General features: G+C 37.1%; 5 protein-coding genes across 10 annotated transcripts; 2 read left to right on the plus strand and 3 right to left on the minus strand.

Moving 5' to 3' along the window:
• Positions 1-2042: 2042 nt before the first annotated feature.
• LOC306876193 (calsequestrin-2-like) lies at positions 2043-26596 on the minus strand. 2 transcript variants are annotated; one of them, XM_079427191.1, is made up of 12 exons: positions 26368-26596; positions 6500-6759; positions 5601-5685; positions 4851-4951; positions 4631-4742; positions 4170-4243; positions 3905-4035; positions 3757-3802; positions 3107-3161; positions 2903-3003; positions 2697-2771; positions 2043-2594 (listed from the first exon to the last, which is right to left on the minus strand). In XM_079427191.1, exons 2-12 carry the CDS (start codon positions 6734-6736, stop codon positions 2376-2378), a joined length of 1236 nt encoding a protein of 411 aa, XP_079283317.1. In that variant the 5' UTR covers positions 6737-6759; positions 26368-26596; the 3' UTR covers positions 2043-2375. The 2 variants fall into 2 exon arrangements, with proteins under 2 accessions (XP_079283317.1, XP_079283318.1); XM_079427192.1 differs by lacking the exon at positions 6500-6759 and having other exon boundaries at positions 26368-26591.
• On the minus strand, positions 18151-26624 carry LOC306876192 (sodium/myo-inositol cotransporter-like). Its single transcript, XM_079427190.1, has 2 exons — positions 26368-26624; positions 18151-23030 (listed from the first exon to the last, which is right to left on the minus strand). The coding sequence occupies exon 2, from the start codon at positions 22766-22768 to the stop codon at positions 20639-20641; it is 2130 nt and encodes a 709-aa protein (XP_079283316.1). The 5' UTR covers positions 22769-23030; positions 26368-26624; the 3' UTR covers positions 18151-20638.
• A 1061-nt stretch (positions 26625-27685) lies between these two features.
• Positions 27686-30695, plus strand: atp5po (ATP synthase peripheral stalk subunit OSCP). The gene is made up of 7 exons (XM_079426979.1): positions 27686-27775; positions 28264-28314; positions 28710-28820; positions 28892-29021; positions 29274-29386; positions 29514-29600; positions 29938-30695. Exons 1-7 carry the CDS (start codon positions 27749-27751, stop codon positions 30046-30048), a joined length of 630 nt encoding a protein of 209 aa, XP_079283105.1. The 5' UTR covers positions 27686-27748; the 3' UTR covers positions 30049-30695.
• A 1406-nt stretch (positions 30696-32101) lies between these two features.
• On the plus strand, positions 32102-57482 carry LOC306875892 (protein DOP1B-like). Of its 5 annotated transcripts, none has more exons than XM_079426675.1 (40): positions 32118-32311; positions 33425-33512; positions 34677-34851; positions 37396-37577; positions 37978-38148; positions 38890-39079; positions 39231-39329; positions 39447-39570; positions 39912-40021; positions 40455-40566; positions 40659-40776; positions 41938-42057; positions 42555-42663; positions 42748-42957; positions 43110-43432; positions 44143-44543; positions 44658-44728; positions 45397-45594; positions 46074-46226; positions 46304-46404; positions 46511-46701; positions 47297-48959; positions 49070-49169; positions 49574-49741; positions 49851-49976; positions 50067-50201; positions 50389-50444; positions 50677-50781; positions 50920-50986; positions 51169-51322; positions 51461-51543; positions 51640-51749; positions 52889-53038; positions 53938-53999; positions 54088-54216; positions 54313-54449; positions 54552-54604; positions 54683-54817; positions 55801-55933; positions 56057-57482. In XM_079426675.1, exons 3-40 carry the CDS (start codon positions 34711-34713, stop codon positions 56300-56302), a joined length of 6936 nt encoding a protein of 2311 aa, XP_079282801.1. In that variant the 5' UTR covers positions 32118-32311; positions 33425-33512; positions 34677-34710; the 3' UTR covers positions 56303-57482. The 5 variants fall into 5 exon arrangements, with proteins under 5 accessions (XP_079282803.1, XP_079282801.1, XP_079282802.1 ...); XM_079426678.1 differs by having other exon boundaries at positions 32131-32307; XM_079426677.1 differs by lacking the exon at positions 33425-33512 and having other exon boundaries at positions 32102-32311.
• Positions 57483-69741: 12259 nt separating this feature from the next.
• On the minus strand, positions 69742-71236 carry LOC306876105 (ladderlectin-like). The gene is made up of 6 exons (XM_079427029.1): positions 71044-71236; positions 70862-70929; positions 70607-70701; positions 70347-70466; positions 70083-70191; positions 69742-69945 (listed from the first exon to the last, which is right to left on the minus strand). The coding sequence occupies exons 2-6, from the start codon at positions 70920-70922 to the stop codon at positions 69878-69880; spliced, it is 453 nt and encodes a 150-aa protein (XP_079283155.1). The 5' UTR covers positions 70923-70929; positions 71044-71236; the 3' UTR covers positions 69742-69877.
• Between the last annotated feature and the right edge of the window lie 500 nt (positions 71237-71736).

The following is a 71736-nucleotide window of genomic DNA, read 5'->3' on the forward strand; positions in this document are numbered from 1 at the left end:
AGCCCTGGCTGTTTCAGCGCCCCTCCTCTCTCACACACCCACTCCCGTCGGGAGCCTGGTGAAGGGCGGCGAATACGGGACGAGGTGGTGATGATGATAAGGGGGGAGGCAGCCAACTCGTCACAATATCTTGTCTGATTTTCCTATTTTCCTCCCTCATTTCATGCATACAAGCAAGCATATCAAGACTGTTCATCCTCAAACGTGAGCTGTTTCTGTGTATAACTAATCTCATAGTCTTGCAAATGCGACGGCCGTCTAGTTATTCTACGTGGGCGAACAAACTCTGGCTTTAACGCCTCCTCTCTAGCTCTGTACATCGTAACTAAGGTGGTTATAGATCCGGCTCGAAGAACCATAAAATGTATTAGAGACTGTATGAATGCGTTGATTACTGTTACGGTACTAAATCACCTTAGATTGTCGGTTACTACAAGTCATTTCCAGTGACCAAGAGAGTAATGAAACAGGCAGGTGTATCTCAGCTTTATGAATTTACTCTTTTAGAAGTTGAGTATCAAGAGATTGACTCAATATAAGCACACTCTCATGATTTAGAGTTCACATAAGTGCAAATACAATGTACATATAAGGAGCGTAGGCCTACGCAAATAACAACTGAAAACAAATAGTTACAACAGATTTAGACCTCAAGGATACACAATCTTGCAAATATGCAGAGAGAAACAATGATCAAAATAGTCCTGGTTGGATTTCACAGTCTGAGGAATGTTCAGATGTCTGGTTAACTCTGAACTTGAGCATTGAGCTATAGACTAAGGTCCACTGATGCACAACATCCGAGGAGAATAAATATTAATGTCCATAAATGAATGTTTGTTACTGCAAACGGATCTTGTTCGTGTGGTGTGTATAATTCTTGGGTGTGGTTCTACAATACACAAATGAAACTAGTCAGTAATGGAAGTATAAAATGTGCAATTAATGCTATAACAGTTCAAAGGAAAAATGCTGAGTCGCGACAGCTCTTTAATGGCGATCGGACATGTCACAATTAGCAAAATATTTCACATAATACGTACTCATACTCTAGTATGAGACAAAATATAACTTAACAGTAGTATATCAACGAAAACATTGATGAAGAACAGTTAAATAACACTCAAATAGCACATTCAAATCCTCACGAAGCAAACTTCGGTGAGAGATTATTAACAGCATCGCACCATCAGCCGTCGATCAAGATCACAAACATTCCCTACAGTTCACAACGTGAAATTGCCGCAGAATGACCTCTTATTTCGGACCAATTCACAACTTCCACATGCCAGACAGCGGGACTGATTCTCTCCGTCATTGCTGAACTTCAGCCATTTTTCCAATGCTCTCGCGCGATCTCTGATTAAACTGCGCCTACTCAACTAGAGTAAATGACCAATCTGAATACAGTACAGCCATTTTATTATAAAGAACATAAACTGAACATGGGCTTTTCTACAGTAGACTTTTAAAAGTAGGCGCGTCAAGTATTCACTGTGGATTGGTTTGTGTTTGTGGCATGCGACAGAAAGATGTTCATGGAGACCGAGACGCGCCAGTGTTGACTGTAGTCGTGTTTGTCTGCTTATTGATTTAACCCATGTCGCAATGTATTGGAACTGTGTGAATTAGGGCAACTCACCTGGGCTGGGTGTATAACGATAACGATTGATCTTAGCAGCTAACAGCGCTTTCTACAAGTCATTTTAATAACGTTCGTTATTGTTTCACGTGCGTTTCCCAAAAATGCACTTAACACATTGGCACGTAGCTTTAAGTGCTACTTAAGAGTCCTACGTTGGTAAAGTGCTGAAATGTCAATTTATAGAACGGCTCGTAATTGTAGTACATGCTCATTTATTGAAATGTTAACTAATTTAAATGTTAATATAATAAAATATATAATAAAAATAATAATATATTATTGTATATAACATCTGCAAGACGTTATTTCCGGGTCCAATACGTGATGTGCTTAGCTGAGCAGTCTGTTCAGCCGATTTGTGACAAACCATATTAATATGAAAACCCATGAGGCCTTACATGTTTAAATAGGAACACGCTTCCTAGACCTGTTGTAAAGTTTTATTGTCTTGTGTGATTGATTACAGTAGAAAATGTACAGGAGAATAATAATTGATAAAGTGACAAAATTGCACTACAGTATTTCATTTGAATCGCTTTATCAAGTCTATTTCCAGTTTAGAGGTGATTAAAATAAATTAGTTTCACCTAGATAAATAAGAGACTTCTTTGGCTTGTATAATTTCAATTTAACATTAAGAAAACTCTGCAGTGCACAAAATGTACAAAATGATTTTGCTGTAAAAGAAAGCTATTTTTTGCAGATTTGTTTGAGGTTCACAGTATATGAATTATTCATCATCGTCATCATCATCATCATCGTTGTCGTCATCATCGTCGTCGTCGTCATCATCGTCATCATCATCATCATCATCATCGTCATCATTATCATCATCATCATCATCCTCTGTATTCACTGTTCCAGAGAGCACATCTTCTATCCAGTTTTCCAGCTCTTCAGGTGACGGCAGCTCATCATCATCAGATATCTCCAACCAGACACTGTCCGCCTGTCATAGAGGCCATGACAGTGGGACAGATCCAAACATGAGAAAGAGGGCTTTCATAATGAATTCAGCAGATCTGCTTAAAAATGAAAGTAGCGTACTTACATCTGTAACATTAACTACACCAATTTGTGGTCTGAAAAGGTCAACCTTGAAGGTCTTCTCCCAGTAAGGAATGAGCTAAGAAAGGAAATGTGAAGATAAAGAGGGGTTCAACTGAAGAAAGAATTTTTCTTCCAGTTTTGTCATCAAATTACAGTATTGCTGACTCAAAATATTGTCATGCATCTATCCAGACTTGTTTTAGTCACCAGTGGGAAGTTGTCTGGGTCAATCCACACAATACTCAGGTCTGGATTGTGTGTGTTGTCTCTGGCCACCTCCTTCAAAATCTCCAAGAATTCAAAACCATCTGAAAACCATATTCAAGGTTAAGTCCTTTTGATGCTGCTCACACTAAATGAATATCATTTGGATTTCTAAGGAATGAAGAGGTGCCCTGAAATTGTACATACCAGGGTCCTCTTCTTCTGCAAAGGCTACAATGTGAATTCCATTCAAATCATCCTCCTGCAAAAGAGAACTTATATTTCAGTATGTCATTGCTTTATGATATCCACAAATATTTCTCTGCTCTGCAACGGGGCTTTATTTTGCAGTAAAGCTGACTTTTCACTGTTCCACTTATTACATAGCCACTCAATAAATGAGTGCACTGGCAATGTGGACATACAATATTGATTTGGGTTTCAATTATTTTATAACTGGATATCTTAAACTGGGCGCTTATTAGAAAAAAAAAACAGTCAATTACAATATAAACAGTCCAATGATAATATAATAATATTAATAGTGAAGTCCTCTGGATTCATTTTTATGACAATCAATAACTGAGATGCAAGATGGCACCAGTCACGTTTGTAAAAAACAAGACAGTGAGTCCACAGTGTGATACGAGAGGCATGAATGTAGCTCTTGTTTAAGTTAATGTTTGAGCAGACTGAAACAGAGCACTGCCATGGATGATATTAGGAGGTATTTGACCACTAATGCAACTGACCAATCAAAAGAGTTTTCCAGAAAGCCATGTAATAAATTATGATAGTCATATAAAATATAACAATCATACAATTCCATAAAATTTTCATTTAAAAATATTGCTCACCCAGGTCTCAAACATGTCTTCTGCCCTGAGCTTTCTTAGAGTTGGTCTGTGGAGGTCAATAGATATCATCAGTATGAATATGATATCAGTATCAAATATCTGTCTATCCATCCTTGAGAATTTCATTAGATTAGCTTTAACTGATTACCTCCTGTGTTCGGATATGAAGGCCACCAGCTCTTCCTCTGAGTGTGGTTTGTCTGGAATGGTGACTGGTTCCTCCATGAAGGGCTCATAGAAGTCCACCTCATTCATCTTCAGAGTCAGCTCTTTTGCAACCTGAAACGCAACAATTAAAGCAACACATCTGCCATCAGTAATGAATTCTCCACTCCCAAAAAGAAAATAATGACACAATGATAGTTTAAAGATATTCTAAACATAAACAGAGATTAAAATAAAACAATACTCACAGATTTCTCAAAGGTGGCAAAAAATTTGATAAAAGGCTGAAACTGTTCAGCTGCCTCTTGGAAAGCAAGATAATCTGAGGAAACCAGAGAAAATTAAAAAATGAAGCGAGCATTTGTTTGTTTATTTATTAAAAGACAACTGGATCAAAATTCCCATTTGATCATAACTGGGACCTTTATTTTTGATAGTGTAGCCTACCAGAGTGGTGACTTGAAATAAATTACCTTTAAATGTCTACTATAGCTTGAAAGAGTAGTAGCCCACAATGCTCAAGAGGTTTCGTTGTGCATTTAAAAACATAACTGGAATGTACAGACATTTAAAAATGAATGTGTGAACATTTATTACATGGTATTAATTTTTTTGCATACTATGAGGTATTTGATTGGAAAGGGCAGAGATCAGATAACCACCTCTGAAGGATGTAACTGGTCCTCATAATCTACGCACACATACTTACGTTCAGAGTCAGGACTCTTGAAGAAACCAATGAGTTTGATGTCTTCTTCCATACGGTCAAAAGCTCGTAACTCCACAGCATTGTCAATGATCTCAACCGGATCTTCCAACAGCTGAAGCATGAGGGAGAGATGGAGGCAGAAAGTTAAAATTGCATATAAAAGCATTACAACAAATTAGATGTCAAGATTTATGATTTATGATAAATACAGGTTCTTTACATCCAAAAGGAATTCCACAAGAGTGTCTGCAGCGAGCAGGCCATCAAATTCAATCACACGGTCCTCCTTAAAGACATAGACGCTGCCTTCCTCATGCAAACCTTCCAATTAAACATATTTATCATCATTCATCATTGCAATGTAGCATATAGTCTACTGTAGAGTGTATCAGCATCCATTTATGCACAATTTGCAAAAAAACATTGATATTGTAATATAGGGTATTATTTTTTGTTACACCTGTTAAATTGAGATGGAATGAAGATTTGTTGGGATAGATGGCTGAAAAGTGTTTAAAATGTTTGGCAGCTTATCTTAAAGGAACAAACACTTTTTGGAAATAGGCTCATTTTACAACTCCCCGAGAGTTAAACAGTTGAGTTTTACCGTTTTTGACACCGCCAGACACGGAGATCGGCTGAATGGATTCAAAAACGGTAAAACTCAACTGTTTAACTCTAGGGGAGTTGTAAAATGAGCCTATTTCCAAAAAAGTGGAGTGTTCCTTTAATACTTCATGGGGCCTATAAATATCATGAATACATTTATAGCAATATAATTGTTAAAAATTTATTTAATTTTGGTAATTCAGTTTAAATGACTATTTTTTCTATTTTTACTGTTAATTTTATATGAATCACACTGCATTTCTACATCATCTAAATTTCTAAACATTTCAATGATGTTTCTCATTCAGATGCCACATCTATAGACTGTATTTGAAGTTTTGCATATGAGTTTTCACCCCACCTAGTTTCTTGGCAACCTTAGCATCTTTTTGGGAGTCAACCATTCCAAAGCCAATATCCTTTTCCTCCAAGACTTGAGCAGCTAACTGTGGGAAAAAAAAATCATGATTAGTACTATAACGTTTTATTTTTTATTTACTATTAGCTCAAGCCCCAAGGAAAGTGTCAAATAGAATACAATAAAATAAACAAAATTAAAGTTATATAATATATATAACCTATGTATATACATATATGTAGGCTAAGCGTGTTTAGAGAATATTAGAAGTACATGGAGTACCGCTGAGTCACACTGCCATCGTTGTCTAGATAGTGAACCTGTGAGCCATGAATTTAGACTTAAGGAGGCCACACTTATGTAATCATTTTAGAAGTGTTCTCGTTCCATAAATACCCACAGTGTTCTGCTTTCATCATGTAGTAGAAATGGCTGAATTTTAAAAGCCAATACTCTAGGACTAGTTTCCCAAGCCCACATTCAGAAGCTATCAGGTGCACTGAACATGAAGTGCCCGATTAACATGGTGACTGATGATGTCCACTTTTTAATCCAGATAAATACTTAAGTGAAAAAGAGATGTGAAGATAGACATGTCAGTCAGCTGCAGTCTGTGGGCCTCTAGCTGCACTGATATTACATACAAAAAATAGATTTGAACCTATATTATACATTTACAAATATGACATATTATATTTTTATTATTACATTTCATACTTGCAACCCATTTACATTAATATTTCATTTAAAAATACGAAATCTTTTAAATTATATATTTAAAATCATGTTTACTGCACGTCTATAGACAATTCCATGTTGCTTTTCTCTAAATAACACTCTCTGAAGTCCATTCAGTCTTATATCTTAAACCATACATTCACTCTTGTCTTGTCCTCTCTTACCTCTAGCACTAATTCAGTCATTTGTAACTGTTTCTGCAGCTCTTTTGCAGTTGGCAGAGGAGCGTGGTAGAACAGGCACAGCATGTCGTATTTCTTCAAGGCTTTGTGGTAGTTCTTCTCATTTATGTCCAGGACACGATCTTTGCCATCATAACGTGGGAATTCGAGGCCTTTCTCAGCACCAGCCAGGGTAGAAAGACCCAGGGAGGCAAGCAGCAGGATCCAGGTGGTCGGCATGGTCTATACTAGTGACTTAAGACCTTTGCAAAAAGAAACAGTGGCACTTCATGCAGCTCCACTAGACTCAAGAGAGCTCTGGTCTAGAAGAGTCACAAATAGGAATATAAGTCAAGAGTTTATTATAGAAATAATTAAAGTGGCAACCGTCCAGGCCTTCTTCCACCGTTCTTTCCGAGGGTTTGCTTGCCCTTCTTCTGAAAATTCAGCTTTATTCAGGCAAACCCTTGACTCTCTGCCTTCTCTCCTAACCACAGACAAAGAGTGGCTTGTGGATTGTGGTGGTAATAGGATGGGAGAGAGCAGGCAGGATACCTTACATAGCAGTGTTCCTCTAACCCTTTTTTAGGAGGCCAGTTGTTTCAGAGCTAAAAATACCCCAGTTGGACAGCAAAGGGACAAGAGCACTACGGAATTGTGATTAGGCTTCAGCTAATGACATTTGATGCTGAGAAGGGAAAGGAGTGATATGAAGATTTCACTGCAACATAAGACAGCTGTAAACAGGAGCAAATGGACTATTTCCTGTATGTTCATGTGTGCAAGATGGAAAACAGCTTGCTACTGATGACAAAGTCATTGTGTAAATTAGTGTACTGTACTGTAACCGGACACCTGTGTTTGTCTTTGTGTATGAGGTTTTTTTTTTGTTTTGTTTTTTGGTCAGGTATGTCCCTCTACATGTGTGCGCAAGTTAAGCTGAAGTGTACATGTGCTGTTAAATTTGGTGATTGGTGTTTTGGGCTCTACAAAGCCATTTGCACAAAAAGTGGCCAAAAGTCTTAAATGGAATCCCTAATGGAGGCAATAACCCTCAAAGACTAAAATTGTATGTTCTCTTAAAAATATATTCTAGTAATATTTGCTTTATTTACAATTTATTTATATATATATTAAGTTTACAATCAGTTATTAGAACTCTAAGAGGTAATTGAAGTCAGACTGTCATTCATGCTCCATTGAAAATTGACAAATGACAAAGAGCACCATTAAACTTTTTTAAGCATTATACTTACTTTATATTTTTTCCATTAGTTTTGAATGAATGAATGAATGCACACTGACTTCACTGAAACTATAATTAATCAAAATATGCCCACAGGCTTCTGGAAATATTCTTTTGTCTTAGTTCTCACACTTGTTACTTTTAAATCACATTTTATAACTGAACATTTGAAGTCTGTTTGATTTCAAACAGAAATGACACCAGCAACGCTCGTGCCCAAATTAAGATCAGCTGTCTCAAGGATTCCTGTCTGTTGCTTTAGACACAGCATTCCTAAAAGTTTCTTTCTCATACAGTCACAATGTCTCAAAAGTAGTCTTACAACATCAACACATAAATCTTAAATCAAACTAACTGCTGCTAACATGCTTTACAAATTGCTCATGTTAGGTGATTCAAACCATTTCCAATCCTGTCTGTGGTTATTTTAGACCTGTTTTATGACCACGTAGAAGGGCCAAGGGTCATTGGATGTCAGACAGATAACAAAACGCTGGAAGTATGCCTTAGTCTGGGAAGACCAGACTCCATCTGTGTAGTTGTGGTAGGCAATGCTCCCTTGTTCTTCACTGTGCTTAGTACTGATTATGTAAGCATCACAGTTAGCAGATGGCGTTGCAAACGTTTTTTTGTTGTTTGTTTGTTTGTTTAGGCTATGGTGGAACTTGGTGTTAATTCTCAAGGAATTTTGTCATGGCGTTTGTGACTAACTGTACAGGTGGAGGCTTAGATTTAACCAATCAGTAGAAAGAAAAACACTGGAGAGAGAACTTGGTTGTTCCTGTTTCTCTGTTCAGTCTTTGTCTCAACTGAAGTTGCTAAATCAAAAACCACTAGATGGCATGTGTTTCCCATGTCAGACTCATTTCCAGTAAATCATATCTAAGCTCCATTGAATACAGTTCAATTTTTTATGGTTTAGGGTGAGAAGGAAGGAAGGTCGTTTTATGTGTATGAATGAAATGTGAATGAAAATAACACCCCAGATAGTCCTATTTGTTTATTTGTTTACTTATTTCCAGTCACACATGTATGGTTCCTTTAGGTTTATCACACAAGATTTGAAGTTGACATACAGCGGTGTAGCAAACAATATAGCCATTAAAAAATTGCAGTACAACCCAAATTTCTCTCAAAATTGTCCACTGTTTTTGCATTTCTCAAAGCAATGTAAACATTTAGCATAGCTGAACATCCCAAATGAAACCGCTTTGGACGAATTTTAAATGCAGTGTTTGAGTGTTTTCTGTGTTGGTCTTTGTTGTTAGCACTGACATTTAAAGCAATTTAGCATACCTCACAAACACAGAGGCATATTGTTTGATTCAAGTACTGCAGTGGAATGGATTTTTTTCTTAATGTGTCCTCGTTACTGGCAACACTGAACTTACAACCTCTCAATCTCCTCGATCTCTTTATGTAATGGACATCATTTCTCAGTTCTATTTAGTTCCAGATTTGAACCAAGTGATACTCTGTGAATACATTACAAATTACAGATGATTCCGAATCACATCTGAATGACAAATGGTGTATGTGTACTAGTGTATGTACTATTTCAATTAATTAATGAATGGACAGACAGGTGATCACTTCAGCTACAGAATAAACCTGTCTCTGCAGAAACACGCTATATTTTCTCTCTTTTCAGCACAGAAAGGGTATGATGCTGTTCCTTTAAGACATACTCAAGGACAAAGTGAAAGAGTTTTAGAAATGGAGTAAGACAGAGAGAAAAAATAGAGGAAAGGTGATGGAAATATTTTACTTTCCAAAAGAACATGAAATGTTTAAACATTGCTGAATAACACAAGCAAGCAAGGTCAGATGTATCACTGCATCAGTTGCACATTTCCTCCCTTTTCTCTCACAAATGCACACATTTTCAAGAGACTGTCTATTTGGTTTACACACAAAGGGTTCTAAAGTGAACCAAAATGCATGCAAATAAAATGACACAAAGCATTATAGTAAGAACACTATGATGTTTAGAAAGCACTGCTACTGATTCGAATCAAAAGGATATTTTAATACATAACACAGTAAAATGGCCTGAGGGTGGAGGGGTATAAAATAACAGTTATTGGAGCAGAAGCATCGTCAGCTGAAGGAGAGCTTGTGCCAAAGGTCTCCAACCCTGCTCCAGCAGAGTTCAGCTCCAACCCCAATCAAACACACCTGAACCAGCTAATTAAGGTCTTCAGGGTTACTTGAAAATAACTGACAGGTGTGTTGAAGCAAGGTTGGAACTAAAGTCTGCAGAAAGGTATATATGTGTTACCTACTTGCTTGTATGACATATGTTTTGGATATCCGTCTTTCTTTGCTTATGTGTTTTGAGGTAGTGGTGGATGGATCACATGTTGGGTACACACCAGTATACCTCAAACCATCAGATTCATCCATCCAGTAAAACAAGGCCAAAGTACAACTCGCATATTACATATTAAAAAAAACAATGCTCCTCTGCAAGTAACTAGCAGTCTTATGCTTCAACTACTAGAGGGCCAATACATTGGGAGGGCCAAATTACATTGTGTTGCTTGAAAAATCTAAGTATATTGTAACAAAAAAGCTGCATTGAGATAAATTACTTCATTACTATTCATGAAAGTAAGATTGTTATAAATTACAGTTCATTTTTAAGCCAAGTCATTTGCATGTGTTTGCCTGAGAACCTGATCTAATGATACACTGGTTTTAATGGAGCTGTTATATCCTGCTTGTGTCAACTCAGGTAGTCTCCTCAGAATGTTAAATATATTAAAAATAAAGGTTCCAATTAGAGCTACACTATATTGCCAAAAGGATTGGGTCACCCCCTTCTAATGAACATGTTTGACTACTTTAGTCATTTCTATGTGTACAACTGTTAATGTTAAAACACAATGATATTCTACAGAATTGTGTGCTTCTAATTTTATAGCAACAGTTTGGACAGGACCCTTTTCTAGTTTAACATGACAGTGCCTCTGTGTATAAGGCACGGTTCAAAAAGACATGATTGATTCAGTCAGTGTGGAAGAACTTGACTGGTCTGCAGAAAGCCAAGTCCTGATCCCAGCTGAACACCTCTGGTGTGACTTTATATGCAGACCTTGAGCCAAAAACTCATCACCAAACACCAATGACTTGTATAGACACTATAAGGACAAAAGTGTTGGGACACCCCCTTCTTTAGAACAGAAAAAGGCACTAACAAAACTGTGCCAACAAAGATGGAAACATAATTCATGTATTTAAAAATTGTATTTCCAACTCTGTTGCAACAGTTTGAAAGTGTCTAAAATGACAGCACCCTTATGTACAAGTCATTGGTGTTTGGTGATGAGTTTTTGGCTCAAGGTCTGCATATAAAGTCACACCAGAGGTGTTCAGCTGGGATTAGGACTTAGACCAGTCAAGTTCTTCCACACTGACTGAATCAATAATGTCTTTTTGAACCGTGCCTTATACACAGAGGCACTGTCATGTTACACTAGAAAAGGGTCCTGTCCAAACTGTTGCTATAAAATTAGAAGAACGCAATTCCCTAGAATATCATTATATGCTTAAACATTAAGATTTGTACTGTACTGTAAATTACTGAAGTAGTTAAACCTGTTCATTAGAAGATGGTGACCCAATACTTTTGGCAATATAGTGCATATTGTTTTATGCATTCTGGTACTATACTATTCTGAACCACACATATCTTACGCACCAAAATTATCACTTCTCATACTGTCCTTTGTACTTTACATGTATGTATGTATGTTAAATGCTAACACTTATGCTTTGTCAGTTGTGTGTGTTTTGTGTGTATGTATGCATATATATATATATATATATATATATATATATATATATATAATATTACTTTGGATTTCTCCGAAAATTCTGAGAAGGTTACGGAGAGAAATGAAAAAGTACAATGACAGCATGGTAATTTTCCATGATGTCTGTCCCTTTTAGCGTCATAGTGCCTCACCCAGTTTCTGTCATTAGATCTGTGACACCCTCTATACCCTACACCCTTCTGGATTTTACCATGTACCATTTTTTTCACACTTTTTCCCCCTGAATATAACAGACAGGCTATACGTAGAAACAGGCCAAAGCTGATCGGAAGAAAAAAATGTCAAGAAATATGGTTTTTTAATTGCAAGGTGATGCTGAACTTTATATTTACTTGTGTTAGAAGTATCTTTAAGTACATCACATGTTTCACTAAAGATAACCAGTGAAGAAGAATTTACATTTATATTTAGTCATCTTAGACGCTTTTATCCAAAGCAACTTACAAATGAGGACAATGGAAGCAATCAAAATTAACAAGAGCAATATACAAGTGCTATGACAAGTCTCAGTTAGCCATGTAGCATTTATTATAATTATATAATAAATAAAAAGTATTGCTGTCAATCGATTAAAAAAATGTATCGCGTTAATCATAGTCCTGGACTGTGATTAATCACGATTAATCGCAAATTTAGAATACTAGGATTTACCTGTAAATGTGTTGAAATAAATGGAATGCATGACAAACTAGTTTAAGGAAACAGAACCTTTCACATCTCCGCCAGGAATGAGACATAATCCTTATTATTATTTTGTTTTAATTCAACCATTATCAGCCTTTATATTGGCAATAAAACATTTACCAAGCCACATCGCTTCAATCCCAGTACACATTTACCCAACTATCATCAAAAGTATTTCTAAATAAATACAACAAAACATTTTCTTGCGACCTTACATGAAGTATTATGATAAAATGCATTATGAAGAAGAATTGGACCTGTTCTGCAGGTGCATTAAAGCTAACATTAGCATCATGCTACATAAGACAATTTATGAGATTAATAGCACACTTTTACTCAGAACTCACTTTAAACCACCATCGAGTGTTTGTAATAGCTTCCTTTTGCGATCACATGTGTACACATACACATACACTTTGGGCAGCCGCGGTATATAAAAGTAGCCCAAAAAATGCAACCCAGGCTCTGTCGCAGCATAAATGGCTGCCCACTGCTCCGGGTGTGTGTTCACTGCTGTGTGTGTGCACTTTGGATGGGTTAAATGCAGAGCACGAATTCCGAGTATGGGTCACCATACTTGGCCATATGTCACGTCACTTTAAATTTTTCCCGTGACTGTATTTTCAAAATAGCCCAATTGTGCAGGAAAACCACGACCCTGGCAACACTGGTTCGCTGTACCCTTATCAAATATGAGTATACATCTCTCTCTCTCTCTGACTCGCTCTCTCTCTCTCTCCGCGTTCGCTTCACTTTCGTCTAGCCCGGCGCCTCATAATCACACAATCCCTGCATCCCAATGTGCATACTATCCACCCTATCTGCCCTAAATAGTATTGAAAATTACTAATATCACATAGAATTTAGGATGGATAGTGTGCACATTGGGATGCAGTCAATGATTACATTACACGCTGCGATGACGGCAAGAATTTGGGGTCAAACCTTATCAAACGATTAATTTGCATTAAAAAAAAATAAAGATTAATTTTTAATTTTTAGATTAATCACATGCGTTAACGCGTTAACTTTGACAGCCATAATAAAAAGTCCGACTCTCTAACCATTAGGCCACGACTTCCCAGAGGGTCAAATAAAGATGGAAGAGATGTGTTTTTAGCTATTTCTTGTAGATGGCTAAGGACTGTTGGGCAGGTCGTTATACATGGGAGGACAGAGATCTTAAAAAGCACAGCTAATGATTAGAATCAAAAGGAACATGTAATATGTAACACAGAGAATTGACCTGAGGGGTGTGGAGCAATGTAACATTCCAAGGTACTGAAGCAGAAAAACAGCAGCATGAGAAGAAGGTAATGACTGGTCATGGGCTGAACATCATCAGTTATGCAGGCAGCAAGAGTGGATGTAAGCGGATCCATCTTTATACTGTCAATTTAAATAGTAACTTCAGTAGCGTTCAGAAGTTAAATATGTGTTCTGCACCTTGTGCTAATCCGATTTGGTCCTCTGATGACAGAGCATCAGTGTGGCTCCTTTGAGGTCTGTTACCACAGGCCTGAGCTCACTCCTAAAGCCTCTTGATTAACCCAGCATCCATAAATATTTATCTTTTCCATTCAGATACCATTTTGTGGAATGATTGCATTAGTTGAGGAATCTCCTGCACAGCGGAGCCGCTTAACCAGCCATCTATATTGAATTTGGGGAATGTGTGGCATTTGTGTTTGTTTTGCAGTGGGTTGTGGTGAAGAACAGTATGAATCATCATATGAGATACTGAACAATGCTGTTTTCCATGTGTCTATGCCCTGGTGTGTGATTGCTTGTGGCAGGTTTACATTACTGTATGACCAAAGGCTTGACAGAGATGTTGTCTTTGAGGGATTGTTCGCATTGTATGATTCACTTATAACCACAAGCGTGATGAATACCTTTCAATATTGAGGTTAATTGTCATTTTTATACATAGACAAAAACAAAACAGTTTATTCAAAACATTTAACCAACACTGTGCTGAATATCTTGTATCTGGAAAACAGTAAATTTACAACTGTTAAAAGAGTAAAAAAATTGTTTTAATATGACAGTACATATATATAAGCATAGTTAATATTACTGCATTAATATATAAGGGAATGTTCCATATTTAATTTTTTTTTCATTTATTTCATTTACTTCATTACATTGTTTTGGGGGTTTTCTTTGTTTTTTTCTTTTTTTAACTGTGTGTGTGTGTGTGTGTGTGTGTGTGTGTGTGTGTGCGTGTGTGTATTTAATTTTGTCAAAATTATTACATTTTAATGATTAAAAATAATTTTTATTACTGTTGTTATTTTTAATAGGGTTACAAATGTGACCCTGGACCTTAAGTCTTAAAGGTGCCATAGAATGAAAAACTGTCTTTACCCTGGCATATTTAAATAATAACAGTTCTGTACATGGAAATGACATACAGTGAGCCTCAAAAACCATAGTTTCCTCCTTCATATGTAAATCTCGTGATTAAAAAAGACCACTGAAAAACAGGCGAATCAGAACATAACACCGACTGTGACGCAACAGTCAGGATCACTACGCCCCCAACATTTGCATAAACCCGCCCTTGTTCGAAGCCGGCCGAACCATCAGAAGCTCTGCAGGTATTGTAAATAAACAAGCGCGGACAACAGCGAAAATAACACAATAAATTTTATGTTCCAGGCCGTGCAGGGGGTGTGAAGTGCAGGGATGGGTTGGTGTCTGTATTCAGAAAGGCACAGAAAGCCAATAACGCGAGCCACTAAAGGGACATGGTTAGCTCCTTGCTAGCGGTAGCCTGTTACAGTACATAAGATTTCTCTCTCAGTAAGGAGAGATGAGGATGATGGCGAATGACTTACAGATCCTGAGCACCACTGACAAGCATCTGATCTTGTGAAATGTGTGGTAAGTACTGTTGCTCCATAATGTAAACATAGTTTGTGTGATCGTGTCTCTTGAAAGTGAAACTATAACGCGATCGATGGATCGTTCAAAAGCAATTTCAATGCCTCACATATTAATAACGGCTCCCTGATGCCTGCGTTTTATAATACAGTATAATTACCCGAAGATATAACTTCGAGAGAAAGTATTTAAATATATATTTTCCTCCCTGTGCTTCCTTCTTGCTGATGAGCCGTACTGTGAAACAGCCAATCAGAGCAGAGCTCAACATTGAGCAGCACTGTGAAACAGCCAATCAGAGCAGAGCTCATTATTATTCATGACCCTGCCAAATAAGCCAATAACAGACCGTTTCATTCTAGGGAGAAATCCTAGGGTTGTAAATGGACATGTAAAATCATTTCTGGAGATTTTTTGCCCTTACCTAAGCCACATACCTTCTGTGTAGATATCAGAGAACAATTTAAAATACTGTATCAATGCATTCTATGGCACCTTTAAGTCGCTGGGGTATATTTGTAGCAATAGCCAAAATACACTGTATGGGTCAAAATGATAGATTTTTCTTTTATGCCAAAAATCATTAGGACATTAAGTAAAGAGCATGTTCTATGAAGATATTTTGTCAATTTCCTATTGCAAATACACAATATTACCAAAAGTATTGGGTCACCCCCTTCTAATGAACATGTTTGACTACTTTAGTCATTTCTATGAGTACAAATCTTAATGTTAAAGCATATAATGATATTCTAGGGAATTGCATGCTTCTAATTTTATAGCAACAGTTTGGACAGGACCCTTTTCTATTCTAACATGACAGTGCCTCTGTGTATAAGACACGGTTCAAAAAGACATGATTGATTCAGTCAGTGTGGAAGAACTTGACTGGTCTGCAGAAAGCCAAGTCCTGATCTGATCCAAGTCCTGATATCAAAATGATACCCTTCAGTTTGAAATTAATCAAAAAGGAATTGTGGATGATACAAGAATGACATGCTTGAAAATGTTCTCAACAGCATAAAAGATGTGCTATTATGTAAGAGTCATTTCATAATCAAATGCTTGAGTTGTCATTTACATTTTATGGTGAATCATACTTCAGTGTCGTGGTTGTTCGATTTTTATTTGCAAATAAAGATAATACCACAATAATATAATTTTGCCCAAACCCATTTGGAGAAAACTGTATTTTTTTTTTTAAATCATTTTAATTCATGAAGTAAATTTCCTCATAACTACAGTAATTGGAAGTTGCACCATTTTCTTCAAAAACAAAAACAGCTCATTTCATTCAAATGTCAATAGCTTTTATTTAGATGGTAACATCTAAAAAAAAAACATGATTTGTAAAAGAACATAGACATAGTCTAATGGTAGTTTTTTTTCCCACAAGTAAAACTTTAAAATAAGCTTTATGAATTACATTTACAGTCACCCTTGCTTGCAACTTATTTGCATGCAAAGTGCATTCTCTTATTTGAATTGGTCATTAACTGGAGAGACATATTCTGCCTCAATTATGTGCAATTCACAGCTATGACCTTTAAATGTAAAAATTAAGCGGTCAGTCCAAATGTGGACGTCTAATATATGTAGAAACAGATTCACTGTTTTTCCACTGTTGCTCTCTGGCTGCAACAATGAACAAAGAGCAGCACACAGCATTGTTTTGCCAGTACTTTTCCATTGCCTGTAGTAGCAGCACCAGCCTCAGGAGGAAATACAGAGATAGAAAAAAGGTCATAGTAACATTAACCAAACATAGGAGCAAATAAACGGGTATAATTTTTCACAGAACAGCTCTGTATCTGATAAGATGCTGTTAGGCTGAGTGGTAAGAAAGAGGTAAAATATTGCATGTTGGATGGATGCGATCAGACTTTCCACTGCATGTTGCACTTCTCAGTACTGCATTCGTTCTCATCACTCTCAAGTCCAACAGTCTTGTCGTAATACTTTGTTTCTTTACTCATTGAAAGTAGTTCAAACCAGATATGGATAGAGATTAGGTTAGACAAGGTTATGCCTTTGATTAGACTAAGAATGTTGAATCTCCCATACAGATGAAACGCCAAGCAGCAGGCTGCACTGCATCGGCTTGGTTTGAAGAGCTTGCAGCATATGTCATATATTTTGAACATTGTCAAAACAGATTCCTGGAATATGTTTCTGTTTTTTATCTTTCTCAGAAACATCAAACAGAGTATTGACACACCCTAACAACCATCAGGGCTTTGCCAAACAAAGGTGCAAGGTGGAGGTTGGCTCAAAACAATTATTCACCTACGCATATTCATCTTCAAGAAAGTTTTCCACTCGGTCAACTCCATTCCTAACGTGCATCTGAATGCAAATTAAATGCAAGCTGTCAGTGGAAAAATACTGCACAGACAAACTGTCATGCTGTGAAGAGAAAGAGAGAGAGAGAGAGAGAGCACTGCGAAACTGTATCCTTTACAATTCACTTCAGAGCAATGCAAAATCTGAAATCTTTATTTTATATTCTTTCAAAGGCAAATTTATATTTTACATAGCCCACTAGTGTCTATATATTTCTGCTAATATAACTACTAAGTGACTTTATATACAGCTTACATGCACTGTATATGTTATTGAAATGGTTGATTCTCTCTGTGTGTGTGTAGGAGTATCTTCCTATTGCAGATGGATTAAAATATTTATGCAGAATATTAATTTAGGGGAAAAAACAAAAGGACTAAATAACTTTATGCACAATTTTGCTTTAAACATTTTTTTGCAATTTTGCTAATGAAATTTTTCTTCATGCAACAAGAAAGGATGATCATCTCTACAAGACATTACGGAGCCCTGAATGACTGATAAGCAAGACTGTAAAACTGTCATTTTGAGATGCAGTAGTGTTTGAGTCAACTGTTTGGAATATGACAAAGTAATTAAACAACATGCAAGTAAATGGCACAGTATATAAGAATTAATGTCAAATAACCAAGCTCATACAGTTTGTCGTTTTTAAATGAATGTCTTTTTATTCATATGCAACTTTTGATAATAAAAGTAGCAAATGCACAATGTACAAATCATTTGTGTATTTTTGATAAGATCAGAGATTGAAAGCAATAAACTCCATATGCATCGTTTTAGCTCATGGAACTCGATAAAATCAGATTTCTGGCAACACAAGACATCATAAGGAATGTACACACTCAAAACTAAATCACAAAACAGAAATATTTGAAATCCACACACCATCAATGACAAATGATTCAATACAAACAAAACATGAGCTACTGAAAACAAATAAACCAAATGAACACAAAACCCTTTTGTTCTTATGAAAGTCCATGTTAAAATAAGTACCTCAGAGAGTGATGTTGAATGAAATAATGTAACAGTCAATTACAGTTCACATTATCAATCACTAAACAAACAACATAAGTGCCTTCAAAAAAGACAGAACCCCATCATCATTTCACTACTAAATGAATGGATAAATATTCAAAAAGGATGGTTATTGGTTTGAAAATCTGTGGTGTATCCAAAACCCACAATCAATTCCACACCTTAAGCAAGTATAGTATTGCCAGAAAATGCAACAATTTTCCAATTTTCCACACAAAAGTCCAATGTGTGGTAAAAGGATGCTCTGTTGGAGTATAAGTCTACTATAAACAACACAAGAAAACTGATTATTTATTTTGTAATCTCAAGGAGATCATGTCAGGTTTGGATGATGAAAACAATGAATTTGCATCAATTAGGCCTCAGATAATCTTTGTAAATTTCATTACAGCTTATGCAGTGATATGACTGAGCTTTTTTCCCTCTGAGATGGAGAATGAACCTACAAACAAGGATAAGATGAGCTGATAGCTGTAAAGAAATAGGAATCACTTCAGTAACATTCACAAGGACCACAAGCGTACAAATCAAACCTTTAATTTGGGGAAAATAAATATAAAAGAACACGTCTACTGAACATTTTCTTTTTATTCATGTACCTATTTTACAAAGAGATTATCTGTACAAAAATGGATTGGAACATATGATTTGCATAGATTTAATTTATAATATAAAACAATAGCTCTCCAATGACTTTATCCCCATTTTATTTGGAATGATAAAAAGTGACTTTTTGAAGGCCCATTTAAAAAAAAAAAAAAAAGTCATCTTATAACTCCTTTGACATAACTTCTTGAATTCAAAATCATTACATTTTCAAGGTATTAATACAACATTGTGAACTTGTACTTAAAAAAATAAGTTACATCTTTCTAGAAAATCCTTCACACCCATCTCAAGGCCATCCAGCCGTTCCCCTTTCTCTGAACAAATAGTGCATTCAACAGCAAAAGATCAACAGGCAATGCCTGTTACTGCAGCCAATCAAATTCTTCTTCTAGAAGAACAAGATATTATTTTGCGCAGTCTTAATGTTTTGGGATATCACATTATCCATTATGATATCAGTAATTAACACATTAATGACAGTGTTCCCCTGTGGGAGTTCTTCCTGTGGCAGTTCTTATGGTCATTTAGTAACATCCATATAACCAGTTTGTGCATTTCATAGTTGAGTTGTTTTGTAGTGATAACATCTTGGAAGTCTTTTTTTTCACATTAAATGTTATATTTACAAAAAGCAATGTCTTCACGGCTCTGCACAAATGCTTATGCTCCGCAAAAAAAAGGCACTTTGGTGTGTTTGTCCAATGAGACCAGGTAGCAACCAATATAAAGTAATGAAAGTACAGAAAATACAGCAAACTACACAATTACAGTTTCAATTTACATGAATAGACCTAAACACTCGCTTGTATTTGGGAATGTACATTAGGTTTAATCATACAGCACAACACCTTAGTGATACCCATTTAAATAAACATTTTGACATTGTGATAAATTTCCCACCTTTTCTCACTGTAAATTCTTACAATTTCTATCTCACATTAAAACTTTGGAAACCCTATTCCAGTTACGCAGGTGACAAATTTAAAAGTGAGGTCAAGTTTTAGAAATTTGGTAGTCCTAACAGTGTGCATATGCAGAAGACAACTTCCTTACACATTTACATACTAGGAGTGGTCTGTTGAATGAATAAAATGGCTGGAGGCAAAAAACTGACCTCATTTCGGTTTGGAGTAGTGCACACATTAAGGCAAAATTCACCAAGGAGTAAAAATAGTACATCCTACATTACCTTAGCTCAACCAAGTATGAACTATAAAAAAGCTACAGTTTCAATAATGCATTTGGTTGCCAACATACCACAAAGAACAGCTGAATTTTTCAAGGAGATATCAGAGAACCAAGGTAAAGGAATAAATAACTTCTATCTTATTATGACTCAAAACGCTTAAAGTCCCTAAAAGGAAGTTCTAAGAAGTAAAATAAACCACACTGTAAATATTACAGACACGAAATGGCTTATAATAACAACAAATAGTTCATATAAATCTGCTGTCTTTCACACAGGCCTTATGGTAATTCAAGATCAGCATATTACAAGGAAAAGTACACAAACATGAAAACACCCACTGAACAGACAAATACCAGGCCTAAGTTAAGTAAGAGCTTGATCTTAGGAGGTTCGTGAAGCATTTCACGGACAGCTCCTTCATCTTCTTCAACCACTTTGGGTTCGACAGCAGATGTTTTCTCCTTGTGACAACAAATGCAGCCAAACACATGCAGGCAGCTCTCTTCATCACACTTGCCTTCATTCTTCTGTTTTACAAGATTTGCATGACCATTGGCATACAGCTCCATCGGAGTGGATACCTCTGTGCTGGGGGTCATGGGATCTTGCTCACAAGGGGAGGGCATAAGGAGTTTCATGTCAGCCCCATCAAGACATCTATCCTTCTGAACGTCTTCTGGAACATCTTTCTTGAGAACACCATTGCCACTGCCATTAGTGAGTTTGTACATCTCCTCTCGTTCACTCACAGAAAGGCGCTTAAGTTCTTTCAAGCCCCAGATTGTGGTACGCTTGACCTTCTCCTCTTCTGGTGGAGATGTGCACAGACTGACACACACTGCCACCAGCCCGGAGAGCCAAAACAACCCGGCAGCAATGTACATGTAGTGGACATCTGTGATGAAAGCCGGGCGTTCATCCGGCTGGTCACATTTTGGCTCACGATATATGAACCCAAGGAAGAGGCGGGTAGTGCCTAGTACGAACCCAGTCATGCCGCCCCAAAATGCGCCGGTCTCATTGCAACGCTTCCAGAAGACTCCAAGGAGAAAGAGGGCAGCAATGGGTGGAGTGAGGTATCCTGCCATTTCCTGGATGTACAGGTACATTTGGCCACCTTGCATCTCAATAATGACAGGCACCCAGGCGATGCTGATAGCCACCATGAATATCACAAAAAACCTGCCGACGATCACCAGCTCACAGGAGGTGGCATATACACGCAGCATTTTATAAATGTCCAGTGTGAAGATGGTACTAGCGCTGTTAAAAATAGAGTCTAGGTCACTCATGAGGGCAGCGATCATCACAGCCATCATCAACCCTCTGAGACCCACCGGCATCACGTTCATGACCAGCCGAGGGTATGCGATGTTGGAACAGCCAGCCTGACTGCCGCACACAGCCATGCAGTGCTCTGGTCCGATGCATGCCAGCTCATTGGGGAACAATATTCGTGAGATCATTCCTGGAATAACGATAATGAACATGGGAAGGATCTTAAGCATTCCTGCCATAAGTGTGGCGCCTTTGGCATGGGCGATGTTCTTGGCGGCTAACACTCTCTGGACAATGACCTGGTCAGCACACCAGTACCAAATGGATGAGGGTGTTTGACCCAAAAGGAAGCCTGGCCAAGGGATGTCCTCATCAAGCGGTCCTCGTAGGAGCTTGAGGGAATCTGGCTTGGGATGGATTCGGCAGGAGTTTGTGTACTGGAAGCTGAAGTTGCTGTTAGCCAGGATGGCTGTGACATTGGGGATCGCCTCCATGTATTTTTCCCGCACCCCTTCCAAACCGCCGACCTTGACCAGGCTGATGATGGTAAGGGTTAACGCACCGCCAATCATGAGCACGGCCTGTAGAGTGTCCGTGTAGATCACAGCAGCCAGTCCACCGGTTACTGTCAGCAAGGCTGTCATAGAGATAAGCAAGATGATCGACAGGTAGAGGTTCCAGCCAAGAGACTCCTGGATGAAAAGAGCTCCTGCATACAAGTCCACTGAGAGTTTAGTAAAGATGTAGAGCAGAAGTGAGAGGGCTGCAAAGTAAATCTTTAGCCTCTTGCCCCCATAGCGCTTGGAGAGGTACTCTGGCATGGTGTAAACTCCAGAGTAGATGTAGACTGGGATGAACACCCAACCGAGCAGCTGCAGAAGCAGGAGGGCATTGAACTCCCAGGCACCCACGGCAAAACCACTGGCTGCACCAGAACCAGCAAGTCCAATGAAATGCTCGCTGCCAATGTTGCTGACAAACAGTGAGGCACCAACCACCACCCAATTCATAGTTCGACCTGCCAGGAAGTAGCCACGGACAGTGCTACGGTTGGCCTTCCACATGACGAGCAGACCAATTACAAGCACAAGCACAAAATAAAGTGCAACTACTGCAATATCTGCTGCCTCCATTTCTGGTCCCGTTTTTAACATGTTTAAGCTACTGTCACAGTTCAAAATGTAATTGTCTGCAAAGAATTTAGTTTATTTGGGAAAAGATGCAAGCAAAAGCAAATAAAATCCCTTATTCCTTTGGTTTGCTGTCTTTCTAGAAGGAAACGGAAGCATCCACCGTCTGTCAGATGAATTTCTATTTGGTTAGTGTTTGGTTTTGATTTGATTGGTTATCCAACGGTGCTCTCATTAAGCACAAGAGTTATTTTGGGGAGGATGTCTCTGGCAAGAGTTTACATTCCTGCAAGACAGCAAACACAGAAAGAAAGAGAGAAAAACAGGGCATGAATTAGATCAGGTGTGGATCAAAAAACTAAAGCTGATTTGATTTTCCTCATCCCATTCATTATTACTACGCATTGACTATAATTACCACAAAACAAGTAAACAGCATTACGATAAAGATTTTATTTGTAACATTGTTATAATAGTTTTTCTGAATATATACAATATACAAGATTTACAGAGGCAGAAAAAAGAAATAAAACATTTTATCAATTTACTGGTATTGAACGATATTGTTTATTTAATTGTGCATTCTCATTTGCCCTATTTTACATTTAGATTAACAGTGTTATTAGTATTTTAAAATTTTAAGTGAGGCAAATTTACACACTGTTAAATACAACCTTTAGTGAATCTCAAAATTAACTTAACTGCCTAAATTCATATAGAATTTTAATATCAATGTATCTTAGAAATAAATAACAGCAATAAAAAAAACTGTTTAATTCACTTTGTCCATTTTCAAACATATGATGATAAAATAATAACAAACATTCATCATAATAATCATTTACTCCAATCAATCTTTATGAAAAGTTTATTTAGACCTCACTTTCAACATGTATAAGAATTCAGCTCACATTTTTTGACAATGTTGTCACATCTTTGTTTCCGATCATCGCCTGACTTTAATGCTTGCATAACTTGGACATACGCAAATGTGCCGCATCGCTTCCCAATCCACTGCTCTGCCATCTGAAAACTATACCAGTTCGGACTTCAGGCACTAATTCCTTGTGAATCATAGGGCAGATTATTGCATAACACTACACTGGTTAGTTCTAACAGCTAACTTAACATCCCATCTAACAGCAAGCTAAAGGTCATGCTGCAAGAGCCCTAACAACTACAGTTTGGTCATATAATGTTGAGGTTTAAAGTGGAAATGAGAAACAACGGTTTCAGAGTAATCAATGGTAACACACTACCAGATGCTTATGCCAATAAGCAAAAAAAAAAAATCTCAAGGAATGTCAATAAACAATGACTCCTGCCACCTATTGGTGTTACTGTGAAACTGCTCCTGTAACTCTTTTAAACTGCATATGGTATATGTATATCTGATGTGTGCTGTCAGAACAATGCCAACTCTGCTCCTCTTACATTACAGCCCAACACGGGCAGCCATGTGCCCAACCCATACCAAACAAAATCCCTTATCACCAATCTAGGTTAAATCCACTCAAAGAAGAAAAAAATTATTCACATTCCTCTTTACTTTCCTTTTCATAGCCCAAGCTTTTTGTAAACCAGGTAGGTTATGCTCTGCCTGTACTTCACTAAGTTTTCACCTATACAGATTTCTCAGACATATGCATATGCGTTAAGACAGTACAGGTCTAGAATTACTATATACGATGATGATTACACCCGTACCTTTCATCAAGGCTTTATCTATGTATAAAAGCACACCAACATAACACCATGATACTGTAATTGTATAACATGACCTGTGCTGATGTTATCAGGTTGCATTTGCTCGTCAGCGTTGCTATAAATTTATTATAACTGACAACACATCACAAATGACAAAATATTAAGTCAATACTATAAAAAACTAAGTGTTAAAGGGACAGTTAACCTAAATTATGTCATTTACTGACCTCATGTCATTCCCAACCCTGTATGACCTGCTTTCTTAAGTGGAACACACAAACAGATGTTAGGCAGATAGACAGTCTTGGCAACCGTTGAGTTTAATGTATAGAAAACAATGCAAGTCAGTCACAAATATTCTACCTAACATCTCCAAGAAAGAGTGTCAAAACAGGGGCGTAAACGATGACAATTTTCATTTTTGAATGAATCATTAGATCCCTTTAAATCTAACAACATCCAGCCAGACTGGGATAATCTCCTTATGGATTCTCTGATTGGCCAAGAAAAAAAAAAGGAAAGGGACTTGGCGTGGGAGGAGGGGTGGTAAAGGAGGAAAATTTCCACTTGCAGCCAACTCACTTACTACAAGCACAAACGTGCTTTGGTATTCAATGGCAAAAGACAATTTTTTTCACGGCAATGACTTTCAACTTTCAACAAAAATACAAGACAGTAAATACAGGAGGAGATGTTTTAAACCTTTTAAGTATGGGTGACTAAATCTACCCTGCTTCAAAAAAACTAAACAAAGCCCTATTAAGGGAAGTGGTGTGTGGCCAAGTATGGTAACCCATACTCAGAATTTGTGCTCTGCATTTAACCCATCCAAGTGTACACACAGTAGTGAACATACACCCGGAGCAGTGGACTCCGATTACACTGGTTATTGACTCCGATTACACTATTGACTCCGATTACACTGGTTATTGACTCCGATTACACTATTGACTCCGATTACACTGGTTATTGACTCCAATTACACTATTGACTCCGATTACACTGGCTACTGACTCCGATTACACTGGTTATTGACTCCAATTACACTATTGACTCCGATTACACTGGTTATTGACTCCGATTACACTGGTTATTGACTCCGATTACACTGGTTATTGACTCCGATTACACTAGTTATTGACTCCAATTACACTGGTTATTGACTCCGATTACACTATTGACTCCGATTACACTGGCTACTGACTCCGATTACACTGGCTACTGACTCCGATTACACTAGTTATTGACTCCGATTACACTGGCTACTGACTCCGATTACACTGGCTACTGACTCCGATTACACTGGCTACTGACTCCGATTACACTGGCTACTGACTCCGATTACACTGGCTACTGACTCCGATTACACTGGTTATTGACATCATCTCATGTTAGGAAATGTGTCGATTAATTCTGCGTGGAATTTTACGACAGTGAGTGACAGGAGAACAAGCCACTGCGACTCCTGCGAAATTTCTAGAAGCACCGCTCGCTGGAAAGAGATGCTTTATGCTGTAATGTTTTTATAGTGACCATGACAGTCGTTATTTACTCACCTTCAAAACCTGTACGACCTCCTTCCTCTATCACCAGTCATTCTCAAAATGATTAAAGCTAAATAATAAAGGTGAATAGTTTGAAAAGCTGTCACGCCTCCTTTTTTAAAATTAATTTTAAATGACCTATTCATTTAATTCAAGACGTATTCTGCGTCAAAAACAGCATCATAAAAAGACTTGATGATTTATCCTGCAAATATTTACCACTAAATTACGAAATTCTTCCAATATGGCGAATTTGTACTGTGCAACAAATACAGTCTCTTTTCAAGTCCGTATTTGAGTGGCTCATTGGTTTAGTTACTTTCAAAATTCCTGTTTGATCAATACAATAGATACACTTGAGATACAACTTACCATTTTCATGAGAAAGTCTTGAAATAAAGAACTGAGCAGCGCGTGCTAGTAAAATGAAGGAAGGGCTGCACGCGATGTGAGCATCAATTTCTGACAGCTTCAACACGGAAGGAGGCAGGATGCGTTTGTTGTCAAAAGAGGTCTTTAAGAGTTCAGAAATGGAAGATTTCATTCCCTCGGATGAATGGTTCCCCAACCGCGCCTCCGTCCACTCTTTATGTCCCGCTGTAAACGCCCTTGTTGTACTTTCGGTGTGTAACCGTGACGTGGCCATGGCAGATACTTTGCATATTAAACCACGCCTACTATATCTAACAAGAGCTTTGTTCCATGACTTATCACCCCTTACTTAACATTGGAAACTACTAGAAATCGCCTTCTTTAGCCACGGTCAAACCTCCTGGACTAAAGGAGAAACAGAAAGGCCAAGTCTAAGTCTCTTAGATACTGCAGACAAAAGAACAATCTGAAAATGCACCATAAGGTTCCTGAATAGTGGGGTTTACAATGCTCATTAAGAATGTTATTTACTAAGTTTGTTTAACTTAGTTTTACTGTATGCATGCTATCATTTAATCCAGCATAGCAATAGATTTTACAGTCTTTCTGTCATTAGGAAGTAGCTAAGGAAATAAATTAAATTCTAGTCTAAAAGATCCGCAAGGTCCTAAAAGTAAAACACAAAAAATAAACACAATTACTCGTTGCTTATGGTATAGCTTTATCAATAGTCTGTATCTGGGTGAAAGGATTTTGTGACATGATGTCATATGCAGCTGACCTACTTGCTCATGGGGTGAGCTGCATCTGTCCTCCTCACACAAAATAAACAGATGAGTAAAACTGCGCAAAGTAAGATAAAGGTGTTATTCTAAATCAGCTGAGGTGAGGTAATGTCATTTATGAATGAGTGCACATAAATCTTTTTAGACACATACATTTAATAAAGAATTTGTGCAGTCAGTAATGACCTTGATCATTTTACAGTACAAGATTGGAGGACTGTGACCTTTAATCACGTTTCCAAGCTTTCAGTAATACCAGTAAGTAATATCAAGTGTGTTAAACCTAAACTCAATTGATTTTGGACTGGCCACCAGATTTAAGATAAACACTACTTAAAGTACATTAAAAATAGGTTAAGGCTTTAATTTAAGACGCTTTGATTCTAACGAGGTAAAAATAAATAATGATAAAGTTGACGTTGTATAAATAAGTTTCTAAAACGTTTTATTTGTTAAGTACCCCGTCATGTTTTGGAGTAATTTTCCACTGATAAGACTAACCACATTTCCCACAATGCATGAGGGCAGCTCTTGCGTATTTCCTCCCAGTCTTTTCGCATGCGCAGTACTTTTGACCTACACGGTCGCAGGAGAAAATGGCAGCGTTTGGAATGGGGCTGCAGGTATGACCATCTGAAAAACCTTGGTGTTTGTATGGAAAACCACGAGTTGTTTGGCTTTGTGTAGATAAATATAAATAATCTTTGGAAAATAAAGTGATTTGGCCAGTTGAATCAAGACGTTTTTTCTGATAACTAAACGAGGCTTTGGCAGGCAGTGTCTCAAACCGTGTAAGTTACTCTCGTAAGAATAATCATTTAATAATGTTCATTAACGTCTCGCTCTTGACTTGTGTTCGCTAAATAGGTTTACCTAAGTTACTTGTTTGGCAAAGAACCTGATGCGTTTCTCCTCATATGCTCGTTCTGAAAGAGACTGCTATAGGACATACCATACGTTTTGAAATCTGTAGAAGTGATTATATAGTTCAGTTTAGTAGGATTTGTTAAGCTTTGAGTGACACTACTGAAATTACGAGCATAGATTTATATTTATAACCAGGTTGTGTCATTATTGAGAGTGTTATATTTGTTATTTGCTCTCTCCATAGGTGCGTCAGTTTAGCACCTCTGTGATCCGACCAGCAGCTAAACTGATCAAGGTAAGAGAAATCATCCATGCCAGTATAGAAAGTAAAGTTTTCATAGTAAGGGGAGAAAATACAAATGTCTCCCATCCATTGCAAAAGTTACAGTGCTAACCACAGTTTCTGCTGAAATAATCATATATTTTAAACCACTCATACAGGAGGTTCATATTAGTGTATGATTTTATGTTCTGATGTTGATAGTTACTATGGTGTTTTGGTGGAATGCAAAGTCAGTTTTTGTGTAACAGAATTATTAAATCTAATAACTCCATAAGTTTTTATACTGCATGTACTATGAAGTGATACCAAAGCAGTTGCATGTAGATCCACACTGTAGTAGTGTCATTTAATTTTTTATTTTTTAATAAATGGCTCTGCTGTATTCTTACCATAGTTTGTTTCTTCAGCCCCCTATCCAGGTCTATGGAGTGGAGGGACGTTATGCTACTGCCCTGTTCTCTGCTGCCAGCAAGCAGAAGAGCCTTAATAATGTCGAACAGGAGCTTGGCCGTGTGTTTGTGAGTTACACTCTGTTTCTGCTTGTTTTCCATAAGGCTTCAAACTACTCTGGCTCATCTTTCTTTCCTAGAGCCTGATTAAGGATCCTAAGCTGTCAAGTATTGTGACGAATCCTCATATCAAGCGCAGTCTCAAACAGAAGACTTTCGTCGATGCTTTGACCAAGGCAAAACTCTCCCCCATCACCATCAACCTCATCAGTGAGTTTTCCAACCAGCCATTATTTTCACCATCACCCAGGTTGATTCTATGAGTTATGATGTGATTTAAAAAAGGAAATGTACAAGTAGAGTTTACAAGTGTGCACATCTTCAGTGAAAAGTGTGTAGAAGAATGGCTTATATAATAAAAAAAATTAAATTCATAATAGTTGCATTTAGAAAATTACCAGAGTAATTTATAGGTTTGAAAGTGTATCATCTATGAATATTTACAATTATTTTTGTTTATAGATGTCCTAGCAGAAAATGGCCGCTTGACCTTGACTCCTGATGTCATCTCAGCCTTTGGCAAAATGATGAGTGCCCACAGAGGAGAGGTCACATGCTCGGTCACCACTGCTCAGGTAAGCTGTGGATACATTTATGCACAAATACATACATGTTAATATCACTACTGAAGTAAATGTTTTGTTTTAAAAGGCTCCCTGGTTGCATAAAACGTTTTGATTAAACAGTTGTGTCTGTGAACAGCCTCTGGATGAAGCTAATCTTGCAGAGCTGAAGGTGGCACTGAATGGTTTCCTGGCAAAGGGAGAGACCATCAAACTTGAGACCAAGGTAAGAGGGCTTGTTCCAGAGGGAGGGCTTCATTTTATTCTGAAGTGCTAATTTTAAAATGAAGGGTATTCAGGTCAGCATAATGTTTTGATTTTGTTGTTCTCTAAAGTTTAAAAGGATGACAATCTTCATTCTCTTGCATCATTTCTAAACATAGCAGAGATGGTTCTAAAATGTTTCCTGATCATTGAGTTACAATTAGGCAAAGCCTTTTTAATGTCTTTTGTCATTCGCTCATCCTTGTGAAATTGAACACACAATAAATGATTGTTTTTATCAAAAGCATTTCTGATATTTATTGTATTACAGATGTTTAATGTGTTTCTCTTCCTCACAGTCTGATCCCTCTATCCTTGGGGGCATGATTGTGAGCATTGGTGATAAGTACGCGGACATGTCCACCAAGACAAAGATCCAGAAGCTCACCAAGCTGATCAGGGAGACCTAAGTCCTGTGGACTGACCAGACCTAATCAAATTAAGATTCAGGGGGTGAAGGAGGAGCAACCCCTCTCTGCTATTGTGTAGTTGAATTACCTTGTCCAGTTGTGTTCAAAATAAATATTATGTAACATTTTAAACTATTGTGTTTTTTTAAATATTTATTTAATGAAATATGGCATGATACCATCTTATTTCTAGTAAAAATATAATGACCTCAATACCACCGTAGCTAAACAGTTTGCAAAATTTATGCTCTAATTGTTGTGAAAAAATTGAGGGTAAAACACTAAATTTTGAAGTTTTTTGCAACACTACATTAAATTACTTATATTGGGTCCTTTTTTGTTTTTTCATTTAATTACTCCACCTTGACCTGCTAAATATTTTGGTCCCTATAAATGTTTTATTACATTTAGTCATTTAGCAGACGCTTTTATCCAAAGCGATTTACAAATGAGGACATTAGAAGCAATCAAAACCAACAAAAGAGCAACATGCAAGTGCTATAACAAGTCTTGGTGAGCCTAACGCAGTACACAAAGGTGTTTTTTTTATTTTTTTATAAAGAAAACAAGTAGATAGAATATAGAAAAAAGAAAGCTAGTGTTAAAAGCCAGCAGTTAGAGAATAAATATGCAATTGCTAGAGGGTCAAATGTGTTTTTTTTTTTGTGTGTGTTTTTTTTATAAAAAGACGACAGATTAAATAAAGTTAGAATAGAGAGTGCTAGAGTTAGAGGGTCAAATTAAGACCCTTTCTTATAAAATAGGTTTAAGATTTTCCACAGACTTCACTTCAGCAATTGTAGTTGGTCATTTCTCTGGGTTTTGAATATTTCTTTCATTATTAAAATAAAGTTAATTTAGGTCTTTTTTTATATATATAGAGAGAGCGAGAGAGAGCTTCATCTAAATTATCCCTTGAATCATAAATTTTAACTTTAGTACATTTTTCTCATGGTCAATATTTTTATATGTTATAATAAACACAAGAGGGCGCCAGCAACTCAAAATTTGTACAAATTTGCATTTTTTTCAGTACTCAAGTGGTAATTATTCAGATGAGCTTTTTATTTCTGTCTTTTCCACAAATGTTCAATATTCCTGTCATATCTAACTTGTTTTAACCCTAGAGTAAGAGTGAAAAACTCTGTTATCTTCAAATACTTTAGAACTCAAACAGTGCACAGGATAAGAGCTGCTTTGCATAACTACATAAAAATAAAGGGCCACCTATTATATTGATTATATATATTATATATATTGAGCTATACTATTCAGTATCTGGATAGCCATTTTTCAGGAGCAAAACGGTTTTGTTACTGAGAGCTTAATTTGTAACTCAAATGAAGACCAGTGTTTGCTGTGGATCTACAGCAAAAATATCTTATGGTTGTTTCTGTAGTGTAGATTATCTCACCTCACCTCGTCAATTTGTGTTATACGCATGAATGCATTTTCTCATATAGCCTACTATACTTTTTAATGTTATAAAAAAATATTTTATGCTCACTAAAGCTGCATTTGAGTAAAAATATAGCCTACTATACTAGTTATTTAATGTTAAGAAAACGTTCATGCTCACTAAAGTGCCATTTATTTGATTAAAAATAGTAATATATTAAAAACAGTAATATTGTGAATTATTGTTACATTTTATGTGTCTGACATTGATGTTCATTGAGCTACTTCTCATATTATACGTCATTTATGGTGTAATGAGGCCTTGGTAAACTATGCTTCATAATCTGTCATGCGTTGTTATCACTAATGCACTGATGGTCAGCCGCCTCAAAATGTGACAGCTTGGTGCAAGAAAAGTAAACAGATGACATCCTGGAAGATACCAACGAATGGGGGGAAGCTCGCAAAGAATGTAGCTGTCTAATAAATACCGTGTTTTCGCCCAGCACTAAAGCGGATACCATGTACAATAATAGTACAAATAACTTGTCTTTATTTAAATGAACTCAATATAATTTAGGCATGTAATAAAAGCGTATAATACAGTACGTCACCGCCACACCAGCGTGTCATCCCGCATGGTTCGTCCCCCTCCGCCCATCAGGAAGTGTACACAAATGAACTGTGGTGGAAATCAGCTGAGCGATTCAATTCTTGCTGGCTACATCTTTGAATATTAATATGTCGTATCTGTCCTCTCTTGCGCTCGCCTTTTATTGTTTTTAAACTGTCGATTTATCTAAAATCGTAAGGTTATTTGGCACGAGACCCTGTGATCTGTCGACATCCTGTTTTGCTGCAGTGAGTGAGTCATTCAATTCTCACAATAACATGTTGTAATGAATGTTTTTAATGGGTAGTTTATTGTAAATGTTATACTAATAGTGTTTCTGTAATCAAGGCTGAAGTATAATAAGAAGATAGTAGGTGAAAAAGGTTTTGTTAAAAAAAAGTGCACTTTTTCAGTTTCATTTAATTTTATCATTTTTATTTAAATGAATTCAACCAACCGTTTTCCATTCCACACCTATAGAAAATGTGCAATGATTAAAGGTCAAAGAATGAGGGTTTAATACTCTTTGAATATGCATATTGGATATGATAGTCTGTGTGGTAGAAATGAAGCCACTGGATGCAACAAGGACAGATTTGAGTTACATAACAGGTATGTTGTGTTGCTTCACTGTTGCTTGAATGAAAGTGTTGCTCAAATATTGTGAAAGGAGCAAAACCCCTCCTTTATAACTGCTGAAATTAAGGCCTACGTATTTATCACATGCATATATATGCCAATTTGCTGTACATTTCTCTGGCTCCCAGTGCACTGTTTGACTGGTATGCTGCTAAGAGGAGCACGATTAATGACCGGATCAATAGACCAATATCATTCTGTGCAATTTGTACCATAAATACATGGCCTCGGGAAAGCTGGTTGTGTATATTGTTTGTAGAGTGTCTTCTTGCTATAGAATGTGGAGTTCACAATATGCGGTGCTTCAATTGAGTACTGTAACTGGACGATTGTACATGACATTTACAATAACATTCAAAAGTTTGAATAACATCCATCATCATTTTAAAGACTTGTTGTTGCTTCCTTGCTGCCTTTTTAATGAGCTTCTGTTATAATGACTGTAAGCTGCTGATGATATTAAGAACATAAGCCAGGATAATTGTGTGAGTGTTTGTGTTTGCCGTATTGGCTTTGTGCGTCCCCCAGCCATACACAACATTTCTTTGCTGTGTGAATGAAGTGAAGGAACTGAATTTAGTACTTGATATTCAGCTTACTAATTGGACTTTAATGAGTCTATAGCCATCATGGGAGTTGTACATTTCTGGGTGGTAATCACAGAAAGCTGAACAGGTAGTATTAAGAGTTCTAGTAGACATGAATCAGATTGTTTGTGTTCAACAGGCACGTGTTTTGGGGCTTGCTTCTCTGTTAAATCCTCTGTAAATCTGTAGATGCCCATTTGATGCTCACAGCAACAGATTGAACAGATGTAAGTATCACAGTGTGTGTTTGCATGCTTGTATGTGTGTGTTCTCAGGGCTTTTATCACCGGAGAGCTGACAGATGTCACCATATCTAATCAGAGACCATAATCTGATTTATACTGTCTTTTGTTTTTGGTGTGTATTTATTTGTAATGTCTGTTTATGAGCTGGCCAACACAGAATAATGCAGATGCGTTTTCTGCAATTATTATGTGAATATGTCATTTGACTGATATCGGTTATGGTCAGAGTCATTGCTCTGCAATTAATCCATTCATTTCCACCAGTTTGACTCATTGAGGCTGAATTGCAGATTTGTGAATATGATAACATTGACAGTGTAATCAGCCAATCATAGTGTTATGGATGCACTGACTCCTCTCATGTGATTTGTTGCCTGTATTTTGCTGTTATCTCCTGCATTCATGGCATGTATTAGAACCACTGTGAGTACAATGAGCTCAAGGGAGGCAAAAGAGACGCTGTGCCCCTCTGTAATCTGCTGATGTCTCTGTTGGACAGGATTATTTTAGAAATATGAGTGGATTATACACTGTAAAAAGTGATAAGTTGTCTTAACTGAGGACACACGTTGCCTTAAAATTATTAAGTAAATAATAATAAAAAAAATAAGTTAAGTGAATTGTCAAGTTCACTTAACTTATTTTTTTTTAAATTATTATTTACTTAAAAATTTTTAAGGCAACGGGTTTTTCTTTTATTGTCCATTTATTGTGGCATGATTTTGTTCAGCATTTAAATAGTACGCCATCAAATCACAATGAAAAGCTGCTCTCTTCTTGCTTTTAAGTTTGGTTCAACGTCAGCACAAAATCTGGAAAATTGTTTAAAGAAACGAAATATGTCTTGGTTCTCTCTTTCCATTTACTGTATTGGATTTTTTCACCCATGTATTGGGCATGATGTAAAAATCATAAGCCTGATTGCTTAGAATTGAGATAGCACACCTCTCCTTAATAAGCCCCATATGATTTGAAGTATAATTAATGTGTGCAGCACACAGTTTAATCCTTAAGGTTAGTAGTTTGTTCAAACTCATACTTGCCTTATTATGCACCACTGTAGCTATTCACACTTTGTACATTACTATTTAAAAAGTCATTTGTTATTAGCAGGATTTCTCCTGATTGGTCTGTTTTGTTTCAAAGACAGATGTAAAGCATGCTGGGACGTGACTGAGGCATGATGGATTCTGAGGAAGCTGAGCTTCAGAATGACTACCGTTATCGCAGTTACGCAGCTGTCATTGAGAAGGCACTGCGGAACTTTGAATCATCTAGTGAATGGGCCGATCTCATCTCCTCACTAGGAAAACTCAACAAGGTAAAGTCTGGAGAAAACAAATCAATACACTTAGGTCAGCATTCACTTCAGTTGAAAAAGAGTCAATATGAGCAACTTTTTAAAAACTCTTTCAGCTCTTTATTGATTCCTGGTTTAAAAAGCTCAGCAGAGACTTTGTTTCGAAATCAATTTATAAATGTCTTATAGTTTCACATTAAACTAGTAGAGAAGTATTTTAGAATTTAAAAAGGCACACTTTTGTTTTACTTCCCTCTGCAAGTAGAGGAAGAAGTTTGCCTATTTCAGTTTAAGTCAAACACATCACCCATGTTCAAAGTGCAGCTGATTTGAATAAGTGGAACAGGACATGTGTAAACTGTCCTGAAGATTAGATAAATACCTTTCATCTTAACCTTTCTCTGCATTTTTTCCATGCTATGTGCAGATGTGAAAAAACTGTTATCTTATTTAAATTTCTCTCCCTGTTCTTTACTTGGCATGTGATTATTTTGTATTTTTTTGCTCAATGGGACTTTCCGGATATTATGCGAGTTACAAAACAACATGGATTTGCATGATATCTATTAGGTTTTGTGTATTTGTTTCAGATATTTGACATCTAACATGATGCTATGATCAACAGTCTTCTTTTTTACACACTCTGCGTATGTTCACTTTGTATATCAAGTGACATTATTGATGGTATGTCTTGTAAAACCTGTTTCCAGAGCTGTGCAATAACAAACTAAGCCTAGTTCCTCCGCTGAGATCTTGTTGGTAGTTTGTTCAGCCAATGTGGTTGCTGAGTGAGATATGTGTTGAAGTGTGGATAGCTAGTAACTTAATGATAACACAAGACTGTGTAAATACTAGCTTTCATGATTTTTTACTGATGTAATCAATCTGCAATTAGCCTTGTTTTAGTGGTATAGTATGTGTATGTATGTATAATCATTTTCAAGCATTTTATATAAACACTACCGTTCAAAAGTTTAGAGTCGGTATGATTTTTTTAGATTTACAGTGGGGAAAAAAATAATTTGATCCCCTGCTGATTTTGTACTTTTGCCCGCTGACAAAGAAATGATCAGTCTATAATTTTAATGGTAGGTTTATTTGAACAGTGAGAGACAGAATAACAACAAAAAATCCAGAAAAATGTATTTCAAAAAAGTTGTAAATTGAATTTCATTTTGATGAGTGAAATAAGTATTTGACCCCCTATCAATCAGCAAGATTTCTGGCTCCCAGGCGTCTTTTATAAAGGTAACAAGCTGATATTAGGAGCACTCTCTTAAAGGGAGCGCTCCTAATCTCAGCTTGTTACCTGTATAAAAGACACCTGTCCACAGAAGTAATCAATCAATCAGATTCCAAACTCTTCACCATGGCCAAGACCAAAGAGCTGTCCAAGGATGTCAGGGACAAGATTGTAGACCTACAAAAGGCTGTAATGGGCTACAAGACCATCGCCAAGCAGTTTGGTGAGAAGGTGACAACAGTTGGTGCGATTATTCTCAAATGAAAGAAACACAAAATAACTGTCAATCTCCCTCGGTCTGGGGCTCCATGCAAGATCTTACCTCGTGGAGTTTCAATGATCATGAGAACAGTGAGGAATCAGCCCAGAACTACACGGGAGGATCTTGTCAATGATCTCAAGGCAGCTAGGACCATAGTCACCAAGAAAACAATTGGTAACACACTATGCCGTTAAGGACTGAACTTCTGCAGGGCCCACAAGGTCCCCCTGCTCAAGAAAGCACATGTACAAGCCCGTCTGAAGTTTGCCAATGATTCAGAGGAGAACTGGGTGAAAGTGTTGTGGTCAGATGAGACCAAAATCCAGCTCTTTGGCATCAACTCAACTCGCTGTGTTTGGAGGAGGAGGAATGGTGCCTATGACCCCAAGAACACCATCCCCACCGTCAAACATGGAGGTGTAAACATGCTCTGGGAGTGTTTTTCTGCTAAGGGGACAGGACAACTGCACCACATCAAAGGGACGATGGAGGGGGCCATGTGGATGTTAAACCAGGGCATTGAAAATGGGTCGTGGATGGGTATTCCAGCATGACAATGAGCCAAAACACACGGCCAAGGCAACAAATGAGTGGCTCAAGAAGAAGCACATTAAGGTCCTGGAGTGGTCTAGCCAGTCTCCAGACCTTAAACCCATAGAAAATCTGTGGAGGGAGCTGAAGGTTTGAGTTGCCAAACGTCAGCCTCAAAACATTAATGACTTAGAGAGGATCTGCAAAGAGGACAAAATCCCTCCTGAGATGTGTGCAAACCTGGTGGCCAATCACAAGAAACGCCTGAGCTCTGTGATTGCCAACAAGGGTTTAAGTCATGTTTTGCGAAGGGGTCAAATACATATTTGACTCATTAAAATGCAAATCAATTTATAACTTTTTTGAAATGCATTTTTCTGGACTTTTTTGTTGTTATTCTGTCGTTCACTGTTAAAATAAACCTACCATTAAAATCGTTTAAAAACTTAAAAACTGACCAGTCAGTATAATTTTGCAGTTATTTATACCATCCATCCTGCTCTGCTCTTCCATTCTTTGTGTTTCTCAGGCTCTCCAGAGTAATCTAAAGTACTCGCTGTTACCGCGACGGCTGATCATCGGGAAGCGTCTGGCTCAATGTTTGCATCCTGCCCTGCCCAGCGGCGTCCATCTCAAAGCACTTGAGACCTATGAAGTCATTTTCAAAATCATTGGCACAAAATGGCTAGCCAAGGATCTCTTCATATACAGGTTCGTGTCAATGATAAACACTGGGTGAATCCTACATAGAAATGTGAAGGTCATATTTTACAAAATAAAAAAAGAAAGAAAATTCATGAAAAATAAGTACATTTACTGCATTACTTTTTACAATGAAGGAAATTATAACTTGCATTAATATTAGCACAAATTAATGTTTTAATTGTATTTTTTGTTATAAATGTATTAATATATTTTAAATGTATTTGATGTATTTTTAAGTGAATTAATAGTATCTTTTTATTGTTATAATGAGAACTGATACAAATTAGGAAACACACATTTTGCATTTTTGAAATATTTAAAATATAACCCCATTTTGTTAACATATTTTGTGAGATTCACTTTCAAAGGCAGTTATGGTTTTATTTGTGTGTTCATGTGTATACAGCTCAGGACTATTCCCATTGTTGGGTCATGCAGCGATGTCGGTGAAGCCAGTTCTGTTGACGCTGTATGAGCGGTATTTCCTGCCTCTTCAGAGGTCACTGTTACCCAGCCTGCAGGCCTTTATCATGGGCTTACTGCCAGGACTGGAAGAGGGTGCGGAGGTCTATGAGAGGTGCAACTTAACACCAGACATCAATAAATGACCCTCCAGAGATTTCATCCTAAACTTTAATATTTCTACAGCATACTCACTATTGTACCCTGAACTACTTTGTCACTTTCGCTACAACGGTGCCTTAATTAATCCGTAACCAATTTAATGTTAAGTGAATTACATTGATTAACTTGGAATAAAAGTATGCATCCTTATTGATCTTAAAATACAAGTTCTTGTGTCACTGTTGTAAGTGGCTCAGCAACAACATTTAAAAATATTTTTGAATAAATTCTTTCAAATTAACTATCTAAGCACATGGGATATCTAAGCACTTTCATAGACTTAGATTAGTCAAGACTTAAAGTTTGTCAGAGAATATGGTGGATGGTTGCCAACAGGGAAAGTCAGAAAAAAGGCATGCTTAAAAAAACAAGGACTAAACACTGACTAATGTTATAAGCTATTGTTTAAAAGTACTGAAAATGTTACAATAAAAATGTTAAAACCCCATATTATTTAAACAATGTTACTGGGATAGATTCTGTCGTTATTTGCTCACCCTCATGTTGTTCCAAACCTGTATGAGTTTCTTTCATCTGTTGAGCACAAAAGATATTTTGAAGACAAAAATATGACATGAGGGTGACTAAATGATGACTGAATTTTAATATTTGTGTGAACTATCCCTTTAAGAAAATGCTGCATTATCATTACAGCATTTATTATTGTTCATAACTGTCTTTCATCCTGTCTCAGGACGGATGCGTTGCTTGTGAAGTTGTCAGTGTTGGTGGGTCAGTCTGTGTTTTATGGGGCGCTGTGGGGTTCAGTGCTTATATGTCCTCTGGTACGGCTCCCAGCCTCCCTCTTCATCGTCGCACACTTTGACCACTCAGTCACTGCTCGAGAACAGAAGTATATGCTTGGGACAGACCACAGACTAGTGGTGAGTGTGTGCTCTATTTTACAGACTGTACTTTATTTCCTCACAGCCAGTCGTTTGGTTCAAATTACACATGGTGTCTAATTCTGACTAAGGTCTGTTGTTAAAGGAGTTGCGTAACTGATATGTACACCTCCCCATCTCTCTGCTCCAGGTGAAAGCTGTTTGTCTTGCCTTACAAGACTCTAATGTTCTGGTCCAGAGAAACATGCTGGAAATCCTTCTCTACTTCTTCCCCTTCACTACCTGCCAGGTTATCCTCCTCCTTTTTCTTTCTTTAATTCCATTTACATTTATGTAACCAGTCATCACCCATAAACTTGTCCCAGACCACCTGTGAAATATTTTATTATAATAATCCTGTCTGTAGGATCCTGAGGAATGTGCCATTCCACTAAATCAAGACGAGCTGATCAGTGTGGTGTCTGCTGCCTCACTCACCCTGCTCAGGAGAGATATGTCTCTGAATCGACGACTCTATGCATGGATGCTCGGTAACGCTGACAATTTTCCAGAAAATTACATGATACCACAGAAATACTGTTTGATAAAATAAATAGCATTTATCTATTAAAAGAATAGTTAGGCTCAAAATTGAAAATGAGTGATTCTACAGAAGATAAACAGAAGTTTAATGGGAATTTTTGTCTGCTAATGATCTGCTAATGAAGTTCTGCTAATGATCTAATTTTTCCATGGAGGAAAAGTAAAACATACAGGAGAAGTAAAACAAACAGATTTGAAACATGGTTTGATGAACAATCATTTTGTATTATTTGTAACTCTTATAATGGCAGTGTAACGTCTTAGTATTTCTATGTGTGTGTATTGTCAGGCTTAGACATCAAAGGAGGAATGGTGGCTGCAGACTCCAGTCGCTTTAACACTGTGGATGAATACACTGCATTCTACTTCAGTACACACTCCAGAGAATTACTGGTGCAGGTATAGAAGATAACACACACTCACTTGACTCAGCTCCAATTACATTACATAACAGCTCTGTACTAAGCAGAGTTTTTCAATTAGAATTGCAGGGTCACACTTAATTTAAAGGTTCAATTCTCGCTATTAACAAACCATTAACTCTGACTTTTGTCTCAATAAACTCCTAATTTGCTGCTTATTAATAGTTAGTAAGGTAGTTGTTAAATTTAAGTATTAGGATTAGGTATGTAGAATATGCTCATGCACAATACGTGCTTTATAAGAACTTATAAGCAGCCAATGTGTTAATAATAGTGTGCTAGTTAATAGTGAGTATTGGTCCCTATACTATAGTGTTACTGAATTGCAGTTCACATTACACATTCCTTATATGTCAGTGTATGCATTCTGTACATGCACGGTGAACTCATATTTGACATTTTGTTCATAGGCTGTGGTGAATATTCTGAAGCAGAAAGATATAGAGGCCAACCCAGACAATCTAATAGAGTATCTCAGACCGTTTCGCATCATCATTAGCCTGCTGGACAAACCTGAAATAGGTAAAGACACCCACATGGTTCAAATTATAAAAAACATTACTTTGGATCTGTTTTACATAATTATTTATATCTTTGCATTCTCCCACACACAGGGCCATTGGTGTTGTCTGATGTGTTGCTAGAGGTGGTCAGAGCTTTTTACAGCTACTGTAAAGTGATGTTGGGAGAGAACAATCTCAACTCCAGCCTCAGTGGCAGCCAACTCAACAGGTCAGGAATCAATGCTCATTTTTTCCCGTAGCTTAACTAGTAGAGAATTACATAAGCAATGCCAGTTTCATGGTTTTGATTACCAGAGAACACACATAATGTCAAGGTCCAGATCTAATACTACGCAAGGGTTCAAAATAGAAGTAAAAACCTGCTTTAAGTGAGTAAATAAGTGAGGTATAATGTCCCAAGATAACCTGACATGGTGATCAGGCTTTTATAATCCTAAAGGGGTTTATTTTACCGTAATGACTGCCTGACTGTACATTATCCCACGTATTACATTATTTACCAAATAAATGGACATGAAATTGATTTGAGATGTGTTAATATGTGCTAAGAAACATGTCAAACTATCACAGTGTTCCAAACTGGTTGTCAGGGATAACAGTCATACATTCAATTTAATGGTTTATTATAGAAAAATATCTGACTGCGAAGTGCTGCAATTGGCCAATCACATCTAAACCCCATTTGAACCCTACTTACTAATAAATATATATATTTTTTAATTTGCTGTGAGTAAATATACACTACTGTTCAGAAGTTTGGGGTCAGTAAGATTTTTTTTTTTTTTTTTTAAGAAATTAATACTTTTGGTCCCACTTTATATTAGGTGGCCTTAACTACTATGTACTTACATTTAAATTAATCATTTAGTACAATGCAATGATTGTGTACATGTTTTTACATTTTACTTATATTTTTAAATATACCTATGTAATTACATCTGTAATTAATTTCTGTAATTACATTTATAATTACAATGTCGACCCATCACTTGCACCTTAACCCACCCTTATACCTACCCATGCCACTAAACCTGTCCCTAACCTTACTCATATCCCACCTCAATAGCAGCAAAATTGTTTTGCAATACAATATGAAGACAATAAGTATATTGTACTTATTTTTTATGTAAGTACATAGTAGCTTAAGATGCATTAATTTATCTAAAGCATGTTTACATTGTAAACAGAAAACAGTTGTTTTAAAAAAAAAAAATTATGGTATTTTTTGATCAAGTAAATGCAGCCTTGTTGTACATAAGAAACTTCTTTCCAAAACTCATACTTACCCCAAATTTTTGAATGGTAGTAGAGATGTACAAAAATAAATGAATGCTGTTTCTGATTGTTCAGTGTCTACTTATCTGTGCAGTAAAATCAAAGAGAATAAAAACTCCTCTGAGATCATAAAGTCCGTCAATATGCTTGTGGGTGCTATGAGCAGCAATTATCTCTGGGACTACATGACACGGCATTTTCAAATGTGTCTCAGGTAAACACACAAACTCATAATAAGCAGACTTTACGTGACCCTGGACCACAAAACAAGTCTTAAGTCGCTGGGGTATATTTGTAGCAATAGCCAAAAATACATTGTATGGGTCAAAATTATCTATTTTTCTTTTATGCGAAAAATCATTAGGATATTAAATAAAGATCATGTTCCATGAAGATATTTAGTAAATATCTTACCGTAAATATATCAAAACTTCATTTTTGATAAGTAATATGCATTGCTAAGAACTTAATTTTGACAACTTTAAAGGTGATTTTCTCAATATTTTGAGTTTTTTGCACCCTCAGATTCCAGATTTTCAAATAGTTGTATCTCGGCCAAATATGGTCCAATCCTAACAAACCATACATCAATGGAAAACTTATTTATTCAGCTTTCAGATTATAAATCTCGAAAAATTGACACTTAAGACTGGTTTTGTGGGTCACAAATGAGATGATGTGATGATGCCTATTATTATGGTTGTTTCTTAGCTCAGTGAGTGATCCAGCCAGGAAGCATCCATCTAAAGACTGGAGTAGCCCTCCCTCAGTGACTGAGCTCTCAACGCTCATTATCTTCCTGTTGGATGTTATTCCTTTGGTATGATCTGGTTATTCATCTTAGGAAAGGTTTTACAAATTTTGGGTAATTTGGTCTCATTCCACTTCTTGGCTTTCTTATTAGGAACTCTATGCAGAGATTCAAACGCAATATCTGCCACAGATGTTGAGCAGCATGCTGCAATCACTGCATAGTCACATGACATCCCTTAGCCTACAGGAGCTCACACAGGCCATGAGAGCATGTTTTAAAGTGCTCAGTAAGATCCAGATGCCTGTAGCTTATATAGACATGGAGACTGAATCAAAGACACAAGATCTGGAGCAAACACAGGTAAGATTGGTCAGTTTTACTGTACGCTACCATCCAAAAGTTTGCAATTTAGTGTATTATTTTGATGATCAGACAATTAAAGTTTAAATGCCATTCATATTATAGTTTGGAAATGTGTGTTTTAAAAGGGCTCTATTTTTGTACGGATACAGATTGTGATGACAGGCAACACCAAAGTCAAGGAAAGTGACCAGGTGAATGGTAACCATGATGACAGCTCCAGTGAGGGCGGTGTGAATGGCCAGGAGACACAGGAGGCGGAGCCAAGTGCAGCTCCATACCCTCCTTTGCGCTCTGAAGACAGTGGATTAGGCCTGAGCGCATCTCCATCTGAACAGCACCTCCTACCAGGCCATAATGTAGCAGATGCTGCTTCTGATGTGAACCCTGAAGCAGATGATGTGTGGAGAAGAGGAGGAACTATAGAAAACATATCCAAATTTGTGCAGGACATACTGACATCTGTGATCACAAGGTAATTCAGTATATACTGTGTGTGCATAATATGCATATTTTCGGTATGCATGAAATACTGAAATTACTTGGCAGATATGATAAAATGTGCACATTCAACCAGAAAATTTAAGGAATAATTTAAATGCACAAAAAGTGTGATTTTGCATATAATATAATTGGATTAAAAACAGCAAAATAATATTTTACTAAGATAACTGGATGGATGAAATAAAATGCTACATAGTGAGGTCATGTGACAACAATGGAACATTTGGCAATTACATTGTGCATTTATACTACTTTTTAAAAACAGTTACCCATATACAGTGTTTATTGTCCAGTTTCTTGTAAGCAAGTGGTTTGGAAACTTTTTGACTCCAAAAAAGACTCTTCCAGTTTTCTATGATTTACTGGATAGGGATTATAAAAATTGATGATAAAGATAAAAAAATAAAAATAAATTGGCATAACTAGAAAAATCTATATTCATTACAGATGTTTCCATGGAGTTTTATTAATTACATAGAAGGCACGCTTTTAAACCTTGCTTTGTTTTATTTGATATGTTTTAAATAATCGCTCTTGGAAGTTTGTTGAGGCTCTCAGAGGGCCCTGTCTCCTTGGTTAAAGATATTAATAGTATTCCTCTCTTGCCCTGCAACTAGCAGCATGCCTGCTCACTGTATTTGCCTTTTCTTTTTCTCTATCTCACTCATGTTCATCTCTCAGGCATTTGTTAGATGTCATGGATCCAGAGAAGAAGAAACAGGAAGAAGCAAATCAGCTAGATCCTAATGCTTCTCCTAGAGGCAGTAAACGGTCTGCATCGAAACGGAAAGGCAGTCGAGATTTGGGTTTAATCAAAGACAGACTTGCTGAGTTCTTCAACCCTAGTAAACTGAGGATCCATGCCCTTCATGGGTCTTCTAGGGATGGGGGTAAAGACGACAGACCAGCCGAGCTGGAGTGGATTGGAAATTTCCAGTCAAAGAGCAAAGGGGAGATAACGGAGTCATGCCGCCAGGCCTTCACTGTGGTCTGCCAGCTTCTACTGGAATGTACAACATTTCCCGTCTATTTTACTGAGGAAGAGAACCAAGACCTGCACAAATCTATGTTCAACAAGACAGGTGAATAAAGGAAATGTATTCCACTGCTACGTTAAACAGTTTTTTTTTTTTTCATGTAGCATGTCATAGCACGCAGATATGTTCTGCTACAAAAAACTGTGTTGCTCTCCTCAGGCATTGAGGGAACCCTTCCTGACTGGCTGAGGTCCTTGATGACTTCGTGTTGCCTGACAAAAGACTACCAGGTGCAAGTTCACTCAGAAGTGAAATATATTTTATCATCTCATTCTCATGTCATTCCAAGGCTATAGGACTTTCTTTCTTCAATGGAATATGCAAGAAGATATTTAGAAAAATGTCTCAGTGTTTTTATGGAAGTCAAAAGACTCCAACGTTGCTTGCTCCCAAAAGAAAAATGTGTTTGGAATGACATGAGGGTGAGTAAATGATCACAGAATTTTCAGTTGGGTGGACTATCTCTTTTAGTTTAACAATTTTTAGCGACATAAAAAGCAATAAAATTTCCCCCAATTATAATATTCATACACATAGACATTGGGGTTATAATGTTAATTAGTTGTTCTCTGTACTGGACCTTGTTGTCTGTTATTTTCACCTTTTAATTTCTTTTTAAACATTTCCACACAGTCCATCATCTACCAATGTTCTTAGAAACAGGTAGTCCCACCCCCAAACCCACACTATTGGTTGAGTCAAAAGTTGATATTGTCAAACAAACAGAACATTGTTTTGATAGCGATGCACTGTTTATTATATTCAGGATCACCTACAAATCGCTAGAGTTGCCTCTGCACAGTAGGACAAAGTATTTTGACACTGAAAAATTACCTTTAATGGTTGCATTGCCAAAACTGAATCATTTTATAATAAATCTATTTTTGTGTGTCTGTAGGTGCAACATGTTGCAATCTCCGCTTTGCTGGAGCTGATCAATCACTCTCAGTCTTTAGCCCTCGTCATTCAGGATAAAAATCAACGTTATAAGAACTCTGATGCAAACCCACTCAGCGGGCGCCTGCAAATGGTCACCCTGCCTCCCATCTACCCAGCTGTTCTCAAAACTCTGGAGGATTCCACAGACTTTTACTTGGTAATAATACACATTATGAGTAACAGGTTGCCTTTCGTATAGCTTCATGTGTTGTGAGTTGAAAAAAATATGATATATAAATGGCTAATTCCAGAGACATTACAAGGTTCAGGAAAAGCGCCGGATGTTTTTTTATGATTTTGTGGAAGTCCTGCATTTTAGTTAAAAGAACCAATTGCCCTTTTATTCTGTGTAGGTGCATGTATGTTAGCTGGACTACCTGGACTAGCATGATTTGAGGAATAAAAAACACAACATTTATGATAGTATTATGTACAATTTTAGTGCTAAATTTGCACGTTATTGAAACTGGACACTAATATTGACTGGTTTAATTCAGTCTTTCTCCATTCAAGTAGATAGGAGTTGTACTTGTGTCTGTTGTCTACATAAAAAAATAGCTGTCTTCTTAAATATCTGACTTTCTTAATGTGACATTTTTTTTCTTCACTTTAATTGTCGTTTTATTTCTCTTGTAGCGTGTATCTCAGGTTTTATGGGCTCAGCTGGACACGGAGCGTAGAGAGCATCACGTATCTTGTGTGGAGCTCTTCTATCGGCTTCACTGCTTGGCTCCATCTGCATCCATCTGCGAGGACATCATCTGCTTGGGTTTACTCAGTGGAGACAAGGTACTGCATTTTCCTCATTAATACATCTACACACAATCATAAACATTTATTAAAATGTGTATGCGTTTGTGTGTTAGGTTGTGTGTCTGGAGACACTCCACAGGTTCTCGGTTTTGTGGCACCTGACACGAGAGATCCAGACCAATCGCAGCACTTCTCTCAACCGCTCCTTTGACAAGTCATATACATATTTCTTATCTAAACTTTTGCTTACTTCTGTAGTATTCTCCCATATTTTTGTGCTATATACACTCAGTGTTCACTATAACTTTCTGTTTTCTCAGGTCTTTGTTTGTGGTACTAGATAGTTTGAACAATCAGGATGGTAGTGTTAGTGCCGCAGCACAGAACTGGTTGGTGCGGGCTCTCTCCCTCAGTGATGTGGTCCGTATCTTGGAACCGGTGCTGCTTTTACTGTTGGACCCGAGAACACAGAGATCACCCATACAAAGCATCAAACAGAATCTCTCTGTTGGTATGGAATCAAAACACACACATGCACACATACCAGATCACTACACACAGTGGTAACTATGCTTGAATTTATGACACTGGCGCCAAACCCCTTTATGGAAGAAGAAAGCCATTATGTTTACAACTGTGAGCACTTATGAGCACTTATCAGGATAAACTCAATGCTAGATTTTCAAAACTATGTGAAATATGTAAAGTTCATGGCATAGACTCTTTAAAATACGTCCAAGAGTTTTACACACCGGTCTGTTAGTGTGGGGACATTTCTATGCCCCTAAACATGACATGTCACAAAACGAAACATGATTGGTTGGTTTACCTGTTAGTCATATGGCCTCTTGGGCATTCCTAGGCCATTCAAAGCGGCGGTCTTCTGACGTCAGTCTGAAGCTCTGGCTACGCAAGACTGATAAGTAATAAGACTAATAATGAAGTAAGACTAATCAGACTAATAATGAAGTAAACTGTAACGTACCACTACATCTAAAATAATGAATATAGTAATTTGCACAAATAGCATTTAAAACTGAAAGCAATAGCAAGAGTTCATTCTTGTTCTCGCTGTGGGGTCTGATTCTACTGTATATGTGATTTAGGTAATTTAAAGGCACTGACCTGGAGAGACAGATCCATCACAAAAAGTGTTGGAGACAACATCACTCCCGGTTGCCAAACAGAAGAAAGCCATGTCAGGCGCATCACCATAGTAGACCGTGAAGCACTGTGGGCAGAGTTGGAACGAGATCCAGAACTGACGCCTCCGGACTCCCCAACAATATCACGGAGTGAGAGCGAAGAGACTGAGGGAGAGGATGAAGAGGAAGAAGAGGAAAGTGAACACACCGAATCTGCAGACACCAGTGGCGCTCAGAACTCCACTGAAAACTCCAGCTCAACCTCCGCCCCTTACTTGCAGCGCCATGATGATGGTAGCATAGAGGAGGAGGGTGTGGCCAACGGCCTGCAGAGGGTGGATTCAGAACGCACGCAGGTTTCGGATTCGCTCTCAAGTGATGAAGATGATGGGCAGTTGGAGGCCATGGCCAAGTTCCGATTGCTCAAGCGTCAGCGGGAGAAACGTGAGGCAGTGGATTCACTGTTCCGCCATGTTCTACTCTATAAGCAGCAGTATGAGAGCAGCCGAATTCTCTATGCCTTCACTATTTTAGACACCATCCTCCGTACTAGTGCAGGGCCATTTGTAGAGGCTCTCTCCAGTACTTCTCTGGACTGCAGCTCCATTGCCCATCTCAACCTCATCCAGAACCTTCTGCAGAGGCACCGTCAGGCTCAGGATGGTGGCAGCTTCTATGGCCGATTGCAGACCTCAACTCCACCAAGTGGAGCCACTCCTGACCCATCCCAGCCAGCATCTTCTCCTCTCCATTCACCATCTTCTCCTTCCTCTCCACCAACCCTCCTGCTAGAGCTACTCACCTGTCTGTGTATGCATTATCTCCGCTCTCACTATCCCTCCTATGCTAGCGTTCCCACTCGCCAACTCCAGGCCAATCGGGAGGTCCAGGTGAAAAGCGTGGAGGTGCTGACAGAGTTGATGATCCAGTTGGTGAGGGTGGCCCAACAAGCTCAAATCGGGGAAGCAAAGGGAACTGCTAGCTTGGAGGTGGTGCGCAACCTTCTTTGGGGCTACAAGGTGCAACAATACATCCTTCTAACGCTTTCAGCCTCCATGTATGTCTGCCAGAGAACTGATCGACCAGAGCAGCACAAATTGCCTGAAGAAGACCAAGGAGGAGATGAAGGGGAGATCTCAGAAGAGAGCCTGATCAACTTTGGCCGGGATGGGATCTGGGCTGAGCACCCACTTCAGATTGCCCTACTGAAGCTTCTGAAGGTTCTTATTGTATTGGAGCACCATGTGTGTCCACCACACACCAAAACACAAGATCATGATCAAAGCAATTCCAACCAACAGCGACGTGCAGAACCACTGTCTTCAGCCTTGGCTCGAGAGTGGCAAACAGCTGTGATGTTCCAGCAGTCCATCAAAGCAGTGCGTTACGTAGCCAGTCAGCCTATCACCGCTCAGGGCATGTTTGTGTCGGCAGCAGCCCGAGCTTTGCACCCACAGTATGGCTGTGCCATGCACCCAGCCTGGGTGACTCTGCTTTGTGAAGTGTTACCATATTTAGGACGATCACTGGCCATCATTGTATCACCCATAATTGCCCAGATCTGCAGGAACTTGGATGAGCTTGTTAAACAGCACGAGCACGATGGAATCAAAGCTTCACACAAGTAAGTAATGTGTGTGGTTGTTTGCGTCTGTGTGAGAGTGGGTGCACATGAATTGTTAAGCGATAAGGTGTAAATAAATACTTTTTGTTTCATTCCATTGTTCTCTTTAGTGGTACCTTAAAGAGGGAGAACATAGCGCCTGACTATCCTCTGACACTACTGGAAGGATTGACCACTATCACACACTACTGTCTTCTAGACCACAAGAAAGTAAGACATACAAGCACCTACTAAAGCAAATAGTGGTGGATCTTAGCATAGGTGACTTGGACATTCGCCTAGGGAGCCAAATTCCTGCTGTTTTATCCATTCACACTGACAATGAAGGTGAAGGTAAATGAAGGTGTCACTAAGTCACTGTCTTGCTAGTAAGTGTATAATAGTACTGTAGGTTTATTTGCAAAAACTGCTGTTTGACATATCCAGTGTTGGGGAGTAACTAGTTACATGTAACGGAATTACGTCATTTAATTACAAAATAAAAGTAATTGCAATCAGTTACAATGCCAAAAATGCCAGGATCACCACTGAACATGTTGGTAAATAAGAAAGTTTCAAAACGCTAATGTGACTTATGTTAAAATACAACTGTTTTTGTTTTTTTTTGTTTGTAGACTGCAGGCTGTGATGTTCCAGACCTGCGAAATGCTAGAAATGCCATTCTGGAGGAGTTTCCGCACATGATTAGCAGCATGGCCTTACTCTGGGGTGTGGTCAAGGGCTGTGACTCCACCCATGGCAGCAAAGCCTCACCCACCTCTGTGTATTTTAAAGGCACAAAGGTATACCTAATACTTGAAGTAAACAAAAACAACAGTTTAGTTTACTTCAAGATGATGCTGTGTTTTTGTCTGCTTAGTGGTGCCAGTCATGTGTTTTTGTTCTCTGTAGATCTTGAGGCAAAAGGTTCTGGAGTTCTTGATGCCACTGACTCAGCAGTTTGGGGTGCAGGTCATGGCCTCTGCAGCCGCTGTATGGAATAGCAGGAGAAGTCGCAAAAGACGTTCCAGAAACAAGGTGAACAATAGATAACAATGCAAAATGACGTCATCCAGTAGGTGTCTGGAATCATGTTTTTAAATTTTGTGTTTGTGTACGCATACATAGATTTTACCAGATGCTAGTGATTCTCAAATGACCTTGGTGGATCTAGTGAAGGCACTAAACACACTCCATACGGACACCATACTGCAGCTCATCAGAGACGTGGTGAAGAAACCCCATCAGATCAAAGGAGACCAGGTACTGCATGCACACATTTATCTAAATGGTGACATTCCATAAACATCTATTATTTATATATACAGCTAGTATCCTAACCCTAAGAAAAAAACTGCATTTTTACAATTAAAAAAAAAAAATTGTACACAAACTTTAACTGTTTAATTGTAGAATTACATAATGTATGTTTACTCTTTCTCATTATCAGAAGACTACATTAGTTGACATTCCAATGCTACAGTTCAGCTACGTCTACATTCAAAGGTAATATCATTCTCATATTTTAATTGTACCTTATCTTATTTGCTATCATATGATGTCATTTACTTTAAAATTACCAAAGTCCAGTGAACTCTTGCAATCTAATTCATTCCAATGGCTAAAGTTAATGCTACTTTCTGTTCAATGGAAGAACCACCCTTGACTATATTCTTGTACAAGGTGAATGTTTTTAGTGCAGTATTGATGGAAATGTCCTATATGGTCTTTTTTGCAGTCTCACCGCTCAATCTCTTCAGGAGAACATCAATCCTCTCCTCGCTCTGCTCAGAGAATCTGTCCAGCTTAATCTCGCCCCTCCTGGACATTTCTTGCTCCTCGGGTAAATAAAATAATGTGGTCACTATGTTTTCTCATACTTAGGTTCAGAGATTTGAACAAACCTTAATCTTAAATATTGGTGGATAACATGTCCTGCACCATTCTGAAACTTCTATCTTTGTTTATTTTACCATTGCAGCATCCTTAATGACTGTGTAAATAGACTTCCCAATATCGACAACAAGAGGGATACTAAAGAACTGCAGGTAAGACCGGTACTGCGAGAGACAGCAAAACCAGTATTGTGTTGATATAGTAAGTGAAAACTAAAAGTTTAAACAGACATGTCTTGCTGCTCATTATCTGGGTTGCTAAGCAGGAGAAAAACATTACCCAACATGTTTCTTTACCAGCCTGTTAAAGTACAGAGTAATTGTACACTCAACAGGAAGTGAGCCAGCGCATACTAGAAGCGGTGGGAGCTGTGGCTGGCTCGTCTCTTGAGCAGACTAGCTGGCTGAGTCGCAACCTGGAAGTGAAAGCACAGCCTCAAGTCTGTCTTCAGGGAGATGAAGATGACCATGATGGCAATGAGTTTGAGGGTAAGCCTACACTGAAATACATGTGCTTTCAGTATAATGTCCATTGCTGTATTGCAGATATAATAATGCCTAGCTACATTGCCTACTGTAAACAGAGGTAGCAGTATTAAAATGTACTCTGTTCTGTCTTTCTCTCAGAGTGTGCAGGCCAGGGCAGTGCTATGGTGTCATCTTCAGCACCATCTGTATTCAGTGTACAAGCTCTGGTTCTGCTTGCTGAGGTAAGAGACAAGGAGAAATGCACACACACACACAGACTGGTATCAAGAATTTTATCAGATAAACAGTGTGTTCTCATTTGTGCTAATTATTTGTAGGTTCTGGCTCCTCTTTTGGACATGGTCTATCGCAGTGATGAGAAGGAGAAAGCCGTGCCTCTTATTTCCCGTCTTATGTATTACGTTTTTCCCTATCTAAAAAATCACAGGTGCGTATGCCAAAGATGCACTTCACTTGAAATGATACACTTGTGATAGTGATTAAAAATGCTTAGTTAGTGCTTAATTCAAAAGCATTGGTCTATTCATTGTCAATTTGGCAGTGGCCATATGTATAAATATATATGGCAGTTTTCATTTAACCTCTTAAGACCCGAGAAAAAATTTTTAGGAAATTTTTTTTTTTTCATGCCTTTAAATTGTTTAGAGCATTTAGAATAATGTAAAAAAAAAAAAAAAAAAAAATGATATTTCATTCATAAGTCGGGACTCAATTTCTTTGAAAAATTAAAAAGACATGAATGAACATGCATGGGCAAAAACAACAGATTTTTTTAAATCACTAATAAATTTTTAGTTTATTTTAAGATTATTAAGATAAGATTATTTTTTTTTACCAAACTTTGAATAAAGATGATTCTCAACTATGTTATAACAGAATGACTCGATATACCTTTTCTCTTTCTGCAAAATGTGTGTAAAATGGCCATAAACGGGTTTTCTCATGATATACAATGTATCTATCAACTAAATCTAATTTGCATATTAATGTGTTTTCTTGGACAACATGTAACGAAAAAAGAAGTGTAATAATGGGAGTAATAATTGACCAGATTTTCATAATAATATTTCATATTTAATAGAATATTGAATTATAATTTCTTTCCCTATTCATTTGTAATGTCTCCCAAAATGCGTAATACACATGCTTTTAGTCCCGGTGTCCTCATATGAGGACATGTCTGAAATCTAAGTTCTGTTTCGTAACAGAAAGTCATATTTTGATTTGAAACCCCATAACATTTTCCTGAGATGTTAATTTATGACACACAATTTAAAAATTAGATTTAAATGATAATTACAAAATGTGATCATATTTCCATAAGAGTGTCACTAAATTAATTTCCGACATATTTGAAGACCAAGGAGAGGGAGTGGTCATGGTGAAACATCCAATCATTTGGTATTTCTGAAAAGCCCTGAATGTGGTCTGTGCAGGACAATCCAGACTTAAAACTCTGGCATGTATAGTCTCAGAGAAATTCACTAAAATATAATGTCCTCATATGAGGCCGCAGGGTCTTAAGAGGTTAAATCTCATACTCATTTCTCAATTTCTATCTCTCAGTGCTTATAACGTGCCTAGTTTCTGTGCGGGGGCTCAGTTGTTGAGCAATCTGAGTGGATACGCCTACACTAAGCGAGCGTGGAAGAAAGAGGTGCTGGAACTCTTCATGGACCCAATGTTTTTCACAATGGAGTCCTCGTGTTCTTGCCAGTAAGATACACTTACACAACATTCTACATTTTCAAGGCATGCTGATAATGTCAAAATGGTCAAATATTGCTCAAATAATTTTCTTAGCCTCAGTGCTCACCAAGGCTGCATTTATTTGATAAAAATACAGTAAAAACAGTAATATTGTGGCACATTATTACAATTTGCAATTTTATTAATATTATTACAATTTAACAACTGTTTTCTATTCCAATATATTTTAATATGTAATGTATTCCTGTAATGGCAAACCTGAATTCTTTAGAAGCCATTACTCCAGTCACATGATTTAGTACTCCGTTATTAATAATGTTTCTAATTATTATCAATGTTAAAAATTGTTTTTGCTGCTAAATATTTTTGTGAAAAACATGATGATTGTTTTTAAAGATTATTTAATGAATAGAAATAAAAAACAGCATTGAATTGAAATGGCGATCTTTAGTAACATTATGAATGTCTTTATTGTCACTTTTGTTCAATATAATGCATCCTTGTTGAATAAAAGTAGTCAGTACCGTTCTTTTTATATTAACATACCCCAAACTTTTGAATGATGGTTTTTCACAGTTTCCACAAAAATATTAAGCAGCAAAAACTGTTTTCAACATGGATAACAATGAGAGATGTTTACTGTACACCAAATGAGTGCTTTAGAATAATTTCCGAAAGATCATGTGACACTGAAAACTGTAGTAATGACTGCTGGAAATTCAGCTTTGCCTTCACAGGGATAAATATTTTAAACTTTATTTAAAAAACACATTTATTTAAATTGTACTAATATTTGGCAATATTACTGTTTTGACTGTATTTTTGACCAAATAAATGCAGCAAAATAAACAACAAAAAAATCAAGAGTTTGATGTTGAAGCCACTAAACTCACATTGTGCTTTAGTTGGAGATCCATCATAGACCATCTTCTGACTCATGAAAAGACAATGTTCAAAGACTTGATGAGTGAGTATATGTACATTCTTTTGCATTAGTTATTTTTGTATGATCAGTGTATAGACTTTGGGGTGTTTTCATATTGTACCATGTGCAGGCATGCAGAGCAGTTCTTTAAAGCTCTTCAACAGCACTGAGCAGAAGCCCATGTTACTGAAACGACAGGCTTTTGCCATGTTTAGCGGAGAAAATGACCAGTACCACTTCTATCTGCCTCTCATACAAGGTATCACTCGGTCTGTGTGGAAAACAAATAAAGGTTACTTGTAATGTACAATAGAAAAATATCCAGCTAACACTTTCTTTACCAAATATATTCTAGAGCGTCTAACAGACAACCTGCGTGTGGGACAGACCCCATCAGTGTCAGCTCAGATGTTCCTCATGTTCCGTGTTCTCCTGCTGAGGATCTCACCACAACATCTCACCTCTCTCTGGCCAATCATGGTCACTGAGCTGGTAAGAAATATGCTGCACTATTTAGGTTGTTTTCAAATGCTTAATCAGTTTTTTTTGCATGTTATTTCTGGATGCAGTTTGAATATTTATTCAATATTTCAGATACGCATTTTTAGCCGCCTTGAGAAGACACTCCTGGATGATAAAGTTTCAAAGTGAGTCTGCCTTTCTGTAAAATGCTGTTAGTATATATTTTGGCCCTTCATTTAAAAAAATATATATTTCTGTTTCAGGAGTAAACTGCGGGGTGGCAATGACAAGAATGGTCTGCTCTTCTCTCAGGCAGAGCTGGACATGTACCTGTCAGCCTGCAAGTTCCTGGACACCGCTGTGTCCTTCCCTCCTGAGCACATGCCTCTGTTTCAAATGTGAGAGTCCAGTGAACTGTGTGTGTGTGCATGTTTGGCACCGTTTACTCTTACCATAGCAGTGATAAATAAGAAAGCATTTTTATGAATTGTCATAAAATTGTCATAATTCTTAAGAACAGAAGCAGTGGTTGGACATTTTCTAATGGCCGCATTACTGTTCAAAGTGTTGAGAGGCAGTAAGATTATTTTGTAAGAAATTGTGCTTTTTTCAGCCAGGATAAATGAAATTGATTCAAAATGACAGTGAATACATTTAAAAACGTTTGAAAATCAAATGCAGTTCTTTCCAAGCTTCTATTCATCAGATAATCCTGAACTTACTTTACTTTACTTACTTTACTTTTGTCATTTAGCAGACGCTTTTGTCCAAAGCGACTTACAAATAAGAAAAAGTAACTAAAACTAAAAAGTTACAACTCTATAAATACTATCTACCCACATATTTAAGAAAATAAAGAAATTAAATAAAATTAACACATGCATATAACAACATTTCAATAATAAACATATCAATGAAAAAATTAAATAAAAAGCTACTACTATCCCTTGCCGGTGTCCCTGCCCGGTGGAGTCGCACGGTAGAGTCGATGGTCTTTACACTCTTTACTTTTTTACTTTTGTCATTTAGCAGACGCTTTTGTCCAAAGCGACTTACAAATAAGAAAAAGTAACTAAAACTAAAAAGTTACAACTCTATAAATACTATCTACCCACATATTTAAGAAAATAAAGAAATTAAATAAAAAATACATAACTAACTTAAATAAATATATATATATATATAAATATATATATATAAATAACTTAAAATACATCATGTTTATTATTAGGTCAATAGGTTCCCTCTTACTTCTAGGTGACCTTTCATGCCTGACCCAACATAAATGGCCTTTGATCTGCTCCACACCGTAAAATTCACTGTTCATGATCTGTTAATGTCTGAACTTTATGTATGTATGTATGTATTTGTTTGTTTGCAGGTATCGCTGGGCTTTCATTCCTGAAGTAGATGTAGACCATTATGATGGACCAGGAAACACTCTGCTCGAAGGTGAACAAGAGTGTAAACCTCATATTGTTAGGATACTGGATGGAATAAACCGACGCTATGGGGTAAGATCTCCATGCACAGAAACACATGCTTCTGTAAAAGAGCGCCAGTTAACCAGTAAATTTGGTGCTTTTTCACAAATAGACCCAATTCTCAGTCTGTAAATGTCTTGAATATGTGTTTAGGAGATGAATGGAACAGCTGGAGAGTCAAGCACAGATAGAGTGGAGTTTCCTCTACTCACACTACATTCCCTCTGCTCTATCGTGGATCTTGTGCCGTTCTTCAGCACCCTCTGCTGCTCTTTTAATGGCTCCACAGCACACCTCCCACATTATGCCGCTGACTACCCGCCGCCCAGCAGTGATCAGGTCATGAAACGCCTAGAGCACATCATTGAAGGAGAGTTCCTCGATGGACTGGACAATTAGGTGATAGATCATACACTTAATCTTAAAATGTTTTGCTCAACTTCTATATTTGCTTTTGTAATTAATGCAATTGGTTTCTCCTTGAAGACAAAAGTGCAATGAAATTTCTTTGTAGCATAATAGTTTACATGACATGTATAAAGGGCCCTGCTAATTTTCGTGTTATAATCTTAATCAACGCACGTCAAGTTGTTTAAGGTCTCTAGAATGTTATGACCATTCTGAGTCATACACGCTGTGAATGTATATCATATTTGTATTTTAATCTGGCTCAAGGCGGGCGTTCTGTTCATTCTGTGCACATTCCATTACTGTTTGTTTCTGAATGAGCCAAATTAAAGATTATGTGGACATGTTTCATTAGCCATAATTGTCAAAACAAACAGTTAAATATGTAGGGTTATTAGTCATTTCTTGACTTGTTGATATCCCTTTGCGGTATTTTCTTTCTCTTTACTTTCTGACCTCTGTTTTTTCCTGTAAGCTCATCTATCTGTTGGGAAATATTGACAATGTTAGTTGTTTATTGTCTAGTGTCCTTTTGTAAGACTTTCTGTTGAATCTTTTATTCTGCTATGTTTCTCCACTCACTTTAAATGAAAGATAATATGTCTTTATTCTAATTATGTGTATATTGAATGTCTTCTTTTCTGTGTAGAGTCAATACTCTGTTAATATTTACAGCAAAGGAATTGTAATGCACATTTTTATTTCTGTACTCAAGGGAATGTTTTTGATCCATGTTTGTTTTCATTATTTGTACGACCTCAATGTTTTTATGCTGTTGCTTTTATTTTAGAGTGCTATAGTCTCAAATATTACTGCTAGTTTACTTCCTTGGCCTTTGTTTGAAGTGCTAAAAATAAATGCTCTAGTTATGAAACATCTTTGCTCATTCTGTGATTGCTATTTGCAATATAGCAACTACAAATAAGCTTCAAATAAGATGCTTATATTTCCCATTAACAGCAGTAAAGAGTGATAATTTTACTGAAGTGATAGCAGAATTCATGGCAAATCGTAAAGATGTCCACAGACTCACTCCATGTTATTAAGTAGTTTGTTCTCTGGAATGTTGTCAGTTTTATTTTCTTGAGGAAAAATATGTTAATGCTTACTAAAGTGAATTATTTTATGCATATGTTCTGCACAGAATAAAATGACCCTCAACCAGAGAGTGTTTGTGGCATTTTTGTTTGTCTTTAAACCTCTTCGGCCATTTTAGACTGAAAATGTTTACGTTTTGAAATGATTTTTTTTTTTTTTTACTTCATCAGAATTGCACATAACTTGAATTTAAAACAGTTAAGAATAGAAAATTATTACATAAAATACAGTGCAGTCAGTTCGGACGTAGCACAGTGCTCATTCAAAAATTGCACAGCTAAACAGATGAGTTTTGAGACTGGATTTAAAAGCGGCTATTGTTTTCAGTAGCCCCTCACAGCAGAACAAAGATCCAGGGGGTGGGGTTGGATCCACATCTAGGGGGTGGAGATGGTAAGTTTAGGGGTGGAGATGGGTGCGTTTAGGGATCAGGGTGTGGAGACGGGTAGGTTTAGGTATATGTAAGGTGTGAGGATTTGGATCTAGATCAACCACTCCCCCTGGATCTTGTGTTCTGCAGTGAGGACCATCTCAATGTTTTAGCACATCTGGGCCCGTATTCACAAAACATTTTATCTTGTCACTAAGAGTTCTCGTAAATAGCAGTAAAAGTTTTTAGCTAAGAGTTTTCTCTTAAAACCTATTCACAAAGCTGCTGAGACAAACTTTTACAAAGGAACAGAGACAAGTCTTAAGCTAAGAGTAAGGGCGGGGTTGACCTCATTGCTATGGATCATGTCAGCATGCTTTCTAACTATGCACACAGTGATTGGCTGATAGGAGAGGGGAGGGGTCTCTGTCAGAGATTTATTCATAGAAATATTGTAGAGCACGATATTATGTTGCCATATCCAAATAAAGGTTTAAAAAATAATGTTAATTGCCACATTCAAATAAAGATTTTAATATGCAGGCTAAGTGTCACTAATTAAACAAATATATGTTCAGCTAATTGTCAGTCTCTTACATGCATGACTCTTGTAGCGGATGCATATAAACCGCCTTTTAATTAACAGAGTAGAATAATCATGACTGATAGTAAGACATGCAAACGTAAAAGAAAAGCAAACTGGACGCAAGAACATCTGTTACTTCTTGCCCAACTGGTTAATGAAAAGGATATCATAAAAGGAAAATTTGGAGTTGGGATAACCTCCAAACCCTAAAGGTGATACCGTTTTAAAAGCTCATTATCGTCAAATGTTTATAAAAGGTTTATATTCTGAGGCATATTGCTGGCAAGAGCCATTTTAAGATAGTTGTGAGTTGGTCTTAGTGACTTAAGAGTCCTCTTCACTACTCCTAACGTTTCACAGATTTAGGAGCTAGTTTTAGTGCTAAAACGCTTTGTGAAATACTCTTAGAGCAAAAATTCAGGAGTCCTAAATTTAGGTCTGACGCGCCCACTATTTTTAAGATTTTCTCTTAAATCGGCAAGTTAGGAGCTACTTTTAGCCTTGAGATGTTTTGTGAATACGGGCCCTGATCTCTTCTGGAAGCTGGTTCCAAATGTGGGCAGCATAATAGCTAAAAGCGGACTGCCCTTGTTTTGTGTGAACCCTTGGTATTTCTAACTGACTCGATCCTAATGATCTGAGTGGTCTGTTAGGTTTATATTCAGTGAGCATATCTGCAATGTATTTAGGTCTTAGGCCATTGAGAGATTTATAAACTAGTAAACGTACTTTAAAATCAATCCTAAATGTAACCGGAAGCCAGTGTAAGGACCTCAGGACTGGTATGATATGCTCAGATTTTCTGGTTCTAGTCAGAATCCTGGCATCAGCGTTCTGGATGAGCTGCAGTTGTCTAATGGTCTTCTTGGGAAGGCCGGTGAGGAGACCATTACAGTAATCCATCCTGCTGGTGATAAAGGCATGAACAAGTTTCTCCAAGTCTTGACTGGAAACAAAACAGCTAATTCTTGCAATGTTTTTTAGATGATAGTATGCTGATTTAGTTACTGCTTTGACATGACTACTAAAGAAGGTCTGTCTCCAGAATCACCCCAAGAGTTTTGACTTGATTTTTAGTTGTTTGACCCCTAGAGTTAAGGTATGCATTCACCTTGAGAACTTCATCTTTGTTTCTTAGACTTATGCTCTCCTATACTCACATAATAACCTCTCCCTTCTAAGTATGACCTGAACCATTTAAGTGCCATCCCAGAAAGCCCAGAAAGACCGACACAGTTTTCCAGTTTCTCTAGAAGTATGTTATGATCAACAGTGTCAAACACAGCACTAAGATCTAATAGTACCAGCACTGATTATTATTATCTTAATGAGTGCTGTCTCTGCGCTGTGATGTGCTCGGAAACCAGATTGAAATTTGTCCAGGTATCCATTTGAGTTTAAGTCGTGGCCTAATGGTTAGAGAGTCGGACTCGTAATCGAAAGGTTGCGGGTTCGAGTCCCCGGCCGGCAGGGATTGTAGGTGGGGGGAGTGAATGTCCAGAGCTCTCTCCACCCTCAATACCACGACTGAGGTGCCCTTGAGCAAGGCACCGAACCCCCAATTGCTCCCCGGGCGCTGCAGCATGGCTGCCCACTGCTCCGGGTGTGTGTTCACGGTGTGTGTGTGTGTGTGCATTTGTTCACTACTCACTGCTGTGTGTGTGCACTTGGATGGGTTAAACGCAGAGCACCAATTTCGAGTATGGGTCACCATACTTGACAATACGTCACGACTTTTTTTTAGTTGTTCAGCTGATTAAAAACTACCTTTTCAATAATCTTACCTATGAAAGGAAGATCTGATATGAGTCTATAGTTGCTCAACATGGTGTTATCAAGATTGCGCTTTTTCAGAAGGGGCTTAACAACTGCAGTTTTAAGGGAGTTTGGAAAAGTGAAAGAAGTGAGGAATTCGCCACTTCTAAGAGATCAGCTTCTAAACAGTTAAGCACACTTTTGAAAAAAGATGTGGGAAGTGAGTCAAGATAGCAGGTTGACAATTTAAGGTGCTGTACTATTTCTTCCAAAATTTTGCTATCAATTGCTTTAAAAACAGACATAGTCACTTCTTTTTGAAATTGCAGTGGAATCTGCTGGCACATTAAGCACCATTTACAAGCAAGCTCAGATCCGTTCTAAACAAATATTTATTGTGTTTTCAGGTTACAGGGCAACAATGGATAATAATGTTCTGGAAAATGACTAGCATCTTTGCAACAATCGCAAGTACAAGCTACTAACAATTAATTCGTGTCATGAACACCATATAACATTAGGTGGCCATTACATCTCACATCAAAATCCACTGACATTGCCTATGCATAACAAAGGAGCTGCTGAATTATTGAATCTGATTGGCTGATGAATGTTCTAATCTGTGGCATGCAAATATTTCCAGGGAAGCGCATTACATTACACTTCGCCAAATGATTAGTTATCTCAACTGTCTTTACAGCCTACAACTAGCACCAAAACCCCACAATGACACCGACCAAGCAAATAAATATTGTAAACAACAGGATAAAAATAAGTTATTTCCATGTTTTTGCCTCAAAATTACGTTTTATCAAGTACAGAAAGCTCAATTTCCCCCTCTCCCTCCTGTACGCACACACAAATATGGACACATACATGCACAGAAACGTATTGTCAGCAGCTCTAACGATTTTATCATTAAGTACTTTTTTTTAGCAACTTAAAAGCTGCATATTTCTCACTAGCGAAGTAATGCAGTGCTGCTCTTGAAGCAGATGAACAGAAAGACGCCGCTGCAGAGTTACTTGTAAATGATTGTGATGCTTTTATCAGCAGTTTTGACTGATGACACCCATTCATCTCATAGGATCCATTTCTCCAAATCTGAAAAAATAAACATTATCCACATCTTCGATGGTCTGAGGGTGAGTACATTTTCAGCAAGTTTTCATAATAAACAAATCCAAAATAATAGTATTTTAATGCAAATAGTCAAATTGTCTCCAATATTATCCGTCTGCAGTATCGGAGGCCACACGTTCAGGAACGCATTTCCAGGACCCTAGTATTGGAGGACCGAAAAAAGTGCCATCAAGGCAGTATTTCCACCCAGTTTTAACAACATTAGAGTTTTTTAAAGTTTTATTACACCCAAATACTACTTTCTTTATTGCAATTAAACCTGGTTCCTAGGAATGTTGAGTAATTATTGGGTCTAAGTAGCATAATATAATAACTCAAGTAAAATAAACAAGGACTCATGGTATAGTCGTTTCAGTCACTAGATCAACCACATTTTCAAGTACAGAGGGAAGACACAAGGATGACTCTGGGGGTAGATTTAAGATTGTGTATATTTTATCAAATAATATATTACAACAGCTGAACTTGAACACACACAAAAACTAATTTGTTAATGACGTGAACCACATAGAAAGAACTTCATGCACAACGTCTTCACAGACTCCTAAGAGAGAGAAAGAGAGAGAAGTGAATGAAATAAGGAACATTTAGTTGAACATGTTCTACTCTATAATTTGAAATTTCATATTTATAAGATCTTAGTTACCACAGAGCGCACACACATATACGATACAAAAATAATTATATCAATCTTCATACCAGTTAATGTTCATAATAATATTATTGCATACTGTTCAAAGATTTGGAAAAAAATATATTTTGATGTTGTGGGAACAATAACACCCATCTGAACTGAGAAAAAAATAATAGAGAGAGATGCAAGAAATCTGAATAGAAATAACATATTATTGACATGACTTTTCCTGACCTTTAAATATTCAAAGCACACATTGTGATGTATGCACCAGCACTACCTACCACCTGGATGATCTCCCCTCTTTTCTCAATTGTTTCTCTATCACCCTATTAAATTCTTCCACTTCACTGAAATAGTAAATGGAGAACATAATCACTGCTAGGTTAACAGAAATACTGTTAACGCTTTAAAAAAGGATACATTGGACATTGTGTAAAAACAATTCTGAGACCAATTCTGAAGCCCAGCCAGGCCATATATGATGGCCTATCAAAAGAAAATTGTTAATTGAAATATAGCATAAGGTATAATATACAGTAGGGTTCGAAAGGGAAGAAACATGCACAATACATTATATTGTTATGCACTTCATATAGAGTACAGTACACAGTAAATGACACAATCTAACACGCAGTATTTTAACAGTCAATTATTATGATGACCTCTCTGTTATGTCTGACTATTAAAATGTCATATGTCTCAACCAACATAATAAAACCATGTCAAAATGAAGAGATGTACTCATAACATGCATTGTGGGGTAACGTTAAACAGGCTGACTGTGAGCACGTGACAGTTAAAACATTAAGATTATTTTAACTTAATTAAAATGGAAAAACAATGAGTAATCAACAAGCTGTTTAAATGCGGTCCTAGGACCGCGTTCCTGAAATGCAGCTTCCGGTTTTGCAGGATGCTACTCCATGGGTCTCTGTTGTTTCTCCCAGTCGCCATCAGAGGGCTTCATCACCTTTTCCTCCCGGACTGCATTATCCCTGTTTAGGAACTACCCTCACACCTGTTTTCCATGATGACCCGGAGCTCCTTCACCCATGCTTAGTGCTTTTTGTTTTGTTTGGCTCTCGCTAACATTTCTTAGCGTTCACCCTTGTTTCTTGTGATTTTGATTGTTTGCTGTCTGCCCCTGATCCTCCTCTGTTTTGTGGATTAGCCTACTCTTTTGCCTTGCCTCTGCTATTGTGTTTTACAGGTGTTTGAAGTATTCTTGGATAGATATAATTCTCTTCAGGATTGTCTAACTAAGGCCTGGTTCTCCAATGGTTTGACTTAAGTCAGGTGTGTTGGGACATTTCTAGCACACTATGTGTGGCAAAGTTGGTGACATTGCAAGGCTTTGTCCAGAGAATAAGAGATCACATCAAGTCTTGCCGTGTATGTAGAAAGGATGGTCACATTGCAAGGCGTTTTGAACAAAGAAGAAAAGATCAGGAAGTCGTTTCGTTTTACATGTGGAAGGATGGGACATAGGGCAAAACTGTCACTTTCACTCAAAAGAAAGATAGACTATCCTGACTTGCTTAAGAAAATAGGCAGTTTAGATATACCTAGTTGACACTGTTGAAAGGCGAAAAGAAAAGTCATTCATACTTTGCCAAACACATCATTGCATGAACAACATTACAGTAGCTCAGTCACAAGATGCTGATGTGAATTAGAATTGTTTTATAACCACAAACTATCAAAAGGTCAGGTGATTCATGATCGTTTGTTTTGATGGCATTCATTTTAAAATAAACATTTATGACATTACTGATGTTTGATGTTCTGTGATAAACTTCTGCGACTTTGAATGAGAAAAGATTGTTTTGGGGTCTATATGTAGCCATTTTCCTTTTCAGCACTACACCTATTGTCTTCTGTCTTCTGTTTGTATTTACACAGCATGAAGGTAAGATCGTACAAATTTATGAATTAACTGCTCATTTTAAAATCTTCCAGACATCCGCTTCAAAAAATGCACATGATAACTTTTGTTAACTCAACAATAAAATCTATTTCACCAGCTAAATACTTTTAAACAGCGCAATAGATAGAGCTTTCGTTAAAATGGAAGTTTAAAGACAAAATGCCACATAAGGTTTATAGACTTACAGATGTACTCTGAGAAATTACATTTCAGAGACAAGTGCTTTCAGTCATATATGTATCCGGGGCGTGAGCCTTAGTGAAATATTAGTCACTGATAGAAACCTTACAATCATTTTCTCTAATAATATTTCAGCTGTCATGTCCTGTATGTTTTCTTTCAGCTGTTTAGAAATCGTTTGCGATTCAGTTTGATTCATTCAGACAGTTCACTCGTGTGCTGAATCATTTACAGAGGTGGATATTTGCATAAAATCCATAGTAAGAACCAAAACTTACAAATGTCTTCATGCATATGCCGATGAGGAAGCAGCTGTGTGCACTGTGCAGCTTGCCTACCCCCACCCCTGATTTCATAATTTAATGCTATTTCAATCCACCTTTTTCCTTGCAAACCTACTGTGTTTTCTATTGAGAGACACTTCTGGTTTGGGGAAGTTTCATTAAAAACTGAAACAAAAAGCAATATCAAAAAAAGACAATATATACTGCGCATTTTTGCTCTCCTGATTTACGCTCATTTCTGATGAGACCCATGAATATTTCACTGGAATACTCCAGGTTTGTTTTCACACGTACAGTATGCTTTAATATGTAATTGTATTCTTACCCTTAGTAGTCATGTCAGATTGTTGCCTCCAGAATGTCAGAGGAAGATTTTGGTTCTGCTGCTATAGATGTGTCTGGCAAAGTGTGAATGGCTTCTTTCTTATCTCCTTTGCACAGTTCCAGCCAGGTATCTAAACTGCCTAGTCAAGGATGGCACAGGATGTGACTGTTTGATCTGTCAATTTAATAAACTCCAAGACAGGAGAATGAGGTAAGATGAGCTTGTAAAAAAATATAACTATTAGGTTAACTAAATATTATTTTTTTCCCCTTTTTTGCATAGTAATATAATAGTGTAAGTTGAATATTAGTTATAAGGGATGGTTCCCCATAAAAATCTGAAACTGTATGGATTCCTTGGCTAAGTCCCTTGTGCCAGATGTGTATCTAAACTGCCATTTTCTTCAATCATGAAAATCATGAAAGTCCATCTTTCTTCTGTGTGAAAAGTGATACTGTTTTGCCCTGTGTTCCATCCTTCCATTTGAAAAACAACTTCCTGATCTTTCCTTCTTTTGGCAGATAAAACCTTGATGGGTCTGTCGTTCTCTGGACAAAGCCTTGCAATGTCACTAGCTTTGCCACACACATAGCAAAGCTCAGCATCTATTTGGATTTTTTTAAGTCCACAGATCAACAATCACATCCTTGTGACTTATACATCAAGTAAAGTATAAAAGCAGGGCTCCTCCTGGAACTTTACAGAATCTTTCTCTGAGGTTCTGAAGGCAACAATCTGAAAAGTTTTTGGCAAAGAGACCGACTGAATGACCTGTCTATATAAAGTATCTTTTTGCTACTGTGTTTTTCCTGTCATACAGTAGTGTTCTCTTTTCACCTCCTTTACTCATTAGTTAGGACAGTGGATGTGATGCAAGTGCATATGATTGTACCAACTAGTGCTCCGAAAAGCCCAATGGTTCCTGAGCACTGTGTGTAAATCAGCTGTTTTTTTTTTTAATACTTTTAATAATTATTTACAATCATGTAAATACAAATCATACAGTAACACCAAATGGAAGTTGAACGTTCTATTTTGATTTTAACACCACTATAATGATCAGAATAAACTATTTCTTTTTTCCACCCTACAGCTTACTTTTGCTGGAACGATGCAACCTGTTTGTTCCAAATAGGCTATATATTAGTGCTACAGACCTGTAAGATCATATCATCCTTCTCCACAGTTACTTTGATTGTGCTACATTCACATTTACGTTTTCTAATCTTGTCTTTACAAAAATGTTATTCTGAAAAGAAACTTCACTTGAGTAGTACATACAGTGTGTAGCAAGATTTAAACTGATTTTCTCTCAGGTACATGCAGTGTAAGCTTCACAGTGAATACTTCTACATCACTCTTGTCAACCTCGTCCATAGCAACAACAAAATGTTGACTCCATATAGTGGTTATTTTGAGGAAAGACTCTTTATATAAAAATACATAATATAATGTTAATATAATATTAAATTACATAAGTAGCCTATATAAAATTACAAAACAAACATTCATCAAGCAGTACTTTTTACTTAAGTACATTAAAAACCAAGTACTTTTATACTTTCACTCGAGTAAGATTGAAAAAGAGTGCTTTATACTTTTACTGAGTAATATGTTATTATATATATCTGTACTTTTACTCGAGTACTGCTGGACTTGTGTACTTCGTCCACCACAGTCTTAGACTATCTTGACCATCCGGTCACTGGGTGATTAAAACGCAAACACAGCTTAAACAGAAATTTTTCTGGCCTACTATGCTATCAGATGTGAAGAAGTATGTGGATTCATGGGTAACCCTTTACAATAAGGTTCATTAGTTCACATTAGTTAACTACATTAGTTAACATGAACTAAGAATGAACAATACTTCTACAGCATTTATTAATCTTAGTTAATGTTAATTTCAGCATTTACTAATGCATTATTAAAATCACAAGTTGTGTTTGTTAACATTAGTTAATGCACTGTGAACTAACATGAATAAGCAATGAACAACTGTATTTTCATTAACAAGGATTAATAAATAGTGTAATAAATGCTAAAAATGGGTTTATAATACACCTTTATAAAGTTTCAACAACATTTCTTTATTTTGTTTTTACTGGATATTGTATATAATACATTTTCAGATGAAAAATACTTGCTCCAAGTGGACAGTTCTGTGAACACAGGTATTTTTTTCACTTTTAAGGTATACATAGGTGAAATATTATCTCAGTTCCAATTGTTGGAATGTAAGGACTGTTTGTCTAATGAAACAAGAAGGATTTTTCCGGTTATGATTTATTGGTATTTCTGCACATTGCTTAATTTGTCCGTAACAGAGTTGACAAACAATACCATAAAGACATATATTTTTTTCATTAAAAGTAAAAAAACAAAGTAATTTGTGTTTGGCAAGCACTAAATTCTTAAAATGTAATATGTTTTCAATAAGATACTTGAAAGAATTTCTGTTAGTGAACAGTTTATTTTCCTTAACTTTCTGAAATTCCAAATGTATCTCCAATTATAGAATCACCCATACGTATATCAAATATAAGAAATATTGTTTGGCAATTTTTTTTTTCTTTGGGAAGCTGCATTCAAAATCCAATTGGCTGATATTTCGGCTGGGCCCCCCTCTGGTCTAGTGCCCTGGGAACTTGTCCATTAGGCCCGTGCATTAATCCGTCCCTGGTTCTTGAAGATTTTAGCAGCTCTGCATTATCTGAGGTAGATTTCATGCAGAGAACGGAAAACCTAGATCCCTGAGATGTGGAGTTTGGAGGTCAGATGACTGAGATTATCAGTCAGTTTAAAAAAACAAACAAAAAACAAAACCTGTGTTAACTGAAAGAAACAAGTTGATAAAAACGATTGAACGTAATATTTGGTAATAGCATAAGAAGGAAGTCATTTTGTAGGCCAGTCATTTTAAATTTGCATACGACACAAAAGTGTTAGGTCTGATCACAGATGATGACGAGATGGCCTACAGAGGAGAAGTGAACTCACTAACACAATGGTGCCAGGAGAACACCCCCAAATAAATTTTTGTGGACTTCAGGAAACAGACCAGAGAACACCATCAAACCACTCCAGTCAAACACCATCAGAAACTCCAGTCGAGAGAGTCAAACACTTTGAATATCTTGGCGTCAGATGATCTCAGATGATCAAAGATTCTTGCCACCCAGTCATGGACTCCTCTCATTGCTACTGTCAGACAGACGGTACAGAAGCATTGATACATGATTGTGCACTGATTGAGAGTACTGGGATCGCGAGAGAGAGAATGCACTTCTGGTGTGTGTCATTCAGTGTGATTCTGCCTATCCCGCCTTTACTAACTGCAAGTTAATCAACAACGAATTGTGATTGGATGGTAATTTTGTTCTAAGACGAGCTTGTTTACCTTTGATTAGGCATGTTTACTTGGATCAGAGCCCTCTGAACTCATCCTCAGAGACAGTGATAACATCATGTCATGTCAGGCTTACCTGCTTCACAGTGTTGGGGAATAATTAGTTACATGTAGCTGAATTACATCATTTAATTACAAAATAAATGTAACTGTAATCATGTAATTACAGTTACTTATGAAAATGTAAATGATTACAAAGGGGGTTACATCTGAATATTTTCACACACATGTTCTCAAAGTAAAAAGAGGTGGTAAAGTCTGATTTTGTAGCGGCTGTGATTTAAAATTATATTATTATAATTGTAATTCAAGTGAGGAAGGATTTTGAAAGTCTGACAGTAATCAGTGTTGAGATCTACTGTAAGGTTAGGCCTAACCCTGCCTGTTTTAAATGTTTGAAAATGATTAACAGTTGAAAACATTCGCTAGAAATTGAGCGTAGCATTAGTTCTGGCAGGTCACATTAGTCAAGCTCACATCAGCTGACTCTCAGCTGATCCCCATCTACCTATAGGAATACGACACCTATCTAACCATCCATATATAAGGTCGTCAGTATTATCAGCAGTTTTCACATTGCTCAATAGCTAATTACCCTCCTCCATCCCCAACTCCTCCTCTGTCAGTCAGGATCCAGCCTTCTGATTCTCTTTTGAATCAGACAAATTCAAAAATGTGTACATAAAATTACTGAACTTAAACAAATCTGCAATACTTTTGTTGGTTCTGTTCTGTTTACCCTGGAGGGTTATCGCTGCTCTGCCTGCTCTCATCTATGCTAGGCTGCATGGATGCGCTGGGAGTTCTTGCCCAGAACAGAACCATTCCGCCAATCCAAACTATATGCTAATTGTCAATCATCTTTGACGATAGTGGTCCTGACAGAAATTTAGAAAAGTAATCAAAAAGTAACCAAATGTAATCAGTTACATTACTTTAATAAAGTAATTGAAATAGTTACACTACTTATTATATTTTAAATAGGGTAACTTATTAGATTAATCTGTAACCTATTAGATTTCCAAAGTAACCTTCTCAACACCGCTGCTTCATTCTGTCACATTTATCGGAAGACTAGTGCTAACACAGTGATTAGGCTACTAATTAGACATTTTTATCTTTCATATAAACTTTTTAGAAATACTCATTGTGTGTTTAAGAATTAGTTTATGTCAGGTTTGATCGCAGTATCTAAAATAATCTGCTCTTTTTTTATTTAGTTTGAAGCTTAATGAGGGCAGGTTGACTTGTGTCGATAACTTTAGAATGCACTGTGAAAACACTGACTCTTAATCAAACAGTTAAAGTCAATATACATGTCTTTAAATTGCTGCTATGAAAACAATGTTCTATATGAAGAGTGTTGCCTTTGTGGATAAAGGCTCAGTAATTCAATACAAATTAATCAACACTTATTAAGTCATTTTAATTATAGTAATTTAAATGTGTTGTTCAGATATTTAATGCATTAGATTTTAATTTAATTTGTCTTTACAAATACTTGTTGACACTGCATTCCCAATAAGCTCTTACATAATAAAAACATATAGATTGTATTTTAATGTTTAATATGAATCAAACTTTTAATCTTTTATCTACTCCTGATAATTGCATTAGAATTGCAAAATACTAATTGCTTTTTTGTCCTTCTAATAATCATATTCTCACAATAATGTTATAAATGATTTTGATTTAACACCACAACACACAAGCTTTGCTTTCATGCATTTATTGATTAGAGGATCAGTATTGAGAAGAGATCAAAGCTGAGAATATTCTGTCAAGATAAGATCAGAAAATGAAAATATAATAGAGTCAAAGTAACTGTGGAGCAGGCTGACTGCGTATAATCTCACAGGTCCTTAGCACAAATATAACCTATTGAGGCTGAACAGGTCACATCATTCCAGCAATGGTTAGCTGTAGGGTGGAAAAATGAAATAAGTTAGTGGTGTTAGAAATGTAGCCAATTATTTTTATTTATTTTTTTACTTGTTGATATGAAATTATAGGATTGTAAATAATCATTGAAAGCAAAAACCACACTGCATTCTTACAGGTCCAGTTTATCTCTGCACAGTTCTCGGTACCCATATTGTTAGGTTCCCCAGAGCACCAGCTGGTGTAGTCATATGGAGTCCCATCACTCCATATCCACTGTCCTTCCTAAAGAGCAACAGTTATTATAAGAGTGCACTACTCAGACTCCATAAAGAAGGTCATTTAGTTTTACTTTAAAGTCAAACTGTCTTCGTTAGAAACTTTAAAACTTTTATTCTAGATAAGCAAAAAGTCTCATTAGACCACACAATGTAACTTACTTGTACACCATCATGAACACCAAGCCAACAACGTGTAGAAGGCACCAGACTCAGCAGAAAATCGTTTTCCAGTTTATTGTGCACAGATGCGAGATTTGCATCCAGACTAAGACAGCTTCTCTAAAGAGATATTTTTTAGTCAATACAAAATATAGTCTTTATAGCAAAAACAATAAAAAATATGTTGTTAAGTAATTTAAAAAATAATAAAAACATTAAAAATAATACAAAAAAACACCTTATTGTAACTAGCACTTTACCTCTGCTGTGATCCAGTTAGTGGACTGAGAGAAGAACTTGTAGCATCGGATTCCAAAATTTGTCCACCCAAAGGGGCATTTTTCATCTATATCAACTGTATCCAGTACATAAAAGTTATTCTTGTAATATTCACATCATACTCATATTATTATGCAAATAGACAGAACAATGTATATTTCTTTCCATCCCTCTCCACAAAATGTAAAAGGTTTGGCAGAATAATGAGGATTTATATAAATAAATGTCTTGGTTACCATCTGCATTCCCCAAGGAGAACACAGTGAAAAGAAGTAGCAGACTTCTCAGCATTGCCATTATGAACCTGAAAATTAATAAGCAGGAAAAGTGAACTGCCTGTACTCATATGCTATTATTATTATATGCTAGTATTTTAAAGACAAAGTTTTTTCAGAAGGTTTCTGTGCTAAAAACTCACCTTGGTTTTCAGATCGTTGCTTTCAGAATCTCAGAGGAAGATTTTGTGAAGTTCCAGAAAGAGCCCTGCTTTTATACTTTACTTGATGTCAAGTGTGTATAAGTCACGAGGATGAGAAAACATGCAATTGTTTGATCTGTGGAATTGTGCACACAATCCAAATCCAAATATGGGAGAATGTGTTAAGATGAGCCTGTCAAAAAATAACATATTATCTTAATTAAATATTAAGATAAGTTGTTAAATATTAGTCATAAGGGAAATTCTCTCCCTGTACTTGTAAGAGGATATGAAAGACAAGGAGAGGAAAAAATGAAATAGCATAAATATAAATATACATTTCTTCTATACCAACGCTATCTCACAGCAATTCGTATGTATTTTACGAGGTGGCTAATTCGTACGAAACTTTTTGGAAACATCCAGTGCTCTTTTAAACTTTGTGAAAGTCCCTTTTAATACTTTTGTTCAACTATATCTACTTGTTAATTTGCGACATAATGAATAATAGTTCCAGGTCCAAGCCTCAATTCAGTTTCGGGTAAGAATACTATCTCAGCAGTCGTTCATGAGCACTTTCCATTTCTAAAGCACACCTTAAGATTTTAGAAACTCATGGTGTATAAATACAGTCTTTGGGATTGTGTAACTTATTTAATTCATCATCATTATGATTTTTAATACTATTACAGC

The sequence above is a fragment of the Barbus barbus genome, assembly GCF_936440315.1.
Source record: "Barbus barbus genome assembly, chromosome: 10".
Lineage (NCBI taxonomy): Eukaryota > Metazoa > Chordata > Actinopteri > Cypriniformes > Cyprinidae > Barbus > Barbus barbus.

What these genes read in the sequence shown, in the direction of transcription:
- LOC306876193 (XM_079427191.1), bottom strand. Translation starts at nt 6,736, where the DNA reads ATGCCGACCACCTGGATCCTGCTGCTTGCCTCCCTGGGTCTTTCTACC. An exon ending in AAGACATGTTTGAGACCTGG is followed by an intron (nt 3,162 to 3,756) that starts GTGAGCAATATT and finishes TCTCTTTTGCAG; the next exon opens with GAGGATGATTTGAATGGAAT. An exon ending in ACCCAGACAACTTCCCACTG is followed by an intron (nt 2,772 to 2,902) that starts GTGACTAAAACA and finishes TTCCTTTCTTAG; the next exon opens with CTCATTCCTTACTGGGAGAA.
- atp5po (XM_079426979.1), top strand. Translation starts at nt 27,749, where the DNA reads ATGGCAGCGTTTGGAATGGGGCTGCAG. An exon ending in CGTTTGGAATGGGGCTGCAG is followed by an intron (nt 27,776 to 28,263) that starts GTATGACCATCT and finishes CTCTCTCCATAG; the next exon opens with GTGCGTCAGTTTAGCACCTC. An exon ending in AGGAGCTTGGCCGTGTGTTT is followed by an intron (nt 28,821 to 28,891) that starts GTGAGTTACACT and finishes TTTCTTTCCTAG; the next exon opens with AGCCTGATTAAGGATCCTAA.
- LOC306876192 (XM_079427190.1), bottom strand. Translation starts at nt 22,768, where the DNA reads ATGTTAAAAACGGGACCAGAAATGGAGGCAGCAGATATTGCAGTAGTT.
- LOC306876105 (XM_079427029.1), bottom strand. Translation starts at nt 70,922, where the DNA reads ATGGCAATGCTGAGAAGTCTGCTACTTCTTTTCACTGTGTTCTCCTTG. An exon ending in CTAACTGGATCACAGCAGAG is followed by an intron (nt 70,467 to 70,606) that starts GTAAAGTGCTAG and finishes ATATCTCTTTAG; the next exon opens with AGAAGCTGTCTTAGTCTGGA. An exon ending in GTGTTCATGATGGTGTACAA is followed by an intron (nt 70,192 to 70,346) that starts GTAAGTTACATT and finishes GTTGCTCTTTAG; the next exon opens with GAAGGACAGTGGATATGGAG.
- LOC306875892 (XM_079426677.1), top strand. Translation starts at nt 34,711, where the DNA reads ATGATGGATTCTGAGGAAGCTGAGCTTCAGAATGACTACCGTTATCGC. An exon ending in GCCTGACAAAAGACTACCAG is followed by an intron (nt 44,729 to 45,396) that starts GTGCAAGTTCAC and finishes GTGTGTCTGTAG; the next exon opens with GTGCAACATGTTGCAATCTC. An exon ending in TGATGGCAATGAGTTTGAGG is followed by an intron (nt 51,323 to 51,460) that starts GTAAGCCTACAC and finishes TCTTTCTCTCAG; the next exon opens with AGTGTGCAGGCCAGGGCAGT.